The following is a 58,897-nucleotide window of genomic DNA, read 5'->3' as shown; positions in this document are numbered from 1 at the left end:
GGAAGAGCTGACTCACTGAAATATTGGTAACTGGAATTGAACTCAAGAAAAAAAAAGAGTCAAGTCCTTCATTGGTCTTAAATCCTTCTTGAGTATAACCTGGGGCATGTCGTCAGTCTTAGCAGTTTTTTTCCATGTTGATAAACGTCATTATAGAGACCAAATTATGTCTATAATATTTATATTTTCAAAGTTCAAAGATATAGAGTCACATATTGCTAATGTAAAAGGAAAGAAAGCATAATTTAACAGATTTCAATAATGACACTTAAATACTATGTGACTGATCAGTTTTTGATAGAATATTAGGATAAATTGGATGAACTTCTTTTTGGTGAGTGATCAGAGAAGAAAGAATTACTTTTATTTTTTCTTTCCCGTTCTCACTTTAGTGGACAAAAGTAAAATAGTACCTTAATAATTTGAATTATGTGACTTCAGCATTCACAGTTTATCATTAGTATGGCCTATGAAAAAAAGAATGAAAATAAGACTTGAGTTGTTGTTTTAAAATAGTTTCTCTTAAATCGTGGTGCTTGCAATTCTAAGCTAATTACAAATGATTCTTTAATGTAGATGGTAGGGCCCTAAACTTTGCCATCCTTATCTAAGTATATGTTGAATGTGGGAGAAAAACACTTTTATTTTTAAAATATTATAAAATTCAGACTATTTACTAGTGTGTGTTAACTCCTCCCTAGATTTATTACAATTATCAAGATTTTAATGTTAGCAAGGGATGGAAAGTTCTGTTCATGCACAATTTCAGAAGAGAAAAGAGAAAACATTGACACCATTTCTTACTGGAGCACAGTTGCTCAGCAGGCATTAAATGCTTGTTCTTGTCTCATTCTACCCACAAGCAGGGCTCAGGTTCAGGATCAGCTCAGGGTGGTTAATAAAAGTACGTGATCCTGATATCTCTTAACAAATGTCAGGAAGTGGCTCCTACTTGGAAAAAGTATAGTTTGTTGGCCATTTGTATATCTTTTTTGGAAAAATGTCTGTTCAGGTCCTTTGCCCATTTTTAAATCAAGATTCTTTTTATTTATTTATTTTTGCTATCGAGTTATATGAGTTCTTTGTATATTTTTGATGTTAACCCTTTATCAAATATGTGGTTGACAAATATTTTCTCCCATTCCGTAGGTCTCAGTTTTATTTTTTTAATTATTTCTTTTGCTGTGCAGAAGCATTTTAGTTTGATGTAATCCCACTTGTTGATTTTTGCCAAACAAGTACCTGAAAGGGTTCTCACTATCATTAATCATCAACAAATACAAATCAAAACCACCATGAGATACCGCCTCGCACCTGTTAGAATAGCTGTTATCAAAGAGACAAGAGACCACAACTACTGGTGGGGATGTGGAGAGAAGCCTTGTCCACCGTTGGTGGGAATGTAAATTGGTGCAGGTGGTATAGAAAACAGTATGAGAATCCCTCAGAAAAATTAAAATTAGAACTACCTTATGATCTAGCAATGCTACTTCTGATAAATATACTTTCCTTATATTTAAGGAAATGAAATTGCTATCTCAAAGAGGTATCTGCACTCCCATGTTCATTGCAGCAGTATTTACAATCGCCAAGACATAGAAACAATCTAAGTATCGATGGATAAAGAAATTGCGATACACACACACACACACACACACACACACACACACACACACACACTAGAATATTACTCAACCATAAAAAGAAGAGAATCCTGCCATTTGCAATAATATGGATGAAGCTCAAAGGCATTGTGCTAAGTGAAATAAGCCAGACACACAAAGACAAATAACTCACTTATATGTAGAATCTAGAAAAATTGAACTCCTGGAAACAGTAGATTGGTGGTTACCAGGGGTGAGGGGTTGGGGGAAATAGGGTACAAACGGCTGTCCAAAGGCACAAACTTGCAGCCGTAAGGTGAAGAAGTTCTGAGAATGTGATGGACAGCCTGGTGGCCATAGTTACCAGTACCGTCTTGTGTCCTTGAAAGATGACAGGAGAGTAGATCTTAAATGATCTCACCGAAAGCAAACAAAAGGATGCGAGGTGATGGATATGATAATTACTTTGCATCTATAAGTGTATCACATAATCACGTTGTATACCTTGAACTTACACGATGTTATCTGTCATTTAAGTCTCAATCGAGCTGGGGAAAAAAGAGAGAAACTGTAGTTTGGAGATACCAAGCCCGGAAGAGTTATAGAAAGTTAGTCTGACGATGGGCAGTAGTCGCAGCCCTTCACGGGAAGTGTCAGTTCTGTTGGTTAAGCTTTGACTTACGGCTGGACCATTCTCCAGTTGGAGCCCCCTTTTTTGGTACGCTTATGCAGCCCCAGAGCATTTTAAAGTTAATTTTACCGAATGTACAATGGACCTAAGAGTGATTCCTGAGGGATTCTATGGCGCCTGCACTCCTATTTTAAAGTTTCCTTGTCTGTCACTGTTGCCAGATAAAAGAACATTTTCTATTTATTTCTGACTCTAAAATACAGAACATTTTTTTTTTCCTTCCAAGTGACCTCTTATCAGAGGTTTCAGTGGAACATGCTCAAGAGAAAATGCCATTTTAGCTTCATAGGCTTCGGCGGCTGATACTGAATCCCGCTTTTCCAGCGTATCCTAACACCGTGGTCTTTTGTGGCCTGCATATGAACGTCGTGAGGTTGTGTGGACACCCCCCTTCCTTTTATGGCATTAGTCTTTGTGGTACTGGAAACGGACTTGCCTTTTAAGGCCGTAACTGCTCCCTGTTTTCCTGTGGAATTGAGGTTTTTAAGTGGAAAATGTGAGTCCAAAGCCTTTGACTTTAGCACTGGGAAAACACATGCTCAGAGGCTATTGTTTAGGTTGTAGGAGTTGGCGAAGAGGCAGCAAGGAAAACAAAACGCTTTTTTTCCAGGTGAAGGACAGTATAATTAAGGCCCAAACCCAGACATGCACCTCTTATAGAAATCTCGCATGTTTTCCTTCCGAACTTGGATCGAGGGGTATACTTGTTTCATATCATCTCAAACTCCCATTGAGGGTCATGACTCAATAGGATTTGCTCTTGTGGAGTGGGGACTGGCCAGCTTTTTCTGTAAAGGGTTAGATAGTAAATATTGTAGGCTTTGTGGTCTGTCGTAACTACTCACTTCTGTAGTGTTAGTGTGAGAGCAGCCGTGTTCAATGTGTAAATAAGTGGGGGTGGCTATGTTTCAATGAAACTTTACTTCAAAGAACAGGCAGTGAGCTAGATTTGGCCCCTGGACCATCAACTGTTAAAATGATAACCAGGCGATGTGAGGGTTTGCCCAGTGATGCAATTATGTTCTCCAAATATCCTGGGAAGTTCCATATTGAATCTCATTGTCAAGCAAGGATAATTGAACCCATAGGAAACCACCATCTTGAAGGATGAGGTGTTGTGCGTGGGGTATGGAGACCGCTGGTGACTGTTGCTTACCTCGATGCTCCTGGCAGCATTCACGGATCTCCGTGTTTTCTCCTGGCACAACCAGTGATACAGTCCTTCCTTCCTGTCCCAGGCTCCTTTTTGGAGAAACCCAGCCTGGGGATGAGTTCATGTGCCAAATTTGCTCATCTCCTGGTTGCTGTCCTTGCTATTCTGAGTCCACTGCTTATAGAAGGGACTGGGTTTCCCCCCAGCCTCGTACATCCTCAAAACCCACACAAGAAGGCGAGTCACACTTTCCGTTTTGACGCGCCTGCCCGCTTTCCCTTCCCTCCGCCCCTTGGCTCTCCCAGCATTTTCCCAGCCTGAGAATAAACTAGGAGATATCTGAGGATATATATATATATATTTTTAAACTTCAGCTTAGGTTATTGAATTCATTCACAGACACAGGCTGCATCAGCAGAACCAGAGGCAGGATGGGGCTGGCAAGCGTGGGAAGCAGTCAGTGAGATAGTCTGAGGTTTGGCAAGTCCTGTTTTGATAGTAAAAGGCTTTTAAGCACATTAAAAGTTCACCAAACGTCAAGAAGATGTGGTAAAGCCCTTGGTAAGTGTGCTGTGTCAGTGGTTAGTAATCAAAAGTAATACCGTGTTTATTTATCCAAGGAGCTCGGGGGATGACTGACCCAGCACCTAGAGCTTCACTTAATATAGTAGGTGTGAGGCTCGGAGCCAGCACACAACCTTTATCTTCAGATGGGCAAAAGCAGAAAACCCCTTTTCTATTTTCTGAGTCCTGATCCTTAATGGTGACCACCTATCTTCTTTGGGGTTTTATTTCTTTGTTCTTTCCCCATTTACTTTGTTTCCTAAAACTTTCATGGGTGGGCATTCAGTTCTCCGCAGAGCTGACTCATCCAGCCCTCTGCTGTCAGGTTTAAAACAAATATAATTAGAAAACCTACGACTAGGCCACCTAAAGGTTGTAAACGAAAATCTCCAAAGTCAGGGGAAACAGAGCGAGTCATCTGCATACTCGCCAGAATGCAAAAACGCTCATATTTAGCTGCTCAGCTAGTCACTGAAAATAATAACAACAGACCGTCAGGGAGGTGGCCATGCTGGGTGGCTGGGAGGTGGGTACATGGCACCAGGTTCTACCTGAAGGAATCGTCCTGTCTGGTTTGGTTGGTTGGTTCTGTTTCTGCATTGAGAACTGTGGGTCATAAGTTTACGTATCTCCTTCTGATTGGAGGTGTAAGGTTCCAGTGTGACAGCTGGACACTTACAGAATTCAGCCATTAGGGGAGGATGGTTCTGGTGCAGAGAAAATGGCTTTGTTGCTTTCAGAATTCTTTTGACGTCTGTGGCCTCTCGTATCATACCATGTCCATTCCCTTCCCCATCAAAGTGCTAGATTTGATGTTTGTGTCCAGTTTATCTAATCTGGCCTGTGGAAATAGAGACCATAGTTTTTGGTTTTTCAATCTTTAATCTCTGAGTTGAATTTTCTCTGCACCAACCTGGAGTTTGGCAGTCTCCATTATTTTCCAGATGGATCAACTCTTCCTCAGGAAAGACATAAGTATAACTCTTGGCTATAGATGTGGCTTAGAAAGTGGCTGTGTTAACTATTTCAGTACAAAGCAGCTCTTCAACGTCAAGGGCAGGGCAATGCCTCACCCATTTACTGTTTCACAAAATTGGTTTCTCATTCTACCATCATTTCCCAAGAAACGAATGTGCATAAGTCTGTGAAATGTCTAATTATTTTATGACTGTATCAGTCTAAAATTATTTATAGGGAGCAAGGTTATTTGTAAATCAGAGTTTAATCTGTCTTTGTGCTAATCCTTGGATTTTTACCGTAGATGAGATCTATGTGGCCTAATTACATTTCTATTTTTAAGCAATAGATACTCCATAGTGGGAACATATCAAAATGGGAAGAATGGCAGCTCAGAGGAATGTATCTTAAAAATGTTTGTATCACTAGATGTGCACTTGATTTGAGAAGGGGTAGGAAGAAGCCAGTTTAGCCCTGACAGGGGTATGCGTCATCTGTTTACCAAACAGATCTGTTTTGCTAATCTCATATGTTGTCAGTGACAAATATTAATACCATGTATTTTTCTTTTCTTTCCCAGCAACATCCATTTTTCACCCTACATGAATCCAAAGCAACAGACGTGGCATCTTTTGTAAAACTGATTATTGGAGACTAAAAACAATGAACTCAATCAATTGACCCTCCTGTGGATTGGTGGGTTTACGGGGTGAAGCGAGTTCACTAAAGCGCCAATAGAAACTCATCTTTAACCCTTCTTCTCAGAAGGTTTTTCTCCCCATTTTCTTTTTTTTTTTCCCCCTCCAAAGGGGGCCTTGGAATCTATAGTACAAAATGAACTGTCTAGATGGATGAAATATGATAAAGGCTTAGGACTTAAAAAGGTGATTAAATATTTAATGATGAGTCATATGAGTCCCTAAGCTTCTCAGACTTCTCTTGTTCTTTGCAAAATGAATGCATTGGCCCTGGTTAAAAGGTGCTACAGTAGTGATGAAATTGTAAGTAGATTTGTAGTCCGTCCCACTTATTATTTTAATATTTATGTTTAAGCACTTGGTTGAAAAATTTCCATTTTATGCAAGGAAGGAGGAGACACAAAGACAAAGTTAAGCTGGCAATATTTATAGGGCTTTTGTTTTTTAAGTTCATTTGTGTCTGTGGTCCAGAAGAAATTATTTAATATGCATCTTTAAGAGTATTCTAAAAATAGCAACAAGCCGCTCTTCTCGTGAAGCATCTATTCTGCCTGTTGTGGCTGTTGCCATATTCCCAACTTTGGCTCAATCCTGGGAAATAACCACATATTCTAGGTGAAGTGGCAAGGTTTCCTGGTCATACTCTTTTTCCCAACTTTGGAAAACCTAAAATCACTTTTATCACAGCTCAAAGAGTCACAAATTTGGTTCTTTTGACATTTGTGGTATAGTATTAGTGGAACGTGATTTGTGATGTGATTTTATATCACCTATCTATTCTGTGTGTGTGTGTGTGTGTGTGTGTGTGTGTGTGTGTTTGATAAGTCACAAGTTCTGCCAAGTGGCTTCCATGAGCATCTGTATTTAGTAAGGAGGACTTTTGTCAGTCCCAAAGCGAACTGTCACATCAAATCACAGAGAATCGGTGCCTTCTGCTGTCGTCCCTCCTACAATGTGCAAACCCCCGAGGATCGCCTCATAGTTAACATATTCTTTTGCTCTTTTGCTTTGTTTTGCTTTGTTTGTCAATGAAAAAGCCTTACTATTAATGGCTGCAATAGAAGAAAATTAAAGCCAGTTCGTTGTTCTTTGATCAGATGAGGAGATAATGGGGAGGGTTGAATTAATCCCTAGGAACAGTCTTTCAAATATCCATGGGTTGACTTGAGGCCACATCGTACTTCAGCAGCATGTAGTAGCTCGCTCTACCGTAGCAGGCTCTCTCCACTGTGCATTCCTAGCAGGCTGACGAAGCAACGAACAAGTCCTTGTGGCCAGATATACCAGTGGGTTCCCTGATTTGGGGCTTTAGGTCCTCAGAGATCGAGGAGTGAGTGATGCACAGGGAAAATACTACCGAAAAGAGCCAGGAAACATTGCTATTTGATATCGTATTAATACCGGGCTACTCTTGCAGTATAAGGACAGAAGATTTTGATTAAAACAGGAAGAAGAGGATACACTCAGTTTCTTTCTTTGCCTTAAAGTGTACAAACGTTGCTCCCTCGGATCCTCCCCTTCTTCCCAGTTTAGATTTTTGAAGTGCAATCATATATTTTTCTCTGTTGGCATTTTCTCCTTGTTCTTGACTCCAGCTCATAGTTGTCCAGAGTGGGTCTGGCTTCTCCATACACGTCTTCATATTCAGTTCCGAGAGATACTTGTTTGATTCAACATCAGTTTCATCTGCTCTGAAGCTACCTCTGTTCTCATCTTGTTCCAGCCAGGAAAGGGGTATTATCCTCATGGTCATGGCCATTCACTTTCCCACCCCCCTCTTCCTAATCCTGCAGGTTTCTCTCTTTGAGACCAAGAGAAAAAAATATATATATATCACAACTGTATTCTTTGCTTTATTTATCTGTCTTATGAAAAAAGAAAGTAGTAGGGAAAAAAAAAATCCAAGGTCATTCTGTTACAGTTTTGGATGAAATATGGAAAGCAAAACATCTTTTTGGTCCGGATCAGATTACTCTTACCTGTTATTCAGTGTGCTTTCTACTTTAAAATATTCTTGACCAAGTGTGTTTCTCTGTGTGCTCCTCTCCAGTCTGTGAGTCCAGGGCCTGAACTTGCAAAACAGCCGCACTGGGGTAGAGAAGGAGTCAGTCAACGATTCCCAACCCTGGTGCACATCGGTGTTGGTGGAGCTCACGAACACAGTCAGTGCCAAGGTCCCGGAGATCTGGATTTCATCAGTCCGGGTGGGGCTTGGGGATTGGCAACTTTTACGAGCTGCTCCTGTGATTCTGATGTGCAGGAGGATTGAGAGCCCTGGGACCTCCAGTACCTCCTAAGGACGGGGTGGACTAGAAATTTCTCTTGAACATTTTCAGAGAAACGAGGGACTATAAGAGAGGCGTAGGACCACCCACCTCTTTTCCTGTCCTCACCAATGGAGACATCGTTGCCACTATCAGAGAAGGCATGTACCTGGAATACTGCTTTGAAATTTGGGATGCCTTTTCTCCATAGAAACACTCTGCTGAATGGCGATTAGGTATCTTATGTAGTAAAGTAGAGTGGCTCGATAGCTTTATGAGTCTAAATTTTAGAATGTGGGTTTTTTCTTTGAGAACTGTGTTTTAAGTTCTGAACAACTAATTTTAAATAAATATAGAGATACATAAACTATTTTTCAGTTGATAAAAATTGAGAGTCTCCTGTACATATGTGTGTGTGTGTGTGTGTGTGTGTGTGTGTGTGTGTGTGTTGGGAGGGGTTGTGCAGCATTAAAAGGAATGCTCAAAATTTGGAGGGTTGGGGAAGAGAGGAGAAATGAGTAAAGATATCTATATCCAGGGATAATACTCAAAATATTTCATGTACTACCATGGTGAACCATCTGAATATTAGCCCTGTCTATATCTGTGTATTAGAAAGTCAGTATTTCTCTATAAGAGACCATGCTCTTTTTTCCCCAAATGTATTTGATTTAGTATTATATAATTGTCCATATTATAAATTGTCTTCATGTGTATAAAAATATCCATTATATATATACTGTTGATTTCAGAGGTGTGCCAGAAAAGTAATATGAATGTCTTTTAAGACAATTGCCATATATGTATATGTATTGCCCTTCAGAGTAGCTACCTTGAAAGACTATATATTTATATAAATAATGCTACTAAAATATTTTTGCCACTTCTCTTTCAGAAAGGCTTCCGAATTCCTCTTTTCCCCCCATCCATGTACCATGCAGAGTCATCATTTTATAATTACTCCTTAGTTCTTTGTTCATTTGTTTGTTTGTTTTACAAAAACCTTTCCCAGGTCTTTTAAAACTTTTTTGCATTACCTGCCTTTTATTATCAGACTTAGCACCAAGTTGTGTTTGGAAATTTCTAGAAGTCAAATCTACCTTCAGAGCTGAAGTTTTACCATCACTGAGTCTTTTTCAAAGATCGTGTCATGAGCTCTGAAGATAATTTCAAATGTATATTTCCAAAAAAGTGTGTGTTTGTTTTTAAGCAAAGTCTACCTTCCTGGAATAACTGTAGAGCCTCCCAAACTGACGACTTTGAATGAAAAAGAACTCATGTAATGTATATATTTGATGATAAAATACCAGATCGTCCCTGATTTCACACATGGCACTCATCTCTTAGCCGTGATGGACAACCCTGATATGGAGGAATGGTCCGTTATTCAAAGACTATGTTTGGTCACACGGATGTAGTCAGAAAGAATCCGTTAAATAGCAGCTTCCATCTGAAATGGGAAATGAGCATGCGTGGGAATAGCTCAGTCTTGTTTGTATTTTACCATTCTTTATCCTCCACGTCTCACCAAAAAAAAAAAAAAAAAAATACATATGTGTCAGAGATCCCCACACTTTCTATGTTCATAGTGCCATTGGTTGTCTCAGTAATTTTTTTTTTCCCATGGTGCCCAAGGCCAAAATAAAGAATAGTTCCACTTATTAGGTGATTAGGTCGGAACAACTTAATAGTGGTGGTTTGCACAGTGTTTCCTTCAAAAACTGACAATATTTGGTGGTGCCCCGTGGGTTTGCTTCATCGCCTCAGAATGTCTCGGCACACAGTTTGGGGACCATCAATATATGTCATACTGACGTTTGCACTGTCTACGTTTGGTGACCCTCTAAATGGAATTCTTGGTCACTCAGTCCTCTGTATTACTTCACTCTGTGTTTTATCATCATTACTGTTGTTTTTGCTTGCGTCTGGTTGATTAGCTTTTTAATTGAGGTCCTACCCTCCTTCAGTGTTCATCAGTCCTGCAACGTTGGCTGTCACAATCTAGAAAATGAAATACTCGTTAACCCCAGCATTAGAGGAGGCCGGCACTGAGACTAATTTCTCCAAATGCAATCGAGTTAGTATCTTTGGAATATAATCACAAAGGAGGCAAGGAGGGGCCAAAGTTTTCATCGTTGAACACTAAAAATGCTTTTGTTGACCAAGGGGCTTCATCAGCTCTGTTCAGAAACTACTCCATTTCTTCTAAAAGTATCTAACAAAACACTATCTCTTGTGCGAAAGTGCAATGGATGCTTAGTTTCTGATTTCCTATCCGAATGCTTTTTTGGCTCTGTAACTCACTATGACCTTGAAGGCAAGATTCAGATACTCGTAAAATTTGTTGGAGCTGGTGGTCAGGTCCAGTAAAATGAATTAAATCTCTGTTGTGCTGGAGATTTTGCCTTCCCAATGTCTATCTCTATAACTTAAAGGGAGATTTGCTGGCTTAAAGGAATTTCCATTTTTATTGAATTAGCAAGTAGGAGGTGGAGTTTTCAGTTGGACCCCTGAAAATTTGCATATTCAGATGGAAAAAATGCCAGAGTAAATCTAGAAAGAGAAATCTACCAAACCTGATAGAAAAGAGAGAGAGGATATTTTATTCTGGAATGTACGTGTTCCTCGTGTGTGTGTGTGTGTGTGTGTGTGTGTGTGTGTGTGTGTGTGTGTTAGCACTGTGCCGGCAGCTAAAGACACTCTAGTTTTCCTTGGCTTTGGTTGGCTAAGGGTACTCTGGATTCCTTTGAGAATCTGCTAATTTCTGGGACCTGTTCCCTAGGAAAATGCACGTTGTGCATGGAACACATAGTTCTGCAAACATTTTTTTGTTGAGGGAGTAGGAAGTGGAGTACAGTTTATAGACCCCACAGGATCAATCACCTCTGCTCTGTAGAATGTGAACCCCACAGGATCAATCACCTCTGCTCTAGACCAGGGGTGGGCACAAATTTTCTGTAGAGGGCCAGATGGTAAATATTTTCAACTTTGTATTCCATACAGTCCCTTTTGTAGCTAGTAGGTCTACTGCTGTACCCTGAAAGCATCCATAAACAATATGTCAGTGAATGAGGATGGTGCTGTGTTCCAATAAAACTTTATTTAAAAAATGAAGCAATGGGCTGGATTTGGCCCACAAGCCATGATTTGCCAACACCTGTCCTAGCCCATCAAATACAGCTCTGCTGTGACTGAGGCAGATTAGGAAGATGGACACAGGCGAATAAATTCAGAAAGGGTGGAGATTGTTTAGTCCCATGAAAATTGCCTCTTGATTTCCTCAGGTAAGTATTCTTTGCTTTGGAAACCAATGGGACAATTTTCGTTAGATTAAATTGAGTACGTATTTCCCCTCCCCCCCCCTTTTTTTTACAATAACAAACATAACTTACTTCAACTTGGAAATGATAGGCACTTCTCTTAGACACTACCTGCATTCTTGTCTCTTAGCTTTGCCTTTTGTTTCTGTGGTGTGATTCACATGTAAGGAGAATCATGAACGTAGATTAATCATTTGGTTTTCCTCTTCCCTAAACTGTAGTAAGATTTGAGAATCTGGGAGTCCATACTTCCCTCAGAACTTGAAAGCAGATAGAATTCTTAAAGTCTTCCAATTCATCCAGTTCATCTATTTGGTCATCTTTTAGGAAAGTCAGAAAGAATGGTTTGGGGTCAAAATATTTGTTCTTGGTGGACTTGGAACTCTAAGCTCTCACTGTGACAGGAGACGCAGGCCAACCCCTTGAGTTCTGTCTCTGGACTTGGAGAGACGAGGCTGCTTTGCCTTCTTTCTTTTTGAAATCATGAGTAAACTTCGGTTTTAAGGGGTCTACATAAAATGCCTCCTTTCTGATGTGATTTATGGGTTGCCAGCCCTGGTTGAATTTCTGGGTCCTGTTGCCTCCTAATGAAAGCTGTCTTCCCTGTGGGACCAGAACAACTGCAATTTGCTTCGCCTTCTATCAGTACATGCACCCTCTTTGCTGTACAGGACGCCAGACAAATAACAGCCTTCCGGTTACCTAAGCTATCTGCATTTTCTTTTTCCACAACAGTGCAACACACCTTACTTAAAGCTACAATCTCTTTATTATTCGGAACCTTTTTTTTTTTTTTCCTCCTGCATCATCAAGCAAACATAAATTACACTTAGAATGACACTTGGAAACTCCTTAAGAGAGTATATTTAAGTATTTGATCCGGCAGTTTACCTAGAAGAATGTTTTCTCTTCATCTAGGGAACCTGAATGCCAGAGCCTTCAGAATGAAATTATCCTTCTGGAGGAAGTATATTGTCACCAAATAACATCATTCACCACCTATTCCTGGTGTCTGCAGGAAGATGTGTCACTTCTGTGAGGTTTAGATAGTCACTGTTTACAGCTATGCAAATAGAATCCTACTGTTGCAGGTTTTTCAATGGAATCATTTGGAATCAGGACTTAAACTGGGGTTTATCTTTTCAGTTTCAACCCAAAGTCCTTTCACAAGCAAGATTTCTCTAAAAGCCCCTTTCCTGTCTGAAGTGAAGGGGAGTTGGGCCTGAGTAGAAACACAAAGCAAGGTCAAGGACTTTGCGGTAGAGATATTTAAAAAACAAAAAAATGAAAACAATATCACCTCAAAACACAAATGTGTTAAATTATAATTTAAAAACATCCAACCTAGTTCCCTGGGACTGTCAGTATCTTGATATCACTTGTGTTGTCATTTGAAGTAGGACATGGAACCCTTTATTGTTGGGAGTTAACAGTTAGATTTGGGCAGATTTGCACTGGATTTCTTTCATGTAGTTTCCAGCATGAACAGACTTCTCTGTGGGCCGTTTATCTTGGCATGGCTGGGGTTTCCCCAGCTTACACTTTTGCATTTCTGGGAGTCAGGGGTCTCTTTTGAGGAATGAGGCTGATGGCCTTAGGATTTGGAGATTGAGTTCAGGGAAAGCACAGGAAAGTTTAAGTATTTGCTTGGTCTTAGTATAGGAAACAGAACTTCCTAAGTAACCCCCAGAGTCTGTGGTGTTGGCCAGGCTGTGACAAGCTTTTCTGTTGTCCTTGATTGCCTTGATTGAATTTTCTTATTAGTCCTCTGCCAGTCACAGGTAACCTGGGTCGACTTAACCACTTCTGAGGAAAGGAACTGACCCAACTATTTTCCTATATCAAAACTCGAAATCCACAATTTTGCATTGGTCTTTCTACATGGATTCTGTAGGAATCTTGAAAATGTAAAGGTTCTCTAAGAGAACTTTAGCAAAACCCTTATTCGAAATATTAGACGTTATAATAAAACTTCCCTTTAGCCTTTAAAGAAGAGCAGCTGGGTTGGGTATCTGTTCCTCTTAAGTCATATTCTATTGCAGCCAGAAATGAGCAGTTTACGTCATTTGGTCACTACCAGAGTTTGTATTAGAGTCTGCAAACTATTTTAACCAATGCGAGTAAGGCTACTGCCTTAGGATTTGTTATTGGATTTTGGAGTTGAAGGCTGAACTCTGATGTGAAATTATGTTTGGGGCTGGAAGAAAAGCTAAATGCAGAGAACTAGGAAACCTGTGAGTGAGCAAGCTGACAAAAGTTATATTTCTTAACTTATTTTCAGTATTTCTATAGAGATAAACTCCCATGGGAAAACCCATCAGAAAGCCAAACCTTTATTTATTTTAAAAATAATGAACTTTAGGAAGATTTAAGAAGTATTGATTTAGATATCAGAAAATTTTCTCATATTTCCCTACTATTATCAATTCTACAGTCACCATTTTAAAAGATAGCACCCAGAAAAAGGTAAATGGTTTGAAGAATGATGCAGCATTTGAGGGGGAACAACTCATCCATCAGCTTCCATCTGGCTAAAGAAAAGCAAATACAAAACCAAACCACTTGGTCTATAGTTTTGGTGGCAGCCATTTTTAAGAAAGGTAGACACCAAAGGTTATCATCTAATAAGCATGCTTTTTCCACAATGCAGTGAACTGTGAATGTTCATAGAAATACACTACAAGTCTCTACCACAAGAGCTAGAATGTATCATTTTAAAACAACACTCAAAGCTAGTTTGAATTTTCAGAAGCAGTGAGTTGTGTGAGAGAAATCATTGTTTTATTTTCTTATCTCAAGTTGTCTGTCCTAGTGTATGTTCAATCCTTGAGGAGTTGAGTCAAGTGCATGGAAGTAGTTTCTAGACTATATTCATTGGTGCCCCTGGGGGGGGGTCTATTGTTGTGAAGGGAAGAGGAAGAGAGTGTGATGAAGGTCAACCTTGCCCATCTGAAACCCCCAACCACCTCCATGCAGAATATTTGGCCACCACTATTTCCCCTTTTAACTGGAAGTCTCTATGGCTGTTAAAGGCTTGGAAACTGGATGAAGCGACAACTTGAAGAGTCTAAACAGCCCAAGAATCTGGGAAATTTTGCAGCCAACAATGTCTGTGAGTCCCTGGCCTTTGCGTATTGAGTATGCTAACAGGGTTGGAGGTAGAAGGGCAAGAAGAGAGGACCATTTATTTTAATTTTTAAGCATGCATCATTTGAAAGAAAATGCAAAAGTCAAGATGCGATGTCCATACATATAGATCCTTAAATTGCTTATTTTTCTAAAGGGATTAGAATAACCTTATTATTTCAGTGATGAAGGTGGCATGGTGGCTCTCAATGGCCAGTGGAATTGCTAAATTTTGGCCTTTGTACAGGCAGGAGTTGTAATTTTTGTTCGTTGATGTATAAGAAAAAGTAAGGCTCTTTGGGCAATTTTGGCACAGAGAAGGCTATGATCTGAGACTCAAGCTAACAGTTACCACTACTGGATTTTACAAAGGTTCCAGGTGGAAAATGGTACAGCCTTTGGAAGATGAAACCTATGTCGCTGTATCTGTTGTAAACTGAACACAAAGGAATGCTGAGACTTCAACTGAATCATATCAGGTGCCTTCTGCACACACCTAAAGAGTCTGCGGTGAATTCTGAGAGTGCTGTGTTAGCCACTAAAACAAGCTGAATAGCTGGGGTTTCACAGCAGCCATCTTAGAACACTGCATACGTCCAAAAATTTCACATTTGGCAACCATGAGTAGAGTTCTCGGCCAGTCTCTGTGTAAAAGCCACCCAAGGAGGTTCGATTAAGAAAATCCAGATAATTTATCTGTCATATTACTCCTGTGTTTGACTTATTTTTTATTCTTAAATTTATTTTTTCAGCAGAGTGATTTTTCTATGTGAACTGAAATGAGGAAATGATGTTTCACAAAAATAACAGGTATTTTTAGAGGAAAAATGTTTTCTTTATGTAATTAACTTCCACAATTGGAACATTTCCTACTATACAGAATCATCATCTTGGGTCATTTAAAGCTGAAAGAGGTATTAGGGATGTAGCTCAAATTTTTATTTAAATACATGATCATTTTTTCTATATATTTTGTGAAAATCTCAATGAGATGCTAGATATAACTTCTATATGGAACTGAACTTTACAAGAATTTTAGTAAAATAGGTGGGTTTCTCTGCTGCCTTTGTGCTTCAGTTTTATCACTGAAAATGCTGCTTTTCCACTTATTAATCTGGTCTTTGTAAGAAAAAAAAAAACACTTTTTTTATATTGTGTGAATTTGATGATAGACCTTTCTTTTATTTGTATATATGACTGATTGTTTTCTTATGTTGCACCCCAGATATGTTTTTAGCCATGTTTATTGTAAAGACAGCTAAAAGGCAAATGTAAACATGCCTGGTCTTTACAATCTTTTGATGCTAGAACGAAGTGATTCCATATGCTCGTTAGGAGGCCCCAGTATCTCTTGGTATCTGACATGTTCTGAAAGGCTTTTGGAGGGTTGCACACCCTACCCTTCAAAACCAATCTTCAACACTGTCTTCAGAGAGTTTGAAATAGAGGAATGGCTACCATTTTGTGGATTCTTACCTCAACTGGCTTCCCTCATCTGTCCTGCCACAAGTAGCATTCTGCTCGCTTTCCCTGGTGGAAATCATCTCTTTTTCATGGATTGCGATATCTTTTCTTTATGAATGAGGCAAGCTGACCTGTGGAGTACGGAATCATTAGAAATTCATAAAGTAAAGACCTCTGAAGGATGTGGGTAGAATGTTTCTATGCCTTTGGGGTGAATGTTAAATTTAGGTCCTGGCCCTGGGAACTGTTTTGCTTGTGAGCTGCAGAAACAAAAAAGGATTGGGGGTATATACTTAACTGTGTTTTCCCATATGGAAACGTGTGTCTTTTTAAGGTGAAAACATTTCTAGTCATTGTATGGGGAAAGAGGAGTTATGAATATCAGTCGATAACTTCAGTCAAGCTCCAGGGTTGTATTTTAAAATGCCTGTTCTATTGGGGAGCGTGCCTTCAGTTATCTTTGCCGACGTGGCTTTAGTGGCCCCCATGTGTTTTCATTTTAGCCTCATTTTCCTGTTATCCAGGTTGTGTGCATTGTTTGTTTGTTTTCTTTTGAACTACTGCTTATTGTCATTGGTAAAGTTATCTCAAAATCCTGAAACAAATGAAATGGCCTATGTGCAGGACTCGGTATAGATATAGCAAGTGTTGTACTGATGTAGATTAAGTTTTCATAGAGTTACCGGAAATGCACTGAGGGATAATGTGGCTTTAAAGAAATCATGTCTGTTTTTCACATTTGGAGAAGCCACCTGCCCTAGGTTCTTATTCTTGAGAAATTCATATGTTCATGCAAATACCGTTGGTGAAATATAGTTTATAGCCTGGGTAATTGGCCTCTATCAGTCAATCAACAAGGAATTGTACTATTTGCCAAGAGTTGGGTTAATTTTGCCTTTTATAGGTCATTCTATGGCAAAATACCTAATCAGAGTGTCTTGTAAAAAACATAATTTTATAATTTCCCTCTTTTCTGATCTAAGAGCATAGTAAAGGAATAGTAAAAGTTTTGATGTGCTATGCAATAGTTCTTTGAATCCGTATTTGTGTCCAAGGAAATGGCTGAGATTTTGAACTAAGTGGTTGTTACATGGCTCGTATGGCGACTGCTCTGGCTCCTCTCTCTCATCACCTCGAAAGGAAAATAAAATTGAGAGATTAAGTCAAACTTAACCTCCTATGTCGATGAGGACCTTACACGTTGATTTCCCATCTCAGGATATTCTTCAGTTTCATACAGCTGCTGAGGAGGAAGGAACAAGCTGCAGGCACTGTTACTGGTCCCCCGGACGTTTGTGCGTGTGTACGTACAACCTCACACCGTGTGTGTTGTGTTCAGTGTTGTGTCAATCTATGAACTGACTCAAAAAACAATTTGAAAATAGAGAAGACAGTGATAATGGCAAAAGACACCCAACCACCTTTTTTCTGTCAAAGTGTTTGCTATGACTTTTCATAGCTAGGACAAATAACATAAATATTCAGGAGCAAGGTGTCCTTGAAAGAAATGGCGTGTTGATCTCATAAGAAAATGTACAACCAATAAAGACATTTTAAAAAGTGCAGCGAGTCCGTGTGTTAGTCGAGTTGTTCATGGAAATCCTTCGTTCTAGAAATGTTGCTGTTGCTGCCAGGTCTTAAAGCCCTTCAGGTAAAAACTTTGTTTGAACTGTTTATTTTCTTTTGCGTCCCTCATTTCTGTTCCCCCACTTTCAAAATATAATGGAACAAAACGGCAAAACAACAGTGTCTCAGTCTCGAAGACTCCTTAGAAAGTCATTTCATCTGCAGTGGACTTCAGACTCGATATTCTATGGTCGATATACCTAGGTTAGAAGTGAAAACCAACGTTTCTTTATTAAAATTAGATGGCTTGTAGAGATAGTCCAGATGGCTTAAGTGAGAAGATTAAGACCAAGACTTTTGGCTTCCTGAACTATTCGGCCAGCTAGTCATTCAAATTTTTCCTGGTCTGACGCGTAATATGCGTCATGTTAGGAAGTTTGTTTTATACCATCAGGCAGTGGTGTGATGCAGAGATTCTAAGAAAGAATGTTAGCACAGGTAAAATATCGTTGGACCCACAGAGTGCTTTGATTTCTCCTATAAATGGGGTGATTAGACCTATTTGACTCGCATCCACATTAGTCCAGTGTAGAGAAGAATTGCTAGATCGTAACGCTAACGGTTGGAGTGGCTCGGCTAATATACCTGGAGGCACACACTCACCTCTGATCTCCCTTGTTGCTTAAACGGGTTGATGATGCCGAAGCAGGAGCTGACCGCTTTCAAAGCCCCTCGTGTTCCACCTCAGATTGATATCATCTCAGGGAGTAGAATATGAAGTGGAGAGCTCCCCCTACTTCTGCACACATAACTCAAATGACTTTCCAATGACAATGGCCTCTGTTATACTGATTTTGATGTCCTTCTTTCTCAGACTTTATTAAGATTGCTACAGTCCTTCATCTGTCTCAAGCTATCGGTCGTCCTTGGCATTAGGATCGTTGTTTTAGGGGTCTCTAAGGGGTGCAGGTATGTGGAGGAGGGGGAAGGCATAAATGCAAGGTTCTCGGGCCTCATATGTGAAGTTTGTTTTACTCACTATTCCACAGCCATTTCTTATTTTCATACTTTAAAATATATTTTAAATATTTTTCTTTGGATGGGTATATGCTTGCTTTCCACATCATCACCACGATTCCCTGCTTACTCAAGATTTTGTAGGAAACAAAGTGAAAAATGGAGAGAGATAAATGAGCTAATAACAAAAGCTTTTTATGGTGATTTCTTGGTATTTCAATCATTTCCTGTGACACATCAAATCCCAAGACCTAATAGCTAAAAACAACAGTCCATTACTGTTTCTCCCGCCCTCTGGGTTGACCGGGCTCAGCTGGGGTGTTCTTGCATGTCATGTCTCATGCAGTTGCAGTCAGCTCGCTGGGGCAAGAGTCACTGAGAGCCTCTTCACTCATGTCTGGTGCCAGGGCTGGGGTGGCACCTTAATGGAATTATGCTATTGTTACCTGCCTTGCTTTCCAAATTATATCGGGAAACTAAGAAGGTATATCTCTCTTTATGTGGCCTCTCTATGTGGCTAGCTTGGGTTGCCCACAGCCTGGCCATCTCAGAGTAGTTGGAATACTTCCATGGCAATCAGATTTTCCCAGAATTAGTAATCCAAAAGTCCGAGGCAGAAGCTGCAGGGAAATTACACGGTGTAATTCCCGCTGTGAATACTAGGATATGTGTTTCACGGCGGGGCGCACCTTTGGAGACTAGCTACCGGGCTTGGTCATCTAGTCCAGTTGGAATATACTTGTGAATTGAAACAATGGATTTTATATCTTCTTTCCTACACTGATGGTTAAGAGGCAGTAGACAAAGTATATTAAAATTAGTGATGAAATTAGTTTCCATTTATCATCCACCGTGTTGTCAAGGAAAACAGTTTGGCCAAAATGTTTTCCTGTAGAGGGTGAGTTAGCCATCTCTGCCTGAAAGTGTTAAGCCATAGTTGGCATTAAAATGATACAGGAGCAAATTAAATATTGACACTAATGACTCACGATGCTCCTGCCAACACTTCCCTGCCTCCCCAGATGGTCATGGTTCATACATACTTGCCAAGTAGGTGTTCTCTCAAGTGGAAATAGCTTTGTTTTTTATTTTTAAAATAATACATTTTGAGAAAACTTAAGAATACATGCAGGAAAATAAATATTATCCATAATTCCAAGTTAATTGTTCATGTGCTGTTTAAAATACGTTGTTCTATACTTTTGCACTTACACACATACACACACACACACACATACCTTAATGGAATTATGCTATTGTTACCTGCCTTGCTTTCCAAATTATATCGTGGGCATCTTATCATGTCAATTAATGTAGGTAACATTATTGTGAATGGCTGTCTAATATTTTGATATATACCCTTACATATTTTTAACTGCTTCTCCTATTGGTGGAAATTTTAATTATTTGCTTTTGGTTGCTTTGATTGATATCTTTCTTCCTACATCATTATGCAGGAGTCTGATTGTCTGGGAGAAATTTTAGAGAGCTGAAAGACCTCAAACATTGTCCCTGGGGCTGAAAATCAGCAATGGTTTCACTTGTCTCAACACAGTTCTCTCCTTCCGTTATTTGGTACTCACTCCTTTCCAGGTCCAGACTTACACAAAGAGATCAGACTTGTCTGGAAATAAATCAAAATTAGGAATTTGCAGAGCTGGGACCTGCCCACACAATGGTGTCTTAATGATTCTAACAGTATATTTCTTGAGTAAATTGGAGCATAGGGAATGTCTTTCAGGAATATCCACAGAGGAAGAAATTATTAGGAAGAGGCACGTGAAGGAAAAGTACAGAGCACAGAAACGGAAAAATAGAACTTGCCTCTAAGAAACAAAAGGTTGTGTGTGTTGTGTTTTCTCAACTCTTGCAGTTTTGGTATAATGGTTATGCAATGCCAAGAATGGGCAAGAGCAGAATTTCCAGTTGGCCTGGTGGGCACTGCACCCATTTCAGACCACATAAATCTTAAAGAAGCTAGAGCTAGAACTAGGCAAACAAAACTAATCATCACTCACCCTATGGGTATTAGCTCTGGACGTTCTTTTCGGATGTGAAGTAGCTATATTTGTTTTGAGAAGCTCTGCATTACCCTGGACCTTGCCTTCTGTGTCCTTGTTCTTTGCAGCCATAGCATCACTGTCGTCACTTGGGAGCTTGTTAGCAATGCAGAGAAGAACATGGAGTGCAACTTGATACCCAGGTGATGCATGTTCACATTATAGTGTGAAAAGTCATGGTCTATCCATCTCATCCAGTTTTGAACTTTCAACTGTCAGACCTCAAATGCAATTCTTTGGACATTTATCCCATATTACAGACAAAAGATGCCTCTACAAGTGCAGACTTATAGAGTATCTTTTGGATGGAGGAGTATATGTGTTAAAGTATATTTAAATATATTGGCTCTCCGATGCTTGGTTAAATGAAATTTCCTTTTTTTTTTAAATTTCAGAATTATTGAAAACTATCATGAAGGAAAAAGGGATACTTATGCTTGGACATCTTGATACCAGTTACAGATAAATGTGTTTAATGGATTCCAAATGTAATGCTGCTTTAGGTCTGTAGAGCACTGTGTAAGCTTCCTAGTGAATGAGGTCTAGGAGATGATGACCATGAAGCTTAGAGAATGAACTAAAAGTGTGCTGTTTCTACTGTATCCAAGTTCAGTGACTTCCTGGTATTATCTGAGCCTTAGTGCACCTCACCTTGGATTTCCTTGCACTGCCAGTCTAGTCAGACACTTCCTTGGCAAGTGATGGCTCTCTGTTCCCCAAGGGAGAACAAGAGGAAGAGTCATAACTTAACCGCTACTTGTTTAAGAAGAGTCAGCTCAGCTCAGAGCAGTCAGTTTTCCTGTGATCTTGTGTGACCCTCTGGACTGGGAGGCAAAGAGTTGTTCTTAGACAGGAACTTGCTAAACCACTTGACATTTTCAACAGCTGCAGAACTGTTTATCAAGTGCATGCCATCTCTCTCAGCTCCTCCAATTTAGCAGCCAGAAAAGTCAAGCCAGTGACATTGCGTGCTTTTGACAACTTCTGAGCAATTCACAACTTCCACCATAAAGTGGCTAAATTGGTCTCACTAGTCTGATAGTGATCTTTAGATGGGCCATTTTCTCCTTGAGCTCGTTAGCTTTGGGGACTCCTTCACTAGAATCAAATGAGGCACTGCTGGAGAGAAGCATAAACACCGACTTGCCAGTCCCTCCAATTCCCTAAACTATAGCTCATAAAGAATAGATCTGTTATTTTTTTTTTTTTAAGCCACAAACTTTGGGCAAATGGCAATGTTTATTTTCCAATAGCAAAGAACATGAATTCTGTTTATTTAAACATTTTTTTTCCGAGAAATTAAGGAGCCAGTGAGTTTTAATTTAGCTTGTTTGAAAATTATATTTGCGTGCAAAAATGTCCATGATTCATGACACACTTTTGCAGGATAAAGTGAATTTCAATAGGATGCTAATAAAATGGGTGAAGAATTATTTTAAAAGAGTGAAAGTGTTTGTGCAGTGACTGAGCGTGGGTATGGAAGCAAGGAGGAAGCCTGCAGTCCAGAGGCGCATGGGCTATTTAAAATCCTGGCTCCCACTTACCAGCCATGTTACCTTGGACACACCTCTTAAACTCTCTGTCTCCCGATTGACTCCTTAAAATGAAAATAGTAATAGAATCAACTCGAGAGAGTGCTTGTGAGAGTTAACTAAAGCGTCGTGCCTGGAAAGCACTTAGCCTAGCGTCTGCCACATTATTATCCTTCAATAAGTTTTTCTTAATATAGTCTTCTGATAAGTCCTTTTCTAAGAAATATACTTAAATAAAAATGTATATATCGGCAGGCAATTTCAAGCGTTAAGGCATTTTAGATTATCTAGCCCAATGCATCACAATAATACTTGGATTTGTTGGCTGGACATGTGGGAGTATGCACTGAAGCCGATTTCAATGTCGTCAACAAACATTCATATTTTTCAGTTTGTATATCAGATTAAAAACTTTGTTCACCTACTCACATAAGTGATAAAATCAACGTTTTAACTTTTGCAAACCTTGCGTTATGAGATTAAAACAGTGACTTAACCACCTTTGAAATGGCAAATCCGGCATATATTGAAAGAAATTTTCAGGGTGTTTGATTGAGATAAGACACAACAGAAAAAAAGAGTAGACTCAATACTCACTGATTTTTTTTTACAAAGATTAATTAGGTCACAGATAATAAAATACTATAGACTGTTGGAGTGTACTTTAAATACCGAAAACAAAAACAAAAGAAATAAAAATTTCTCTGCAATTATTGAATACTTGACAAAGCATTTTGTGTGGATTGAGAAAAAAATATGTACTTTATTATCCTACTTTATTCTCAGAAGTGGCACCAAGCATGTGTGGAAAGCATTTGGTTTTGATGCCATCGAACCAGGGTTTGAATCTCAGCTCTATGACTATACTAAAAATGTCAATAAGCAAGCTTAACGTTTTGCTTTAAAAGGAGATGCATCTGAAACAATGATAACATTAATGACGTAGCGTTATCTCTTCAGCCTTTACGCAGTGTCAAGTAGGCATGCACTGTTGTTGCTGTCATTCTGCAGCTGGGGAAGTAGTGTTGGAGGTGGTCACCAAGAGGATGTGACCACCGGTGGCCCAAGAGCTGGATCCGAGCAATCGATGGTTCTTCACCCCCTCCCTTGTCCTTCGAATGTAGGTTCCAGCTACCGTTCCCACAGTGGGAGCCACTGTCAAGGGCTCAGCCTTGAGAGGGCAGCATGTCTTGAGACCATCTGGACTATATAGGTGACTGAATCCCGTTAAGATTTCTGCAAAAACTTTTAAAATCTACTCATCCCGAGGGGCCCAGGACAAGCCTCGTAAGTTCCCTCCCTTTTTAAAGCAGATCCCCTGGACTGGTCTTCCTCTTTCTTCTGTCTCTCCCTTCCCTCTGTAAGGGGTCCAGCTTCAGATTTCACCCAGGAAGCTCCTGAGGTTTTGAACCAACAAACAGAGGTCTGGAAGTTCAGTGACCCGATCAAGTTTATATAGCTCCTAAGTGCAGGCACTTGACGGCTGACATCCTGCAGAAGGGCTGGTCTCTGTTGTGTATTTTTCAGTTTTCCGTGAAAACAAAAAATGTTTTCTTGATCCTGAGAGTAATTTTCCAGTCTTTCCATTTTGCCATGGAAACCAGTGTTTTAAATGGGCCAATTTGGGGAGCTGGGTGAACGGGGACCTTGGTACCCTGTGTTGTCCAGAGAAGTCAGAGGAAAGAGTTACAGACCAAATTCCAGAAGGTCGAGGACCGGCTTAGCCAGCCAAACTGCAGGGGCTCTGCAAAGGGGCAGTTTGAAGGAAGGGCAGATGTTGTCCCAGTGGGCATGGGGACAGATCAGCAGACTTCAGCAGTTAGCCCGGCTGTTAGATAATGCCTTGCTTTGTTAGAGTGGCATCCTGGTCAGGGCAGGGAACGTCAGTAGAACCCTAGATTGGTGGACCAATCAGAGAGACAGAGGAGAATATCAGCAGCCCAGGTGAACTGAACTTGCCCCTATGTGCTTGAGCTCATGTAAGGATTGTGGTGGAGTTGACGACAAAGCTGAGTGTCAGGGAGGGGCAACCCAGAAACTCAGCAGTTTTGATGGCTGGACCACCAGGTCTGGGAGAAACCCAACTCCCCAGCATGAAGGGATTCAGAGCGGCCAGACGTAACAGAGGCTGCATGCATAGTTACTCTGCTCTTGTAATTGGCGGGCCGGGACTAAACCTTCAGGTGAAAGGAATTGGTGGATCCAACTGGGAAAAAGTAGGAGAATGAAGGGCTAGAAAACAGACCCACAGTCTTGGGCTTGAAACAACAGCAATGGCAAAAATGACTATTTCTGAGCTGGAGGGGTTAAATGACCCCACATCCATTAACATGCACAGTATAGGCCAAGGTTCTTGACAGGGTAGACCTCAGATCCCTTGTTTTGCACGTCCTGGAACTCCTTAAGAAATGTCTAAGATGGGGCCTCCACCTTGCAAGGTGGCTTTACCCTTTGGAACTTAGAGTTTGTTAGCAGACAACATTGTCCATGCCATTCAGATGGACTGTAGAAACCAGGCCCACTTGTCGAAAGCAGTGGCTGTCGACCATGTGAACTACTTTCATTCCCAGATTCGAAAGAGACTAGAAGAGGCTCATTCTCTAAGAGCCACGTCGAAGACAAATTCTAACATCCTTCAGAAATGCAATCACGCTCCAAGACTAAAAACATACCCCTTTAGCTCCTTTAAACTGTTAATAGTGATTGCCATGAAATGGCACCATTTTCTAACATCGAATTAGAAGATGTGGGACAGGAGAGGGTGGGGGTGGGGTCAGCCTACCCAGACACACAACCCTGTCCTGATGAACATGTGAAAACTCCTCTATGTCACATGCGGTCTGACAGCTAGTGAATGAATGTCTCCTGTGGTCAGAGTAAGCTATGGAAAATGTAAAGTTAATGTCTTTTGCATACGAGAGGAGAGCTTAGTCAGAGCTAAGTGATATCAAACATTCACTAGGTGTGTGGGGGGGTGGCAGGCACGGATAGGCGGGAAGACGTGGCTGGGAAAAGCTCCACCGAAATTCTCCATTTACCCTCTTGCTAATCTGTAAAAGATTTTTTGGCATTCTCTATGGCAGCTTCAGAAGCAGATGGAAATATTTTAAGATGCATAATACACATGTGCCTGTAACATGAATTTCCATTTTCCTTACAGGCGTGAACACAGGGAACTTCTGCATTATCCTTTAAATGGTAGCAAAATTTCAAAGGGGAAATGACATTTTATGCCATGGCTTCTAGGTGGCTCAGTCTGATTTGCAAACAGTGAACAGCATAAAAGCAGTGCTTCAATTCTCCCCATTAGATTTTAAAGGTCAAAGTTCAGCTTTATATCAGGTAGTCGATACTCCTAACCTCTGACAACGATTCAGCATATTTAGCAAATTTCTTCCCCCCACCTAATGCCCCAAAGAATTAGGTCTTTTGAGAAAAGAAATTATCAGGCTAGTAAGAAATAGAATAGTCATGTTAATGTATTTTTCATCAGAGAACAGCATCCATTTTCAATTGTGAAACTATCTTTAGTAACAGCCCAATTTGGATAATTCATTGAGTGTGTAGTGCATTCTTAAAAAATGAATTTGTATTGGTGCACCAGCAACATTGCCAGCAACGATATTTATATAATAAAATCTATATGTGGTATCTTCATGGACCTATGAATAGGAAAATAAGACTGTCGTAACACTGGAAAAATGCTGAACAAAATTCAGATATACCATCCGATGAGTCACATTTCTCAGTTTGTACATCTTTTATTACCACTTAGTAGGAGCTGAAATCTGCTCTTCCTCATCCTGGGTGGGCTTTTGTTTCTCCCATCAATGTGTTGGGGTATCACTGGTGCTGAATGGACAGCTCTGGATAAGGTCAGATGAAGCTGTCATGGGCAGGGAAGCTGTCATGGGCGCTTTGGGACCCATGGGTGGTTTCAAAGTAGTTGTGAAATTTACAAAACTAAATGCAAAATTATACGTGTATGAACGTATGCACATTTTTCTGAGAGGATCTACAGTAGTGAAACTTTGCAACCAAAAATAAAAAGGGATAAAATTTGTTCCTTTACTCCTATCAAAAGACATGCTATTTGCGTAGAGTACAATATTGATCATACATTTTAGTAGCGTGACTGGTCTCATATCCAGACCAGGTAACTAGAGGATTTTAACCCACTGACAGCTAAATAGCCACATCAACTTTTCCACAGAGCAAAATAAGGTCTCTTTATGCACTACTTATAGGGTTAAATGTACCTTATAATATTTTGCTGATCCGGGGCGGGGATTGGAAGAGAGTAAATTTTGACAAAACAGAGATGAACCGAAGAGCAAAAAATCATTGTCAGCGTTTGATTATTGACATTGCATAGTATAGTAGGTCCATAAATAACCTAGTTTTCTTATGAGGTTGACAAGATGCGAAAGGAACTTAACCCTTGTTTATATCAATTAGTTTATGGTAAAATTGGTTTCATTATACATCATTTTGCTTAAAAGTGGCAGAACCTAATTGATGATGTTAACTAAGCACTTACTGTACACAGTTTTAGTTCTTAAAATATTTGTTCTTAATGTATTTGGTGTTTCTGGAATAAAAATCTATTAATGTCAGGATATGTTTGGGGGATGGTGTGAATATAATTAAACATTAAAAATTTGTGGAGAAGAGGGTGCTAAATGTTTAAATTAACTAACTTGTTTTAAGTTAGTAATTAAAAAATGTTCCTCTTAAAATTTTCAGGCACATTTTGATCAGTTCACTTATTTAGTGGAGTTTTATTGTTCCATTTTTTCTTTCTCTACCAATCTCTCAGCTATGGTTGAGCTCTCTAGCAGTTCTATAGCATTGATGAATAAACTATACTAAAATGACTCAGAGCTTCTCTCTTGTGCCTTCTCAATTTAAAATATTGAAATTATTTCATATTTTTATAAAAAGCAGATAACACAATGATAAATTTATATTAATCCTGTCTCTTTCAATATGAGGTTCTATTTATGTCGATAACATGGTGAATAATCAAGCTACAATACTAAACTCTGGAGAAAAAGAAATAACTTTGCATTGTGAAAGTATCAGTCAAAAGATCCGTTTCTAAAGCAATTGAGAATTCGGTCATCACTGTATCAGTTGTAGTTCAATTAAAATTCAGTGTGTTAGTGTGTATACATTTTTTTACAAAGAACATAATAGTACGAAGAATCCATGCTTAGTCCTCGGGAGGCAGAAGTTTTAATCAGAAAATTTTAATCCAGGTTATGTATCACTTGAAAGAGAGAAATTTCAGACAGCCACAAGGGGACAGCAAAATACACTGGATTTCCTTAAGCAGCAAAGCAACAACATTCTGTCTTCTGGCTCTAGCGGTGTGATGAATGCAAATGAGAGAACTAACTGAGATACCCAGGATTTGAGCCATCCTCAAGCACAGGCATTTTTGTACAAATAGGTGAGACTGCAGGGTTGGGGGGACTATATTTCCTAGGATAACTGAATGTATGAGACACCAGCTTTCTAAGTGTTTCTTAGGAGTGGTTATTGGTGATGGGCACCCAAAGAGGGCTAACACCTGGCCATTGCTCACTGTCCTTCCCAGTGGAGCAGGGTGTGAATTCCCCTTCTCCCTTCCTCTCTTAAGATTTTCCAGTACTTGAGGGGAGAATAACAATAGGGTAAAGTCAATACAATTGAATTTTTTAAATAGGGAAACAGACTCTCTTTACAAGAAGCTGTAAATACTTATGAATCACTAATTATTAGGCACTGTTTAGCAGGGAGCCTTACAGAATGCATTAAAGTTCAGGCCAGGAAAATCTGGATTCTGGTGTCAGAATTCCTGGGTGTGGAATTGTTAACCTTTGGCAGATTTCTTAACCTCTAGATGTCTTAGTTTATTCACTTGTAACATGAGGATAATATAAGAGATTGTCTCAAAGATCCAGTTAAAAAATGCATGTCACCCACTTAGCTCAGTGCCTGGCATATGGTAAGAATTCAATTATAAAATTATAATAGATGAGTGGCACATGAGAATATTCAGTAACTATTGCTAGATAACTAACAATATACATTATCTCATTTAAGTCTCACAACTAGTGTGAGAGCTAGATTTTTTTTCTCTCCATTTTTATAGAAGAGAAAATTAAGGTTCAATTATAAACTAAAGAGAAGAGCTGGAATTTGAACCCCTGACTTTCTGATTCTAAGTCCACTTACTTTCCACCACACTTAGGTAGGTAGACTACCATCATTCTTTCCCTGTTCTTGGTAACTCCTACAGTTACCTAAAGTCACTTGACAGTTCTTGGTAATGACTCAGTGGTTGGACTAGGCCAGCATAGAACAGAATCATATGTTTTCCATGCACTGATTAGACCACTAGAGGGTGTGGAGAAGAGGGGAGGGCTTTCCTGCAAGTCAGGTAGAAAGGAATTGCTACCCAAACGTCTTACACCCAGAGTAGCCTCAACTGGGAAATCAACCTAAGTCAGCATACCTCAAAACTCGTGATCACATGCATTCGTGGGTCTCCCACATTACCCAGTGCAATTCCTGTCCATAGGAACAAGTCGACTCATCTATGGTGAAAAGATATATGGATGCCTGGGATCAGAATATGTTCCCTAGCTGTTTAGGTAAAAATTAATTAGTAAATTCATAGAATTTGCTCCACCTGCTCTCTTCCAATATGGTGTAATGAAATCCTTCTCTTCTCATTAAAGGAGACAAGATCCCTCTTTCTGTTTTTCCTTGGAAATGCCACTCTCACAGGCTTATAGAGGCATATCCCTCACCATACGTGTTGGGGAACCATAATGAGTGTACGTTTTAAATTAAAAATACAAACATACAAAAACAAACAAACACCCCAAACAAATCTCTTCTGGCTACAGCAGCTTGATAATCCACAAATTCTTTGTTATTTCAGACCAGAAGTTTCTTCCCATAAGAGAGATGACAGCACAAAGCTACCAAGAAAAAGGCCACTAAAGCTACCAAGAAAAGGGCCATTAACCTATAAACACTCTCATTCTTTGAGAATAGCATTAGGAAAATGGCACCAACTATTTCCTTTAGCATCAATTCATTTTCAAAAACTGTTTGATTAAAACTCTTAAGTGCCCCCAGAGGAGTCAAGGCCGTTCTCAGACCCTAGCTTCTTCCCGTGGTAACGAGAGCATCAGTTCCAAGAGGTCATGAGAGGACGGGAGGCAGGTTGACCCCGGAGCTACATCCGGGCCACTGGGGAGGCTCCGCCCCCTGCCGGTGCTTGAAACGAACGTTCCGCCCGCCGCGCCCGCATGTTCCGGAACAGAGCGCCGTCGTGTTGAGACCGCTGGGCCGGTCGGTATCTGGCTAGAAGCCCACCAAGGCCTCCTCGTAAATTTTTAAGATGCCAGCGGCGGGTGCGGAGAGCTCCTCAGGTTGGGAACAAGCCTGGTGAGTCCCGTTGCTTAAAGCCGCCCCCTGCTGATGGTGGTCTTCCCTTGCCGTGTGTGTGTGTGTGTGTGTGTGTGTGTGTGTGTGTGTGTGTGTGTGTGTGTGTGTTTGGGGGGTTGGGGTGTGGTGGGTGGGGCGCCGTTTCAGATTTCACCTGGCAAGCCCCCGAAGTTTCTAACCAACAGCATCACAAATGCAAGAGTGCCCAGGCGGCTCTCGGCCGCCATGACGCCAGTCTCACAGGTTGAGATGGAGAATGCCCTTAAAAATGTCTTAGGAACTTTTATCTGTTGACTTTAAAAATTGTGTTTAAAAGTAGTATGTACTTACAGCCTACGTGTATATTACCTCGTTTTACTCGTCAGTGCCCTTGACGTTGACTTGTGGTTGGGGGAGCATTCGCAGTGGATTCTATTTGTTCTTATTGAGCGTGGGCCTTGAGAAGCATCCTGGCTTTCTGCACATTTGTCTCTCTACAGAGGAAGGGGTCTTGGTGATCGGGTCTGAATATGGTGGCAAAGTGCGGGGGTAGATTGGTGGTTAACCGCTTTTGGTTTGTCTAAGCTCTTCCCTACATTCCTTAGATTATTTATTTATTTATTTATTTTAAGGCGAGGCAACCCTTGGTTGACCTCATAGATTGCAAGGACCTTGTCAGCTTACAATCCCTTATTTTTTATGGCTACAGCACCTAGTGTTCCTCGGTGGTCTCCTATCCAAGTACTAACCAGACCTGACCCTGCTTAGCTTCTGAGATCAGACGGGATCCGGCTTGTTCAGGGTAGCATGGCCGTAGATTCTTAGATTATTCTAGAACCAAGCATGTAGTCTGATGAGTACCATCTATGAACTCTGAAGAATAGTTCTATAATGTTTCTTTTGGTCTCAATACCTACAAATGAAATTACCTTGAAACATCATATATTATGTTTCGTGCACAATATGCACATGGAATAGTCAAATATGGGAAAATATATAACTGCTACTTAATGGTTTTTCTACTCATTCGTGATAAACTGTAGAGTATTGCTTCTCTTCTCACATTGGGCTTTTAATTTTAAACATGCAATGATACACCTTTAAAATTTTTATAAAGGAGATTTTTTTTAGGTCAGCTTTCAACATGGGAACATGCTCTTGCTGAATGAATAAATCAAAATGGACAACATTAATTTATTGAAGCAGAAATGTGTCTGCTCAGCTCTTTCCCCAAACTGCCAGAACTGCTTAGTAGTGTGTCCCACACCAAGAAGTCACCCTCGCAAGTGGAACTTCTGTAGGAAAGGAAGCTGGAAGACAATCACCGAGGTTTTCTTTTCCGTTCCTTCTGTTTCTCTCCTTTCTCTTTACTTTCTTCCTCCTCCTTCTTCTTTAAGAAATGACATAATTTAAGACACCACCACAGATGATTTAAAACATATATTTACCTTCCTATTTTGGAAATGGCCTAAAAGGAAAAAATGATGTAAAGGAAGAAAACGACAGGTTAGAATAGGTCATCCTTCTCTTTGTGAGAATAAAGTTTTTGAGTAGAAAGATTGGTCTCTAGTAGTATAATGTGATGGTAGCGGGAGACTCATTATCAGAGTGAAGTTTGTACTTGTTTGGAAAAGAAAAGATGGTTTAATTATGCGTATGTGTTAGGGTATGTGTGAACAGAATTTCCCCCATAACCTCCTGTGAGTGGCATGGTAAGGGTCTCATCCTAGTGGCATAAGGAAATACAGTTATGGAACCTGAGAGGTGTGTGGTGACCGCCAGTCAGTCTGGAACTTCAGTTGTGTCAGCAGTGGTCCATTCCACACCATTAATCCATGGACAGGTTGTAGACTCATCTTTGTTATTTTGACTCTCCAACGTGATGTTTTCTAACCCCAGTGCAGGTGAGAACTGCTTCATCAAGCCAGCAGGAAAACATGCAAAACAAAATAATCTGGAAACCTATTTAGGAGAAATTCCTTTCGTCTGTGAAGTTACACATATCTTAATAGCCTGACCTGTAAAACAATCAGCAAACAAATAAACAAGAACCAGAAACAATAAATCATAATGTCAATAAATAACCAAACCAAACCAAAAACTGTCCTCTGCTTCTCTGGGTTGCTAATTTTTAACGTAAGTTTTAAAAAATGTATTATAAAAATAAGACATTTCCATATGGAAAATACAGATAAGAAGAAAATGAAAATCGCCTATAGTCTTAGCATTTAGAGATAATGTACGTTGTTAACATTTTGGGGTATAGACTTTCAGTGTGTGTGTGTTTTGCCTATACACTTTCAATACATACTATATAAATTTATATATGGAATTTACAAAATATAAATTTATAAAGATAAAAACTTTTTTTGTTTTTATTTCTCTTACTAAGCATACCCATCCTTTAATAACTACAAAGCATAAGAGCGTGTGAATAAACTGTAGTTAATGTAGTTAATGTAGTTATTGTAGTTAATGTAGGCCATTATTGAGTATGTAAGGTGTTATTTCAATTTTTCCTTATTAATTATTTTATAAAAGTTGTTGTTAGAGCCAAACCTTTGTGACATTACAAATATTTACTTAGGATAAATTCTTAGAAGTAGGATTCCTATGTTAAAAGGTTAAGAACATTTTAAATAGCATTTAAATATTTAACATTTGTTGTTAAATAACTCTAAGCTACTTTTTAGAAAGGTCTTAACTGACCTATTCTATCATCCGCAGTCCATGAAACTGCCCAGGTTCTCACAGTTTCTGAGTGTAATCATTAAAAAATATTTAAAAGTAAATTTTTTAAAGGAGAATGAGTAGAGAGTTTAATGCCACCATTTTGAATATCCAGACTTTATTGTGGAACCAAGGTGTTTTTCAGGAATTCACTTGTTACCAAATGATTTAGAGTCATATTCAAAGCAGAAGCCTACAGTGGTTGTGCCAATGAGACTGTACATTCATTTATAAGAAAAGTCACGTCTTTCTTGCTTTATTCAAAAGCATGGAAGCTGGCCTGCCTCCAGGTGGGATATCCTGATTGGAAGTCACCTCTGACACAGCTTTGCGCCTTCCTTACTGTCTTTTTGATGCAGGTTCCTTAAAGAAGAGTGTGATGACTACAAATTCTGGTTTGCACGTGTGCAAGACATACACACACAGAGTGTGACAGACACATGATCTACTTAGTCATCCTGTTTCACTTTGGGGCCCAAGGGGAGGGAGAGAGGAAATGGGCTGAGAAAATTGGAGGTTGTTCCTGGTAAGTCCATATCAGACATTAGTGTTTGGCTCACAAACAGCTGTTTCATGAATTATTTGTATTAATAACAATGAGTAATAATTTTTAGAAATCGTGCATGCTTGCCAACACTGAATTTAGTGCTATACAATATGCTTAGGTCAAAGTCCTTGTTAGATCTTTGTAATAGCCTTGAAAATAATGTTTTGCATTTGCAAAGCTTGTTAGAGTTGATAGTATTTTTTATTGATAAACTCATGTATGGTGAGTTGTCAGATTTGGTGGTACTTCATTCTTTTACCTGTTTCTGAATAATACTCAATTTTGGACCTTCTGTAGATTCCTTCTGTTTCAGGTTTGTAATTTAAATCCTTAGTTAAAAAACAATGATGAGCTCAAATCTTTTATCCTGTTTCTTAACTGGATGCAATCAAATAGCAAATGTGATGAACTGTTATGACATATTTAACTAAATAAAAGAATAAAAAGTCAAACTGTGGCAAAATAGGCTTTTACTCAGTGCCTTGTCCCATGAAAGTCAACACAAAGTCCTGTGGGTCTTAGATGAGAAAAATCCCCAAACATCTTTTTTGCACGGCTGGAAGTATAAAACTTGGTGTCCTGGCTCTAGTCCAGTGCAAAGGGGAATTTCAAGAGCTGGTTCGCATTTTTGTAATTTTCCAGTTTGAAGCACACACTTCCTATCCCGGCCACTTGCACTCTCTGGGAGCAGCCAGCAAATCAGTTGTGAAGAGAGCAAAGGCTTCTTGATATCTGAAAACCATGAAGTGCTATGGGATGTTTTTGGATGAAGATTTCAGAGAGATCATTAATTTTGTAACCACGCTGTGGTCATTAGTGCAGTTCTAGACTTACAATGTTTTATTAGTGTGGTTTGCATTATTAGTTTATTTAGAGAATCATTATGAATTATTGATGGTGTCATGCCACTATGGAGAAGTCTAGTAAGCTGGAGGAAATAAAAAGGCATAGACATTGGTTTTAATCCTAGCTTATGAGCAGCGGTGCTCTAAGTCTTGAGCAATCTATGAAAATACTTGTTATTTGAAGATATTGGTGCAGAGGCCGGGCAGAGGAAGCTTCGGGGAGCAGATTGGTCCTGGAGGGTCTCTGAGCAGCCAAATAGTAGCATGAGCAACAGAATGATTAAAATGGAAGTCTCTCTAAAGTTGGGAGGCCGTGGGTTAAAAAGATGAGCCATTTGACTCTGCAGATTAGTGTAGCTTTTAAAAAGCTAGAGCTAAGTGCTAAGAGAAATCTCTCAAGACAGGCACACATGGTATGTCCTGTGTGGGCTGCATGACCCAGGATGGGTGCTTGGACGGTGTCGTCGTGAGAGGCCGCTCTGTTCATGATTGAACATGGGTTCTGTGGCTGGGCAGGGACCCCTGCTGGGGGAAGGGAGAGGGGAGCATAGGGCATTTACATAAGAAATACATCAGTCTTTGCTCATTGTACAAACTTGCAAATAAATCCCAAACCCTTGCTGATTGCCACTCTCGATCTCATCATTTTTGCCTGATCTGCTTATCCTTCTAGAGGGTCTCTGTGCGCTTTTGTGATTTTGGCTTTCTGTAAGTGGCATCCTCCTGCATGCATGAACTGAAACTTGCTGGCAGCTTGTCAAGGGTCGCTTGAAGCTCTTTCCATGTCAGTACATATAGAACCACTTGATTTTAAACTGCTGAATTGCATTACACAATATACTCTATCCAGCAGGTCCTTGAATAACATTTCCTTCAAAGTTGTTTTGTTATAATATTGATGAGAAAAAAAAAATTGATTCCTGGATGGGACCACTGTGTTTTCTCCGGGTGGTCCAGTTTCCTCCCACATCCCAAAGATGTGTACGTTAGGTTAACTGGCGTTTTTAAATTGCAGTCCGAGTGAGCATGGGTGTGGGTGTGTGATGCACCCTGTGATGGGAGGGCATCCTGTCCAGGCCGTGGTCCCGCCTGGCACCCTGAGCTCCAGGACAGGCTTTGGCCACCTGCCACCCTGAACTGAATAAGCGGGTTGGAAAATCATTATCTCGTTTTTATTAATCTTTCTTAAATGTATATACAGCTCACATTTATTGCAGTGTTTAATATTAGAAGTGTTTTGGGTCTTTATTTAGAAGTTTGGTGTTTTTATGACCGGCAGTTTGCTGTAGGAAGTAAACTATTTTTAACACCAATCAGCCAATGGGAAAATTGATTGTTATATGTTGCTTTGCTTAAATTCAATTTCCAAGAAGCTATTGGTAACCTTAAGTGAGTACCCACTGTGTGTGCAGTCATTCTCCTATAAGCAGATATTAAGCTTTTTCTGAAGCTGCCCATCTGATAAGGACAGTGTTGCAGATTCTAGGTGTTTGTTGCCCGTTATTTTCTGCCTAGGCAGAGAGTGGAGAAATGGTGTTCCATGACTAAGACTGGTTGGCTGGCCAGCAGAGTCAGGACTGTCAAACACAGTTTTTAGATGTGCACTGCGTGCATAGACCCACATTATTCTTGAGGAGCAAATATCGCCACCAAAGCAGGGGTCCCCAACCCCTGAGCAGTGGACCCGACCAGTCCGTGGCCTGTTAGGAACTGGGCTGCACAGCAGGAGATTCAGTGGGCAAGTGAGCAAAGCTTCATCTGTATCTGCAGCCGCTCCCCAGCGCTAGCATCACCACCTCAGCTCCACCTCAGATCATCAGGCATTAGATTCTCATAGGAGCACCCATCCCTGGTTCCACAAAGGTTGGGGACCACTGCTCGAGCATTGAAGGAAATGTGTGTGACCAGTCAGGGGAGAGTATATTTATTCCAATAAGACAGATTATACTGAGATTTTTCTGTTTTCTCCTTTGTTTAAGAATGAAAGAGGAAATAATTTTAAACTAATTTTAGACTTTAGTAAGAACCTACTCTTATACCCACCATTTTATTCATTTTATTATTTTAAATTTTCAATAGATTAATAGTGACAACTATGCAAACTTAACATTTTGGCATTAGTTTATGGCAAAGGTTAGAACACATTCTTTACAGCAAAAGGTATTGGTATTAATTCCTGATTTGAATGACTGCATTGTCTTCTTATTCTGTGGCTGAAATTTGACGGATACCTGGTTACCCTACACACATATCATTCGAATGGCAATAAAAGGGGTTTATTTTATTCCTAAAATCATTAAAAGAACAAATTGTATTGTGGAGAATAATGATTTGATCACTATATTCGTGACAAATAAAGAACTAATTCAAATGACCTAGTTTAAAAACATTTATTTTGTTCATGAGTTTTAACAGTGGATATTCTTGTGTAAGGGGATATTTATCTAACACCAAGTGGAAAGTATTACAGATGGTGTTATTATAGAGTGACCCATGCAGGGGAATATTTTATTTATAGATCTAAGCCTTCTATATCATAAAATAAATACTAGGTGTTTCAAAAGTAATGAAATATAAGCTTCATCCTGATGACTGGTTTCTGGCTACTATTTGATAGAGAAGTGTGAATTCAGTTCATGGTGTCTGAGAGCACAGGTACAAGGAAATCCCACTCTCCTGAAATCTCTAAGGGCAGAGTGTATCTTGTCTGATCTAATGTGTTTGGGGATTTCAGATATCTGAAAGTATCTTCACTGGAGTAAACAGATGGCTTTGAATTTTAACACTCATAACAGATAACTTGGAGTTTTTTGGGAAATTTGATGTTGACACATGACTTTTATTATCTGGCAAAGAAGGTGTGTTTTTGAAGTGTTGATAAAAAGTGGGGTGAATCTTTCTGGAAGTATCTAGTTTTGATTGTACTGATGCTAGTTTCTCGACTGCTGCTTGATATCCTAACATCTTGGAGAATTCTTGTGTTGCTCCTAAAATAGGCAGGAATCTGCTTATTCCTTGGCAAAGGGGTGTAGCGTTTCCAGTTACCCAGGCTTAGGAAACAGAGTGCTCTTCCTCCCCTGGGGATCAGCTCTGCACTAGGCAGAGGAATTGGCCCCTTTCAAGGACTTTTGGATTTGTCGTGCCAGTTTGAGCAAGGGGTACATGAGTAGGCTTGATTTATTTTTGTTTGTAAGAGAAAAACAAACAAACAATTCTCCTTCATCTATCAGGTAATCAACGAATGTTGATGGAATATTTATGGTGTACTTTCAGTTGTGCTGTGTGCTTATGGGAATACGAAAATAAATTTTCAGAAGTTTCTGAACCACTTCCCCTCCTGGCATCCTCCTTTCCAGGCAGGATCTTCCACTTATCTCTACCTAAAAGTCCCAAGTCAGATAACATTTGGAATTGCATCCTGCCTCCTTAGAGCCATTTAAAACATCTAGAGAGAAAGAAAAGGCTGACACATTCTGGAGCGCTGGCCTTGGGGTGGCTTGAACTTGACTCCTTGCCCATTCTTCTCGTCCGTGTCCTGGACTCCTTGCTGGCAAGCTTTTTGTTTCGTTCCTGAGTCTGCTGCTTGTCTCTCCAGACTTTGTGCTCATCCATGCGTCCGCTCCTGTCTTTTGCAAGTCAGGTTCCCAGCTACACTGTCTATTGTGTTCAACTCCTGTCAATTCCTGAGTGTGCCTGTGTTGACCTCACTTGGTGACTCTAGCTCTGCTTTTGTACTCTAGATTCTGTCTTCTTTTTACCCTAGAACCCAATTCTGGGCCATAGTTTATGCTTGTCATGGCATAATCCAGCTGTTTTCTAGGGAAGGCTAGGCTAAATGTCTTGGTGGAAAATTATTACCTCCTTAGGGAAACTGGTTGTGCGCTCCAGGGAAGCTGTGAAAGCACACTAGTAACGTCTGTTATGGTAATAGCATGGGGGTTAGGACCACGGTCTGGATTAGGTAGCCCTGATTCTGTCCTTGCTTCCCATCTGTTTAGCTTTGAAGAAGTTATTAATCCCCAGTTTCCTACATGCAAAATGTGAACGTGACCAGTAAATCTCACAGGATCGTTGTGAGTTAGAAAATGTATACAATATCCTTAGCAATAAATGCTTAGTCAGTGACAGCTGTTAATTTTATCATTATCATCTTAGAAATTATATGTAACTAGGTGTTGTTATTGCATGATTTAATAACTCGGAAGTTATGACATAAACTTCAGTTAATCTTAATCTTTATGATCGATATTTATTAGCTAGCTTCCATGAGCAAAGGATTATGTTAAATGATCTTCAGGATATAAAGATGAATAGGATATAATTTCTCCTAAAGGAGCTTCTGATCTATTAAACACACACAATGTTATTAAAAGACCAAGTGTAATAAATGTAGCAAGCGAGGTGCTATGTCCAGTGAGGTTAGAGAGAAAAAATGGGGTGTCGAATGGCTCGGAGAGCTGGTAAAGCTTCATTAAGTAATGGGCATCTGAACTCAGCATTGAAGGATGCTAGTATTTCTGTAGACAAATAAGGGAGAGGTAGGAATTTGTGTGATAGACATTGAGTTAAGATAGCATATTTAGGGGAAAATGGTCTTTCAGTGTTATTTAACTTCGAGATCTTCTTAAATGCACAATTGGAAACCTTGAATGGTCTCAAATGTCATGGGCTATGAGTTAGATTTCATTTTATGTTAAGCGAAGGATGCTGAGCAGGATAGTGTTATAATCAGGTCACATTTAAGGTAATTGGCTAGAATAGTGCATGGAATATAGATTGGAGATGGAATAGACTTGGAGGGAGTAGAAGAGGGAAGAAATTACGGCATTTATCTGGGTAAAAGGAATGATAGACTGAGGATATAAGAGAGGGCACATATGAGAGTCATTTCAGTTGTGGAAGCCTGAGGATTGATTGAATGTATAAGACAAGGAAGTTGGAGAAATTGGAAACTCATATTTTTCTGAGAATCTGGGAAAGGGAAGTCATAAAAATGGAAGGAAGTAGAAGAATTGGGTATGGGAGACAAAGAAAAATGATCAGTCCCATTTTATACTTGTCGGCATGATATATATTACTAGTGGAGCATCCTGGTAGGGTTATCTAGCACACAGTTGGGAAAGTCTAGTAAAATGTGCTGCCCAGATCTCTATGGGAGCTAGCTTGTTACTAAATTTATTTAGGCTAAATTCCTTCCCTTCTTATATTCAGTATTACTTTTTTCATTATGCTCCTTAGCATCTCATACCAGCATTCCCATTTGGAGGTCTGCCCAGTGGTACAGTTAGAGAAATAATATTCCTGACTGGTGTGTGTGCAAGTGTGTGTGTGTGATTATTAAAGTTCATTCTATCAGGACACACATAATCCTTTAACTTCTCTGACCTCAGTGTCCTAGTCTAAAATATAGTTAATAATAATCAGCTTATCTGTCTCCCAGGATGGTTGTATGTCCATTTTAGAATGTTGCTAAAATCACAAAGTGCTATATAAATAAAATAAATCGTACTCATACTCATCATCAAAAGTCCATAACGGATGTCCTAAGTGTGATTTTTAAACCCATTCTTCCGCTGCTTCCTATAAAATAGGAAATCACCAAATGAGAACTCCTTTTTTTTTTTTTTTGTCATTAGTCTGTGAATCATAGATTTGTTTCTTCTAAAGTAACAATTAAGAGCAAAGAGAAAGAAAGCCCAACTGCATAAACACATCTATTTCTATTTTAAACTCAAAGTGCATCACCCAAACCACAAAACCCCAAATCAAATTTAGCTCCTTCCGAGCCCATGCCCAGCCCTTGGTCTCTCCCAGAGGTAAACTTCTGGGAAAGTGTCTGGGCCTGAGGCCCAGGCTTGTTTAGATGGCTTCTTCCGCTCCCCTCCCCTCCCCATGCCGCCCCTCCAGCACACCTGTCTGCAAAGCCCCTTCCTCTCTTGTCCAGGCACTCTGACTGTGGTCATGACCACCTGTTAAGGATGACGCAGATTTGGCCCTACGCACATCCTTGCCTTGTTGCTGTCTTCAGGGTCCCAAACTGTGTTGATTCACCCCACAGGGAATTATTTTTAGCCTTTATCTCTTAGTAGTTTTGTTTTCTTTCCGCCACCTTTTGACCTGAGAGCTGGAAATAAAGTCCCCCTTCCATAAGGACGAGAAAGTTGTCAGCCATTTCCTTCCTGCTCACATGAAAGGCCCACCCAACAGAACCCTGGGAAGATGATGAAAATTTCAATTCTCTGGGCCCTGAAAACACCCATCCTGAACAGCACATCTCTGCTCTTCCTTGTACGCTCAGCAGAGTGGTTGCCTGGACCAGGCAGCTGCCATTTCAAAGGGTCTTAAAGCTGCTCAAGGGGAATAAGTAAAAGGAAACCGCATTTTCCCTCTCCTTTTGTTGCTGGTTGCTGAACTCAAGACATCTGGGTGAATTTGAGTAGCTTGTCTACTGCTTCTTTTTTTGAAGTAATTAAATTCACAGGCAAAGAGAGAAATTATTGCTTTTAATTAATGAAATCATACGAAACTATAGTTTCATAGGACTGAAGACTTAGTTGGTTCTATGGAATAAAGTATGGGAAAGTACTTTGTAAATTGTGAAGTGGGAGGTGTATTAAAGGGCTTGAAAACTATAGTTTGTTATCCCTGATTTCGAAGTACATAAATGTGTATAGATAATTCAAAAAGAATAAAAGATTAAAGATGAAAGCGAAAAATGTAGGAGCACCCAGCATCTTTTTCGATACTAGAATCCATTATAGAACTATTATAATTCAAACAATTGCTTTTCAATGAACTTTTTTTTGTGGGTCGCTGTCATCAGTATCATCACAGCTAATTTCCTTGTACCTTTATTTTAGTGAAATTTTCTATCATTATCCTTCAGATTAAATTCTAAATGTGAAATTATGGACTCAAAGGCATACACATTTAAAATTTTGATACACATTTTCAGACCATCTCCCAGAAGACTGTACCCATTTGTAATTTCTTCAAAACTATATTAAATTTTCCATTTCCTCAACTCTTATGAACAGAGAGTTTTGTCTTTTTAATCTTTATTACTCTGACCATCTTTGTTATTGGGTAGCTTGAATATCTTTACGTACATTTATTAGCTATTTATATTTTGTGTTCAAGGAATTGATTTTTTTATCTTATTCTTTCTTTTCTCATATTAGATGGTTGTCTTATTAATTGAGTCATAAGAATCATTTTTCTATTAGTTATTTTTTTTCTCTTATATATGCACGTATCTACCCAGTGTATCATTTGTTTTTCAACCTTATGATGCCTTGTTTGTTGCCATACACATTTTTTTTAAGTAGGTGTATCTGTCAGTCTTTTCTTTTATGATTTCTGTTTTTTTGTGTGTTTTACAGTGGATAACTTCTATCACTGAATGAAAAGCTTGCTTCTAGGCAGTTTTTGGAGCTAGATGGAACAAGTTTAATCCTTCCTTTGGTCTCATATTGGCTGAAGTGCAGAGAGGTCAAGTCACTTGCCCCAGTTTGTAGATGGGAATGGTAATACCTGTTTCACGGTGTCATTCAGTGAGGCAGAGTGGGCTTAGGAGTTTGGGCTCAGCAGTGGGCTTGCCAGGAAGGAGAGAAAGGGTGATAGTTTCCTTTCTCACTTTCATCTCCCAAGTGACCTGGACACTGAATTGGTTTACCTCCTCTAAAGAAGAGAATGACTGGGTGGAGAAAGTTTCTTTCCCTGGTCTTGCTTCCAACTAAAAAACGCCCCAGAGAGAAGTGGCACCCAGGATATCATATGGGTACCAAGGAATTGCCAATCTGTTCTCTGCTTTGGCATCTTTTTTTCTCTGAAAAAAAAAAATACGTCATTCCATCTCTGTGTCTTTATCAAATTATAAACTTTTGAAGGAATAATTAATCTTACGGCAAAAAAAACCTCTCCTCATAGATTAAAAACTAAAATACACTAAAATAATTGAGTGTATTGTGAAAGTTCAGACTAAACAGAGAGAAAGAAGAATTGCTGAGAATCTAAGAAGATTCTTGGGAAAGAGGCTTCCATTGGAACTCCCTGTAGAAGAAACCTCTTTGAGGATTTTCTACCAGTTTATCACTTCCATGGTTCTTTTCATGCTAGGGAAAACTAGGCTCAGTCCTTCCTAAAACAATTAGACGAAACAGTCTCTGAAGCAACAGCCGTATTCATCAGCATGTCCAAAGATTTAGCTGGATATTGTATAGGCTGAAAAAAATATGGAAAGATAGTCCATTAACAGGTTTATTTCATTTAATCATCCAATATCTACCTTCATGTTTTCATTCTCCTCAATGAATAATGAAGTTAGAATTTTCACTTCTTTACAAAGAAAGTAAATTTCCAAAGAGGTTCATTTTCTCTGCCAAGTATAAATTTTGAAGCACTCTTCGTTATGTCTGCATGTACAAATGATGGAAGGAGTGAAGCCACTTGACAAGGTAATCCAAGAAGTAGGAGCCCACCTGTGCTTTACTTATCAGACTATATATAATTGACATGGTTATTTCAGCATGAATTATACCGGTTATTGAGTCATTTCTAACACATTTCGTGTGTGTAGAAATACTCTATTTTAGGGCTTTATCCTTTATATCCACAATTAGACAAGCTAATGTATAAAGTATGAATCTTTGCAATGTAGCTTGTTTCCTATTCCTTAATAATCCCTCTTTTCCTCTTATAATAAAATTTAATAATAAGCTTATTTGAAACCATCACAACAGCAAGATTAAGGATAAATTTAGTATCTGTCATTAAAAGGTAATCCAGAGACAGTATGGACATGGTTTTAAAAGACCGGAGAAGTAATGATCATAATAGGCATATAAATGATTAATAATCAGATACTACTTGAGTGCCTAGCGTTTGTTGATTGATTCATTCAACAAATATCTATTGAGTTCCTACTTGTATTAGACATGATTGTAGATACTGAGGCTAGAAGCCAAGCAGACAAGATTCCTGCATGTATGGAGCCCAGAGCCAGAGGGAAACATAATGAACAGGAGGTTGCAGTGACAGAATGATTTTAGATACTGTTAAGTATATAAACAGAATGGGAAGAGGTAAGAGATTATGACCGGGGTAAGGGAGGTGGTGGGGGAGCTGCAGGATAGATTGAACAGGCAAGATCTCTGAAGAGGTGACATTTGTGCTGGAATCTGAGTGATGAAACGTGAAGAGTGAGGAAGAGTTTTCTAAGCACAAGGAACAGCTAGTGTAAAGGCCCTAAGGCAGGAATAAGCTTGGTGGTTCTATGTGTGATGGTTAATTTTACATGTTGACTTGGCTAGGCCATGGTACCCAGATATTTGGTCAAACACTAGTTTAGATGTTTCTGTGAGAGTGTGTTTTAGATGAGATTATATTTAAACTGATAGATTACCTTCCATTATGTAGATGGGCCTCATCCAATCAGTTGAAGACTTAAGAGAAAAAAGACATGTCTTCTCAGGAAAAAGAAAGTGTGCCTCCAGACTGTCTTTGGACTTGAGATGCAACATCAACTCTTTCTTGTGTCTCTAGTCTGCTGGACACTGCAAATTTTGGACTTGTGAATATTTACTATGTGATTAAGAGATTGTAAGGCAACACTAAAATGGCAAAAGTGAAGATGGGACCTGAGTTGCTTTGGTATGTGTCTAAGGTACTTGTCACAGGACTTGCTCATGAATTGGGTGTGTGAAGTGAGGAAAAGGTAGAATCAAGGGAAATAATTCTACTAGGCACTGTACTAAGGTCTCTGTACTTGACTTCTGACTTTCACAATAATCATTACTACTTTATATATGAGGAAAGCAAAACTCAGAAGAGTTAAATAACTTGCCAAAGTCATGAGTCTGTTAGGTAACAATGTAGATTTTCTAAGGATTATTTGAAACCACGTGTCAAACATATAGTTTTCAACAGGTTTCTTTTTTTCAAAAGTGAATATTTTGTGTGTATGTGTATATTTTTATTTTTTAATTAAATTTGTTGGGGTGACATTGGTTAATAAAATTATATAGGTTTCAAGTGTACAATTCAATAATACATCATCTGTATATTGTGTGTTTATTAAAAATTAAATAGGTTTCTATTTCATGACTTGAAGTTGAGGCTAGGGAAAAGGATGGGTTGTTGCAGTATTTTAGTATCTTACTGGTCAAATTGTAGGTTAGTTTGTCCTACTCAATGCCACCTTCCTGTCCTCTTATTTTTCCTATTGTTTCTTTACCTCTTTACCAGCCAATGACCTTTCACTTAATTCTGTGTATTTTAGTGGTTACTCAGTTTCAATCTGTTATTTAACACACATTTGGGTGCTTAGAAAGTTTTTACAGTGATATCAGATGTTATGTCATGGTAGGAAGAAAAGTGAGAGAATCTCTGGTGAACTCTGTCATTTTACAGTAGTCCTCCTTATCTGTAGTTTTGCTTTCTGCAGGTTTAGTTACCTGCAGTTACAGTTACCTGTGGGCAGCTGTGGTCAAAAAATGTTAAGTTTCCCCAACCATCGGCATCATCTGCTCCTGACATCTAGCCATCAACACCATCATGGCTTGGATCACCATCATGCGTGGTCCAGGATTACCCGAAAGCGGATGATCCTCCTCCTGACATATTTTCAGAAGGTCAGGAGTAGCATAACATTATGTCACAATGCTTACATCATTCACCTCACTTCATCTCATCAGGTAAGCATTTTATCATCCCACATCATCACAAGAAGGATGAGTACAGTACAGTAAGATATTTTGAAAGAGATTGTAGTCACAACTTTTATTATAGTGTGATATAATTAGTCTATTTTATTATTAGCCATTGTTAATCTCTTACTGTGCCTAATTTATAAATTAATCTTTAGTATAGTATGTATGTGTAGGAAAAACATTATGCTTAGGGTTCAGTACTATCTGTTTCAGGTATCCACTGGGGGTCTTGGAACATATCCCCTGCGGATAAGGGGGGAATACTACATACATGTTATATGATTTAGTCCTCCATATATCTTACAGAATCCATACTATCATCCCCATGTCATAGAAAATTGACCAGAAGTTTGATGGAGTACTGTAATTTATCTCAGATCACAGAACTAATAAATGGCAAAAGCAGGTTAGAAATAAAAGATATGCTAGAACACTTTCCCCCATTTCATACTGTCAGTTTTCTTCTTTTTTTCCACCTTTTTTCCTAGTATCTCTTCCTTTTTGGTTGTTTCATACTACAGCTTTTCCCATTTGCCACTCTAAATATATATTCAAAACATATGCTAATTAATAATGACATATTATTCCAATAAGAGTTTTTGTGAGAGCGAGAGAGATTATGTGCCTGTGAAGGTGAAACAATTTTAAAAAATCCCTAATAGTGGAGTTTCAGAGCGTGTTCTGTTCTCTGTTGATGTAGTGAAATCTTCCTGAAACTCTTAGAGTCATGAGGTAGGAGGGACTTTTAGTTACTTATAAAAGCTTTATATCTTATGTCTTCCCTGGAGATGTAATTTTTATGCTACAGGAGCATTTGAATTTCAAGCAAAAGCATTTAACTTCCTTTGCTTTAGTAAGGATTATTTTCTTTTAAAACAGACTTTAAATTTATTTATTTTTGTGTCCTGATAATTTTATAGGTGACCTTGGTATGTATGAACAGCATGGGCCAAGAAACTGTTTTTTTCCGGTTTTCAGACGTCAGATTGCTTCCTATCACACCTTGGAATGTCAGAAATTTATTAACTTCTTTCTCCCTGAGATGTTTTTCTCTTGCAGTATTATTATGGTGACAGTGGTATTCTGTTTACTTGTTGCTGGGTAGTTTTCTAAACTCAGTTACAATAGAAATAAAAAGCCAACTAACACCTGCCCCCACCACTCCCACCCCTGTCACGTCAACGATCACAACAAAATCAACTCTGCAGTCATTTCTGTCACCAAGAAATTTTATGCGAACCTTCTCAAAGGCTAGACTTACTACCACCGTACATTGTGACGTTTGTAGGGGTTGCCTTTAGATGAGAACAGGGAAGTAAATTCTCTAAAAATTTGGTTTAGTCACTGTATCATGGAGTAAACTTCATATGGCCTGTTATCTGTTTCATTCCATTATCTATTCCATTATCTATTAAATAGCAATTTTATGGCTTATGGGTTTTTACTAAACAAAAGCCATAAGAGATTTGGTGGCAGAGATGTTCAGTGCTCATGGAACATCAGTGCTCCCTGCCACCATGTCCCAGCCTCGCTTGCATTTAAGTTGGAGCCATTGACCAGTTTTAGCTAATGTGATGTGCACAGAAATGATCTATGCTACTTTCATGCCTGTCCCCAAATGTTCTTTCGTGACTATTCAGTTCTCTCCTCCCATGCTGTACAGGCCCTGGAGACGGAATGGTGGCATCATCAGATGAAGGTTGCCTGGAGAGATTTCCTGGCGAAAGTTCTGCGCTGCACGTCTGAGCAAGAAGTGAGCCTTTGCTGTGTCCAGCCACCTGTACTTTTGCCTTTTCCTCGTTACCTCACCATAGCGTAAGTTAACCGATAAGACATTTTTCAGATTTGTTTATTATCAGAATGACTCTTCAGGTTTTTATCATAGTTCCAAATATTGCATTGGAAACTCTCCAAGATGTAAGAATTTAACTTCCACAATTTTATAATTCTTATCCCAGTAATTTATTCGTGTATCTGATAAGCTTTGGTTGCAGTATTTGGCAGCTTTTTGCAGAGTATTCCTATGGATTTTGAAAAGCCCAGACAGTGCCAACAGTGCGAGAGCTGAGACGGAGTAAATGTAGAAGCAATTTCCCTTCAGAGTCGTGCATTTAGTGCACAGCCCAGCGTAGGGGGACATTTGTGAGTACTGTGCTGGAGAAGCATAAAACACTATGGCCTGTAGGAAAGTGATGATCAGTTTAGTTCAAGTTGGTGTTTGGTTGTGAGCCCTGGAGGAAATTTTTCCTGATGATTTATCTCAGCTGCTTTTATAGGTCTTGCTCCTTAGTGTCACACTCCTGCCCCTCCTCCGTAGGTACATGGCATTTACCTGTGGGGGCTGTGCTCTGTAATGCATTCTTTTCTCAACTTCTTAAAACACATCTGTCCTATGTGTCATTCCTCCAGGGACCACCTAATAAATAAACAGTTAGTGAATTATTCATCCATGTGTTTATCAAACATTAACTGAACACTTTGCATGCGCTTAGTAGTAGTGCCCGTGGTGCGTTATGTATCAGGTAATTACTCTGTTCCATGGATATTTGTTTTCTTTTTAACTGTTTACTTAGAAATTATTTCAAACTTAGAGAAAATTTACAAAGATAGCACAAAGAGTTCCCATATACCTTTCATCAAATTCCCCAAATATTAAAATTTTAACATATTTATCACTTATCTTTCTCTTTTTCTGAACTTTTTGGGAATAAATTTTAAGCAAACATCATGTCTTTTTCTCCAAAATGCTTCAATATGTTTCCCAAAAATAAGGATTCTCTTGCATAACTTCAGTGAAATCATCAAAATTAGGAGATTAACAGAGATTTATTACCATTATGTAGTAAAGTAGTTGGCAAGTGTGGCCTGCCATCTATGCTTGTAAATAAAGTTTTATTGAAACACAGCCACATTCATTGTTTATGGATTGGCTGTGCCTGCTTTTGTCCTACAATGGTAGAATTAAACAATTATGTCAGATCATATGGCCTTGGAGCCGATGGTATTTTCTTATTTGACCTTCTAGAGAAAAAGTTTTTGATCCTTGGTCTAGATCTTATCAGATTTTAACATTTATCCATAATAATTTCTATTGCAAAAAATAAAAAACCCGTAACACAAGGTTTCTAGTTTAGTATCTTATCTATGATCATGTTATATTAAGTTGTTATGTCTCTGTATTCTCCTTCACTATGAAACTTCTTCAGTCTTTATTATTTATGACCTTGACATTTTTGATGGTGTCATCATCAGATGAAGGTTGCCTGGAGAGATTTCCTGGCGAAAGTTCTGCGCTGCACGTCTGAGCAAGAAGTGAGCCTTTGCTGTGTCCAGCCACCTGTACTTTTGCCTTTTCCTCGTTACCTCACCATAGCGTAAGTTAACCGATAAGACATTTTTCAGATTTGTTTATTATCAGAATGACTCTTCAGGTTTTTATCATAGTTCCAAATATTGCATTGGAAACTCTCCAAGATGTAAGAATTTAACTTCCACAATTTTATAATTCTTATCCCAGTAATTTATTCGTGTATCTGATAAGCTTTGGTTGCAGTATTTGGCAGCTTTTTGCAGAGTATTCCTATGGATTTTGAAAAGCCCAGACAGTGCCAACAGTGCGAGAGCTGAGACGGAGTAAATGTAGAAGCAATTTCCCTTCAGAGTCGTGCATTTAGTGCACAGCCCAGCGTAGGGGGACATTTGTGAGTACTGTGCTGGAGAAGCATAAAACACTATGGCCTGTAGGAAAGTGATGATCAGTTTAGTTCAAGTTGGTGTTTGGTTGTGAGCCCTGGAGGAAATTTTTCCTGATGATTTATCTCAGCTGCTTTTATAGGTCTTGCTCCTTAGTGTCACACTCCTGCCCCTCCTCCGTAGGTACATGGCATTCACCTGTGGGGGCTGTGCTCTGTAATGCATTCTTTTCTCAACTTCTTAAAACACATCTGTCCTATGTGTCATTCCTCCAGGGACCACCTAATAAATAAACAGTTAGTGAATTATTCATCCATGTGTTTATCAAACATTAACTGAACACTTTGCATGCGCTTAGTAGTAGTGCCCGTGGTGCGTTATGTATCAGGTAATTACTCTGTTCCATGGATATTTGTTTTCTTTTTAACTGTTTACTTAGAAATTATTTCAAACTTAGAGAAAATTTACAAAGATAGCACAAAGAGTTCCCATATACCTTTCATCAAATTCCCCAAATATTAAAATTTTAACATATTTATCACTTATCTTTCTCTTTTTCTGAACTTTTTGGGAATAAATTTTAAGCAAACATCATGTCTTTTTCTCCAAAATGCTTCAATATGTTTCCCAAAAATAAGGATTCTCTTGCATAACTTCAGTGAAATCATCAAAATTAGGAGATTAACAGAGATTTATTACCATTATGTAGTAAAGTAGTTGGCAAGTGTGGCCTGCCATCTATGCTTGTAAATAAAGTTTTATTGAAACACAGCCACATTCATTGTTTATGGATTGGCTGTGCCTGCTTTTGTCCTACAATGGTAGAATTAAACAATTATGTCAGATCATATGGCCTTGGAGCCGATGGTATTTTCTTATTTGACCTTCTAGAGAAAAAGTTTTTGATCCTTGGTCTAGATCTTATCAGATTTTAACATTTATCCATAATAATTTCTATTGCAAAAAATAAAAAACCCGTAACACAAGGTTTCTAGTTTAGTATCTTATCTATGATCATGTTATATTAAGTTGTTATGTCTCTGTATTCTCCTTCACTATGAAACTTCTTCAGTCTTTATTATTTATGACCTTGACATTTTTGATAAATATAGGCCATTTATTTTATAGACCGTATGTCAATTTAGATTTGTCTGAAGTTTCCTCAGGATTAGATTCATGCTATGCATTTTGGGCATGAATACTCCAGATGAGATGTTGCGTCTCAGTGTAACCTAACAGGAGACAACATTTCCCACCCCCCCCAATACTGATGATGTTAATTTTGATCCTTTTAGTTAAGGTGGTATCTGTCAGATTTTCTCCCTTGAAAAATTACTGTTTCCATTTTTTTAAAGTAAGTATTTTGTGGGAAGATACTTTGAGTCTATGTAAGTACCCTTTCACCCAGTAGTTTTAGTATCCATTGATAATTCATCTCTGTAATAATCATTATTGTGGTGGTTGCCAGAAGTGAATTTAAAAATTCCTTTATTCCTCCACATTTATTTGTTTGAATTTTATTGATAGAAAGAACTTTAGCTCCATATGTCTTTCTGTCCACCCGTCTGTCCAGCCCTCGATTTATTTGTCAGTATGGACTCATGGATTTTTAATTTTATTTTGTGGTTTATAATCGGTAACTGGCATTTTTTTATTTTGATGTGCAGAATGTCCCATAACTTTTAAAAAATAATTGTTCATTAGGGAATAACTTGAAATACTAGTGAGCAAGCACTGTGTCTATACAGCCATTGCCTGGCATAGTGCCTGGAAATATTTGGTATTCAATAAATATTTGTTGAATGCAGGTCCTAATTCAAAGGAATCAATCCCTAAATGTGGAGTGTTAGATATTGTATTAGGCTTGGGGAAGACACGTTTTGGAGTAGAACTTAGGTACCTTTCAAATATTATAATTGGCTCGAGTAGAAACTATGATAATTTTTTCTTTTTTGATTACTATTTTAAGAGTAGTGAATAGCTCAGCTATTTTTTAAAGTTTATTTTAAGTTTTTTCACTTACTTTTGAGACTCTAAAATATCCTTATAGCAATATCTTTTTCCCTGGACACATTGTAGTTTTAACTCACAGGGGAGAGTTCTGAATCCCCTCATGGTCTAGAGATGACTTAGTTTTATCTCAATACTGGAAAGTGGTTATCCTTGGAGAGTCAGGAAATGTTTTTTTTTTTTTTTTTACATGATTCTAGAAAAAAATCATTTAAAGTAAATACAATTCTGTGTATTTTCAAATCCCTATTTTTCTGAAATCTATAAAAACTAATCACAAGAATCATTCTAAGAAATCTTATCCCCTGATACCACACCATCCCTCTTCTGCCTCATTTTCTTTCCTAATTTGCCATCAAGGGAAAATTACTAATCGTGACTTTTGCTGTTATGGTTACCATTTGTGATTTGCCCTTGAAATCAGTGAATGGGCTCTGGTGGAATGGGCCTGTTGGAAATTATGGGACTGTTGCTTGAGGCTGTCCGTGCCTGGAAGGAAACCATGAGTAGTGAAGAGGAAATAGCTGAGACTAGCTTACAGGAAGTATAATGCGTGATATTTTCCCTATTCCTAAGTCAGGTCTTTGCTTTTACTGTCAATAACTCGATAACTCAGAGGATACAACCTTAGTCATTCATTTCTTCAAGTAAGTGACTTGTACAGGTGTGATACTTATTTGTTTGCTGTGATCGAAGTGTCTGATTGGGCTTTAGTGGGACTTCCAAATGGTCAGTTTGTGTACCTCTGTGAGCCTCTCTCTACCTGCTGCCCTGCCCAGCCTGGGAGGTGGATGTGGGCAGAGGTTGTTCTTACGCTAGGTTCTAAGGCCGGCAGAGCAGAATCAGTACGTTTAGGTGCATAATTAAGTGTCCTTGCTTTCTGATTAGCTCATGAAATGCTGTTGGGAGTAAAACTGGTCCTTCATGTTTCAGTTTGGGAGATTAATTATCCCAGGAGGTAACAGCATTTCTTTCTTTAGAAGGAGCATTCTAAAAGTACTTACTCTGTTTGGATAAGTAAATCCAAGTTATTCTGGGAGCAATATAACCATCAGATATGTGCAAAGCAGTCTAGGAGACATTGTGTGGAGTATCATGCATTCATTGCTTCTCCCAGGAGGGGTAGACATTGTACTTTACCTGATGTCTGCAGCATCTGACTGTTAGGGCTCCATTTAATATCTCAGCTGCCCACTGCCTGCAATCTTTTTGTTTCCTTCTGAACTCTCTTCTAGCAAGAACTCCCGTCTCCCTTACGTGTCCTGTGGCACATCGCATAAGTGGACATACCAGATTACGATGAGCCTTGGAAGCTGTGACCCAGGTGGGAGATAACCTTTGACAGGCTCTCTGCTATTCTTTAGTGGCCAGAATCACATAGGGGCTCAGGAAGCTGCTTGCAGCAGGCAGGGCCCTGCGGAGAAGACGATAACAGCAGGAGAAGCACCTGGTAGCAGCGGCTCTTCGTCCAGGAAGAAAACAGGATCTAAAACATAAACAACATCCTCACAGCACAAGTGAGTGCAGAGCTCACACCCAACGTTGCTTGACTCTATTCTTTCAAGGCTTTCATGAGAATCTTTATTGAAACAGGAAGGTGGTCATGAGATGAAGCAGTTTCACGATTTCCAGTGGCTACTATACAAAATTTCATTGTTGCTCTTTTATCTTTAAGCACATGAGTATGAGCACCCATGCCATATCTGCAACGTCGAACTTGTTTTTAGCTGAAAGAAGTTTAAATATCTCAGGACTGACACTATTTTAAAGGAAATGATGTAAATTGAAACAAAACAAAAGGAAGAAAGGGTTTTGATGATTTTATCTTTCCAAAGCATTTCTTTTGAAGCAAATGTTATCTTTATTAAACACCATATCGACAGCAAACAATGACATTGATTGAGTGTTCACCATTCCAGGTGTTGTGCAAGGTGCTTCAAGCGTGTTGTCTCACATGATAAACTTACGCGCAGAGAGGTGATGAATCTCTCCCAGTGTCTCACAGGTAGTAAGTGATGGATTCAGGACTGGAACCCAGGCAGTTTGGCTCAGAGCTAGCTCACTTGTGCCTTCCACTCTTCTCCAATCTGTACCATCCTAAGTTTACAATAGGCAGTGTATTATGTCCATACTCTTCCGTAGAGACCCTGCAATTGGTGTAAGTGAAAATTCGTGATTACTATGTTAATTTTGTTTATTAAAATTATCAATCTCCTCTACAGCCATGCTACCCTGAACATGCCCAATCCTGTCTGATCTCAGAAGCTAAGCAGGGTTGAGCCTGGTTAGTACTTGAATGGGAGACCACCTAGGAAGACCAGGTGCTGTAGGCATTAAAAAAAAAAAATTATCAGTCTCTCTTTAGTCATCGATTCAAAATACCAATCAAATGTTATGCCAAAAGCCATTTTCTTACATCGGCGCAGCAGTTCTGATGGCATTTAGTCGATGCCCCTACGTGTGTTTTAAGGTCAGGCCTGAGATCTTTTTCCTCTAAAGGATCAAGAAAAATAACATCTCTACCTTAGATCTTTTTGATACTCTTCTTATTTATTGCAAGGCAAAGAAACTGGGAAGAAGACTAGTTGAGAAGGTAAATGTTGAAATAAAATGCATCATTCTTGCCTCTGAATAGGCATCACTATCATCAGTTTTATAAGAACCTCCATAATGGACATCTTCCTGGTTCCTGTTCTTTAAAGCAGAGCCCTTTGTATAGCATCAGCTGTTGCTTCACTCAGATTGCTACTGGCATTTCTGGGAAGACGTGAAATATCTAGAGATTAAGGCTTTCAGAAGTAGATCTATCCCACCATCTTGAAAATGCACCCACCTACCTGGGCTTATTAGAAAAGCTGCTATTTCAGCAAATAGCTCATTTCACTAAAAGGAAATTGGGGAAAATAGCTCAAGATTTTTCAGGCTAGTGGTAAGCCCTATCTTGTCATAATTATCTTTATGTTATTAATTTATTCATCCACACAGCAAATATTTATTGAGCACATACCATGCACCAGGCAGTGTTCCATGGCTGGCTATGCTGTGGCTGGATGTCCCGTGGCTGGATGTTCCATTGTTCCAAACACTGTTTTCCAGAATCTTACATTTTAGTGGTTATTAAGAGGTCTCTATGTTCTAAATACTTAATAATGGTAGACTGAAACAACAAATGATGCAAACTGACAATAATAAAAATATAATTACTTTGTTAAATTTTAACTGGCATTAGCAGTGGGCCAGGTGCTTTACATATGTCGTCTCCTCCATCCTTACCAAAACACCTTCTATAGCCTTTAACCTGCAAACATGAATAGTTTTAGATTCAACCAAATGCCATTATTATTCTCATTTTAAAGATGAAGAAAAAGAAGCATGAAGAAATCGACAGGTTCCCTCGACATTGTACAGATAAGAGTGTTGGAGCTGGGATTCAGACCCAGGGCCCCTGACGCCAAGGCCATACTCTCGGTTGCAGTGCTGTACTGAACCAGAAAGGCAGAGCTTAAACTTAAATATGACCACATGAATGGGAGATTGTTTTACAAGAAGATTGGCAGCTATCGATATAATCACTCTGGATGTTAATACAATGTGGCTAGCTCTCATTGGCTTAATTTTTTGTTTCTCATCATCTTCAGATGACAGTGGCATTTAGCCCTTATAAAGATTTCCAGGTGCTGAGATAAGGCTTGGAGGAAGAGCTTTCTTTTACAGTTAATCCCAGTGAATCATTTATCCCTCTCTCTATGATCAAGAATTATTTCAAGTTCCCACCTTCTAGGGAATGCTGTGGGGCTTGACATAGATGGCTGATTGCATTTTGTAGTGTTTCATTAACTCACCAAAACTCTGACCTTTCTGAGGACACATCAGTAAATTGAGTCTACTCAAAAGGGTCCCGGTGACTTTTTAATGTGGGTGAGGTATGACCGATCCTTGCAAAGAGTTAAGGAGCCTCAGCTTCCTGCAGGAAATCTGTGACTCAATCCAGGACCTAGAGCGGAAACATCAAGTGTATCATGGGAGAAAAGGAAAGCAAAGTGCTAAAATTGTTACTCTGAACAGAGGATATTGGAGCATCCTGCAGAAAACTTCCTGTTTAGCCAGTGGACTAGAAAACAAGATGAAAAACACTCAACTTCAATGACTATTGTGTAAATATATTTCTAAACTTTCATTACCTTGGGCAGGGCTTACTCACAAGAACTCGTGGTTTCCCAAGGTGGTGGAGTTAGTCATTAAATCACATCCAGCCTCCCCGTCTTCCTTGTTTTGGCGGCTAAACCAAACCTTTGTGTCATTTGCGTAGATTATTCCTAGGCCTGCAGTGCATCCTAGGCTGGACTTTCCCCTGGAATGAACTTCCTTTAGCTTGTATTAAACACTCTGTAGATGGATTCGGAGAATGCACTTTAAGTATTTTGGTTCCAAATATCCTGCCTCCTCCAGGGGCAGGCTGTGATAGCCATTGTTTGAGCAAAGAGCAAGAAGCGACTGCACAGGTTGTACCCCCATGAAGCCAGCATTGCATGTACATTTTGATAACAAAATAACTTCAAGGAAATGTGTTCAGATATTTCTAGCAATTGCCTTTTGTGATTACATTATGAACGGTTATTTTCTTTCTGCTAATTTTTTGTATTACATTTTTTTGTATTAAATTTTCTCATTGGTACATATAAGTATAATAGTCAGACATAAAAATCATTTTAAAACATTACAAATTGTTGTAAATCCCACAAAGCTATAGTATATTCCCTGAAGCTTAGCTGTGAGGTTTCCTAGGCATGAGTATACTTAGCTGTCAGCATCTAAAATACTTCTGAGAGTTTTGGTTATTTCAGCTGTAGTTGCTTAGTGGTAATCAAATTAACCCTTGGCAAAATTGACTGAAGTTGATGAAGGCTGTCAAAATGATCCTTTTGCCTTTCTTCTCCACGAAGGTCTCCCTCTGCATTTCCTCCTTTTAGCTACCTAGTGACTTCCTATTTTCTCATGTATCCCCCTTTATCACCAGAGGAAAAGTGTTAATCATTGGTTACAAGGTTACTATGTGCAAAGAACCACACTAAGTAAATTGTAATATCTCCTTTGTTCTTTTTCACAGTCTTATCAAGTAGGCAGTGTTAGCCCAGTTTTACGGAAGAGGATGTTGAATCATAGAGGTTATGTATCTGTGGCCAAGTTCACATAGTAAGAGACAGAGCATGATTAAAATTCAAGTGGAGTAAGTAGTTTCCACTAATGGCCACCAGCGGTTTCTCCCATCTTTGTATATGCTTGTATTCCTTAGATCAAGAGCGGAATCTATTTCTCTACTCCTTGAATTGGGGAGGGCTTTGTCACTTGTTTCGTTGAACAGAATGAAAGGGAAACGGCGCTTGGAACTTCAGAGTCTAGATCTCGAAGAACTGGCAGTTTCCGCTTGCTAGCACATGGAACCCAGCCACCATGCTGTAAGGCAGTCCAGGCTAGACCACTGAGGGACTGGAGACCATGTGTAGAGAGGTCGGGAATGAATAGATCATGCCACTGTACTTGTAAACCTCATAGTCTAGTGGAAGATATGGCTCTGTAAACGAAAAACTATGAAGCGTTGTAATCTGTGTTCTAATAGAGGCAAATAAAAAATTGCTGTGGAAACCAGAATAGAGAGCGAGTGATCATGTGTGGGTGTGCAGAAAGGTGTGTGGGGGTGGGGGCAGCAGGTGGAGAGTGGAGAAGGTACCTTTACAGAGGAGGTGATGGTACTTGTCCTGTGTCTGGAAGGTTAGTAGAGTGAGAAAATAGCATTTGCAAAGACGTGGCTGTGTAACAAAACCTGATGTGCTCGGGGAACAGTGAGTGAGCAGTACGTTCAGTGGCTTCTGGCTTCCTTTACTTCTAAACCTTAAACACTCTGAAAGCTCTAAACTCACTCACCGCAGTTTCCATGCCAGCAAGGGTGTAGGATGGATAGGAGAAAGGGCTTCCTGCAGTGATCGGTGTGCTTTTTAAACATTTATTTCTCTTAACCGATTCTCTTATTGTAATTTTAGGTAGCGTATTAGTTTTCTAGGGCTGCAACAACAAATTACCACAAACTTAGTGTCTTAAAACAAAAGAAATTTATTCACTCCCAGTTCTGGATACTAGAAATCTGAAGTTGAGGTGTTGGCAGGGTCACACCTTGCTCTTTCTGAAGGCGCTAAAGGAGAATCCTTTCTGGCTTCTTCCAGCTTCTTACTCGTGGCTACAGGTGTTCCTTGGATTGTGGCTACATAACTTCTGTGTCTCTATCTTCATGGGGTCTTATTCTCTGTGTCTACATCTTCTCTTATATTGTCATTGAATTTCAGGCCCGCCCATTCCAGGAAGATCTCATCTCAAGATCTTTAGCTTAAATTTGCAAAGACCTTTTTTCTAAATAAGGTCACCTGGTTGGATGTAGCTTTTGGGAGAGGGGGTTACCCTTCAACCTACTACAGATGGCACACCAAAAATTTCCTTTGCTAATGATTTATATTTAAGGATAGATTTTTAAAAACCCTCATTTCATCACTTCTCAACTGCAAAAAGTTTAAAATTCAAAACGGTTTACTTTTAATGTGACTTCTTTCCTAAGAAGCACCTTAGCAGATTCTCTCAGGCAGGACCCAAAAAGTCTGCATCGTAGTGTAACTGGCCCAGTGACTAGCTGTTAAATTGTCATCTTATGAAATATACATGGTTACAGTAAATGCCAGTTAGACTGTGGTCTACATTATTACAAATAATTTTCATTATATTTTACTGTCAGCAAATGCTGGTGTGCAGCCCATTGCCCTTTCTTATATGAAGACGATAATAAAACAGAAAGTAACACCATCATCTTAGATCTTTGTGTGGGATACCAAAGACTATAAACTCAATTGAAAGAAACATGAATGGAAATTTTATGGGCTTTACATTAGACTTATCTTTGCTTCTTTTGTTAGTAAAGAACGAGAGTCCTAGAACTTGATATTGTTGCTAGACCCCAGTTATCTTTTCTTTGTAATTCAATAATAAAACAGAAAGTAACACCATCATCTTAGATCTTTGTGTGGGATACCAAAGACTATAAACTCAATTGAAAGAAACATGAATGGAAATTTTATGGGCTTTACATTAGACTTATCTTTGCTTCTTTTGTTAGTAAAGAACGAGAGTCCTAGAACTTGATATTGTTGCTAGACCCCAGTTATCTTTTCTTTGTAATTCAAGTTTCTATTCTTTTTTTTAAATTTATTTTTTATTATTATTATTTTTTATGCCTACAGTACTCGGTCTTCCTAGGTGGTCTCCCATCTAAGTACTAACCAGGCCCGACCCTGCTTAGCTTCCGAGATCAGACAGGATCGGGCTTGTTCAGAGTGGCATGACTGTAGACTAAGTTTCTGTTCTTAATCAAAGTCTGTGGGGTGTGGGGACTCGCCCAGTCCATTGAATGATAGAATTGTATCTGCCAAGGTAACATACAAGAATTTGGACACGTTTAAGCTGCTTTGTCATCAGGAGGGAGAGAGCTTTTAGGCTTGCAGGAACTCTGTCTTCTTCAGTTGCTGCCAGTGGGAATTGTTGTAATTTTAGGCGTTTCTGTAAAAAAGTCGAAGATTGCGGGAGGCAGGAGGGAGTCTATTCCATTAAAATCTTCCTATGAGTATTGAACGGTTTCCAATTTCTTCCTCATTGCCATCACCTTCATCTTTATCATCATCATCATCATCATCATCATCAATACCATCTGGAAAATTCTCTCATTGAACTAATGGTTGACAATCATTTTATCCTGTCCTCCAAAATAAAAAAAAAAGAAATGCCTTAGAGAAAATCCAAGTGGGCTCTTTGCCTGCTCGCTCTGTTTCTCTCTGTGTTGATTATTAGTATATTCAAAATATCCACTGACTCTAACACATGTCAAGTCACGATCCCAAACAGTTGGTCTCAACAGTGTAGAGCCAGCCTGGTCCTTAATTCTGTGTCCCACTTTTTCTCACATTATAATAACTCACTGTTAACAAAGGCAGAAGAGTATAATGCCTTGGCCAAGATGTTTGTCAGCTTTCAAGAAGATGAGAATCAATCTCCATGCAGAATTGACATCAGAAAGGTATACACTCTGAGACAGGGCAGATCACCTTGTGCCATTTTCTGTAGACTTTCTTAGATTTAATAACCAATTGTTCACTGAATCTCAGGAAGCAGTCCCTGGGTGTGAGTGTAGCAAGGAGTCTCTCCTTAGAAATCCTCCGTAATTCAAGACATAGTACCTTAATTTCAGAAGCCAGGTCTCTGTGCATAGTGCCTAACGAGTGGGCACACAGAGATTTGTCAGATGAAAGACAGGCAGGCTCTGAGCAGTCAATGCACTGAGAAGCCGTGTAAATCCTATTTAAAGTTCCGGAGACTTAAAAAAACAAACACATGTTTTCCCGCCTGACAGCTATTCAAAGCAGTGTGGCTACTCCAATCCCCTTCCCGACTTCCGTCATTCCAAATCTCTGAGACTGATAGGGAGTCCTCATGGGAGACTCTCATTTAGCAATCTGGAAAATTGATGAGCTGAGAAAATACAGAAGCTAGGTGGCGCTGGCTGCCAAGGCTGCACCCGAGAAAGGTCTGCATGTGGGAACGTGCCCTGTGTCCAGAGGACACCGCGGTGAAACTTCCTTGAGCCTGGTACTCGATGTCGGGAGCGGTTTTTAACGGGGGAGGTATGAAAGTTTCCTCTGGGACTGCTCCCAAACGTTACCTGTTCCTTCTGTCTTAACAAGGAAAACATGGAAAGCACCGTTTGTATTTATCTGTTTTCTAAACAGACTCCTCTTGATCATTTGCGTTTCTAATATTCTGTTTGGTCTTTTGGGTTTTGCAGTCAGCACAGTCTAGGACTTCTACAGGAAAACCAGAGGTTCCAGAATA

At 39.3% G+C, this 58,897-nt stretch overlaps 1 protein-coding gene and 3 pseudogenes across 1 annotated transcript in view; 2 read left to right on the top strand and 2 right to left on the bottom strand.

Annotated features, from left to right (window-relative positions):
• Positions 1-6,181, top strand: part of MAP2K6 (mitogen-activated protein kinase kinase 6) — a 97,267-nt gene extending 91,086 nt beyond the window's left edge. Inside the window, exon 12 of the mRNA XM_006912269.2 lies at positions 5,550-6,181. Within this exon, the coding sequence (XP_006912331.1) occupies positions 5,550-5,627 (78 nt within the window). The 3' untranslated portion in view covers positions 5,628-6,181. The remainder of the gene's footprint in view (positions 1-5,549) is intronic.
• A 23,960-nt stretch (positions 6,182-30,141) lies between these two features.
• Positions 30,142-30,260, bottom strand: LOC112480095 (annotated as a pseudogene).
• Positions 30,261-52,189: 21,929 nt separating this feature from the next.
• Positions 52,190-52,308, top strand: LOC112480094 (annotated as a pseudogene).
• A 4,938-nt stretch (positions 52,309-57,246) lies between these two features.
• On the bottom strand, positions 57,247-57,365 carry LOC112480173 (annotated as a pseudogene).
• Positions 57,366-58,897: the final 1,532 nt, after the last annotated feature.

This window comes from Pteropus alecto, unplaced genomic scaffold (genome assembly GCF_000325575.1).
Source record: "Pteropus alecto unplaced genomic scaffold, ASM32557v1 scaffold134, whole genome shotgun sequence".
Taxonomy (NCBI): domain Eukaryota; kingdom Metazoa; phylum Chordata; class Mammalia; order Chiroptera; family Pteropodidae; genus Pteropus; species Pteropus alecto.
Note: the sequence above shows the minus strand (reverse complement) of the source record. Positions and strands in the feature narration are given on the sequence as shown.